The 68,651-nt window shown below is 42.6% G+C and overlaps 2 protein-coding genes and 1 pseudogene across 2 annotated transcripts; 2 read left to right on the forward strand and 1 right to left on the reverse strand.

Moving 5' to 3' along the window:
* The first annotated feature begins 4,293 nt into the window (after positions 1 to 4,293).
* MEFV (MEFV innate immunity regulator, pyrin) lies at positions 4,294 to 17,093 on the forward strand. The gene is made up of 9 exons (XM_065893668.1): positions 4,294 to 4,579; positions 6,875 to 7,693; positions 9,657 to 10,036; positions 10,462 to 10,557; positions 13,615 to 13,845; positions 14,262 to 14,284; positions 16,384 to 16,499; positions 16,676 to 16,708; positions 17,062 to 17,093. Exons 1-9 carry the CDS (start codon positions 4,303 to 4,305, stop codon positions 17,091 to 17,093), a joined length of 2,007 nt encoding a protein of 668 aa, XP_065749740.1. The 5' UTR covers positions 4,294 to 4,302.
* A 10,146-nt stretch (positions 17,094 to 27,239) lies between these two features.
* On the forward strand, positions 27,240 to 40,528 carry ZNF200 (zinc finger protein 200). Its single transcript, XM_065893671.1, has 5 exons — positions 27,240 to 27,431; positions 28,147 to 28,473; positions 29,097 to 29,188; positions 29,485 to 29,608; positions 38,245 to 40,528. Exons 2-5 carry the CDS (start codon positions 28,227 to 28,229, stop codon positions 38,997 to 38,999), a joined length of 1,218 nt encoding a protein of 405 aa, XP_065749743.1. The 5' UTR covers positions 27,240 to 27,431; positions 28,147 to 28,226; the 3' UTR covers positions 39,000 to 40,528.
* A 10,958-nt stretch (positions 40,529 to 51,486) lies between these two features.
* Positions 51,487 to 52,435, reverse strand: LOC136135326 (olfactory receptor 1F1-like; annotated as a pseudogene).
* Positions 52,436 to 68,651: the final 16,216 nt, after the last annotated feature.

The following is a 68,651-nucleotide window of genomic DNA, read 5'->3' on the forward strand; positions in this document are numbered from 1 at the left end:
TACTTTGGGAAGTTGGCTTCCTCTCCCTGCTTTCCCATTCTGCTCAGGAGGTCGGAGGTTTTCCCTGAATTTGGTTCACCCTCAGAGACCACAGTTACAGTATGTTACTCAGAGGGAGTTCATTGCCTGGAAATTCACTTTGTACTTGAATGGTTAGCCTCTCAAAGTCTCAGATTTCTCCCTTAAAATTCAATATACTGGTGGGTGAGGGAGAGTTTGGGTCACAGTGGGATCCATTATTTTCTGTTCCAGGTTAACACAGGAACTCTTCCACAATCTTCTCAACAGGTCTTTCCATTCTCTTAATAAGAGATATGTATTATATTCAAATACAGTAAACCTCCTTTATCATGATGGTTGCAGGGACAGGACTGAAATCAGCTTTGAAGCTAAGCTAATTATAAAATACTTTTTAAAAACTATCTTTTTTATTATAAAATACATATTGATTTTAAAATCCCAAAATGATAAAAAAAAATGAATGTGGTAGAAAATGATACCCCTGATGACCAGGAATGGAGAAAAGATCCGGGTGTCTGAGCTGTGCATCACTTAGGAGGAGAGCAAAAGTTGGACCCTTTGCAGCAGTTGCATTGGTTTTAGATTTGTCATGTCCCCAAATAAAGGCACAGAGGTACAGGACTGAAAGCTGCTTTGAAGGTTACAGAGGTATAGTCACAGAGGTACAAGAAAGAAGAGTTCATCAACAATCCATTTTACTTGTTAAATCAAACATTTAAAATGCATCCCAAGGACTATAATCCTATTTTCACATTTCTTCATTTTAAATCACTGGAACCTCAAAAAATGGAAGCTCTGTGAACCTCTCTTGACCTAGAAAGGCCTCAGTGGCAACAAAACACTGCCTTTCAAGAAGTCCCTGCTTCAGAATTGCCCCTGTTGCAAAAAGTGTCACTGAAATTGCAAAATATCCTGCTGTAGACTGGAAAGCCCCACTTCCTACCCGATTCTGTCGTAGCTGCCTTAGTCTTAGCTTAGAGGAGTTTCCTGGCCAGACAAGATGGTGTCAGAGATCCCAGGAACACGAAGGATGCTTTGTGGCATTGCACGATTTCATCATTTCTGTCTCAGCAGTGGGAGACTGCCTTCCGGAATCTTGTACAGATCCTGGTCCCAGAGAAACCCCAGTTAAAACCCTTCTGGCCCAACCTGAGAATTTCACACATCTGACATTTGCACCATAAAAGTGCATTTGGGTTCATTCATTTTTTAGGGAAGTTGTTGGGTTTGGGTATTATTTTCTCACCACGATCCAGAAAACTGGATGCTGTCAGCTGTTAAACCCCAAACACTTAATACTCTGTAAGATATAAAGCCCATAGACCAATCGGAAGCCTTGATCCCAGGCTGGTCATACAGAGGGGCTGTTTGTTCAGCCAGGCAACAGAATGCTGTCACTGACCTGTGGGAATGGTCAGCATGGCCCATTTTGAGCCTCGTTGGTCGCTGAAAAGGTGACATCTACAGTTAGTGGTGAATAGTAAAATAACAAAGTACCATCATGCAGGGAGACAATACTGCAAAGTGGTTAATAGAGTGAGTTTGAACCCTGGCTCTGGGCAAGTATCTAAGCCACTAATCCCGGCTGTAAATGGAGATGATGAATCCTGCACTGAAGGGATACTGCAGAGATTTTAGAGAATAATGGATATAAAGCACAGAGTTAAAAAAAAAAAAAAAAGCACAGAGTAAGCAACGTTGAAGGGTAATTGTATTACCAACAAAACATCTGTAAGCCAAACATTTCATGAGAAACACACAAAGTTTAATCCAGGATGTGCAAATGATGCCAACTAAGTGATAGAAATACCACCATTTTGCAACCACCACTCTAGCAACTGATTTAGGAAAGGATCATCAATGAAGGCTAACACCATGGGGTGAAAGATTGTGAGGGACCAAGACCCTTCCACACACCGAGGTTCCATATTAATTACAAAGAAAAAAATGGCCTTTTACAATGGAGAGATCTCAGGGAGGCGTGGATGGACCCTCAGTCTAATGAGGAGACAATCACACAAATCTACATTGAGGGACACTGTGCTTGGAACGGACTTTTCAAAAACATTATTATTATTATTTTTAATAAGAGGGCTTGACGAAGCAAGCCTCCAGGTCTGAGACCTCACTCACTGTCCCCAGTTTATTTTTTATATTTATTTATTTATTTTTGGCTGCGTTGGGTCTTTTTTGCTGCACGCGCGCTTTCTCTAGTTGCAGCGAGCAGGGGGCTACTCTTCGTCGAGGTGCGTGGGCTTCCCTTGCTGCGGAGTACGGGGCTCTAGGCGCCCGGGCTTCAGTAGTTGTGGCGCACGGGCTTAGCTGCTCTGCAGCATGTGGGATTTTCCCGGGCCAGGGCTCGAACCTGTGTCCCCTGCATTGGCAGGACTCTTAACCACTACGCCACCAGGGAAGCCCTCAAAAACATTAATGTCTTGAAAGAATTTTAAAAGGTGAGGGGAATGTGAAAGTGTTCTAGATAAAAGGAGACTACAGAGATATGGCAACTAAAGGCAATGCAGGATCTCTGATTGGATCCTGGATTGGGACAAAAAAAAGCTATCAAAGACATTATCAGGACAATTGGGGAATTTGATTATGGAAAGCTTGTAGTATTGTAACAACATTAAATTTCCTGAGTGTGATAATACTACTGTGATTATTTAAAATAATATCCTTGGGAATTCCCTGGCGGTCCAGTGGTTAGGACTCGGCGCTTTCACTGCAGAGGGCCCGGGTTCAATTCCTGGTCAGGAAATTAAGATCTGACAAGCTGAGTGGGGGCGGCCAAAAATAAATAAATAAATAAAATTTAAATAAATAAATAATAAAATAATATCCTTGTATCCTCATTCTTAGTATTTAGGATAGTTAGGGTATTTGAAGTGATATCTGATATGCTTTCAATTTATTACGAAATGCTTCAAAAAAACAAAAAAGTGTGTGCATGTGTGAGAGAGAGAGAATCACCAAACATGAAATGTAGATGGTTGCTGAACCTAGGTAAAGGGTATATAAGTGTTCATTGTACTATGCTCTCAAATTTTCTGTGAATTTGAAATTTTTTTTTTTTTTCCGGTACGCGGGCCTCTCACCGTTGCGGCCCCTCCTGCAGGGCACAGGCTCCAGACTGCAGGGCACAGTCTCCGGACACGCAGGCCCAGCGGCCATGGCTCACGGGCCCAGCTGCTCCGCGGCATGTGGGATCCTCCCGGACCGGGGCACGAACCCACGTCCCCTGCCTCGGCAGGCGGACTCCCAACCACTGCGCCACCAGGGAAGCCCTGAAATTCTTTGAACCAAAAAGTTGAGGATAAAAATCAATGTAGCAGAAAGACACAGCCGTTAACGGAGGAAGCAGTCAGCTCCCCCCATACAAACTCCATTAGCTTTGGAGCCACCGCTGGGGCCCCATACTGGGCTGCAAGCCCTAAGAACAACTATGCCTTTTTCACCCTTGTTTCTCCAGCATCCTGGTCCAGAACATGTGTTCAGTACACGTGCATGCATGACACCCTCCCTCCGGAGTCTGCTCCCAGGAAGCCACGGCAAAGTTAGCGCTGGGACAAATAAATCAGGATGGTGGTCCCAGGCATCGCATTTCGAGGCCTTCGTGTTGCTGGAAGAACCAGACAACTGGAACTACATCAACAGGGGCAACCCCTGGGCTTGTCTCCTGGTGGTGCCCCTCTGGCCTCACCTGCCTTCTTGGGCAGGGAGGGGCAGAGCTTGCAGGGCTGTATTTGCTGCTCCCCATCCCCCTGTCATTAGCTCCAGAGGGTCAATAAAACCCCAAGAGTCTGGAGGAGAGCAGTTGGCCAGAGGGGCTGACCCTCATCATGGTTCTCTCCAGCATGGGACCAGGGGCTCTGTTCCACCCACTCCCACCCCTGTATCCTGGGAGGGGAGAAGGAAGCATCTGACTGCCTGCCCAAAGATCCAGAATCTGGAATCCAATCCCAGACCCTTCCTCAAAGACTCATCCACCACTATGCAGTCCAGCCCAAGTCAGTGAGAGCTGGGTGCTGACGACCAGGTGTCTGACAAGGCATTGAGTCCTCCCAGCTGGAAAAGCCTCTGAATCCGTAAGAAAGAGAACACAAACCAACAATGACATACTCACAGCCTTACTCTCAGTTCCTACCAAAACACAGAGCATTTCCTGTGCCTTTTCCGTTATTTCACAAGCTGCTTCTTAGTCTTCCTCTGGGCTCCAGGACAGACAGCTGCTTCTCCCCTCAGAAGCCAGACAGTTGCCTCCAGCCTCTCCTGGTCAACGCCATGGCCAAGACCCGTAGTGACCATCTGCTGTACTCCCTGGAAGAGCTGGTGCCCTATGACTTTGAGAAGTTCAAGTTCAAGCTGCAGAACACCAGCCTGGAGAAGGAGCACTCCCGGATTCCCCGGGGCCAACTCCAGACAGCCAAGCCAGTGAAGCTGGCCACTCTGCTGGTCACCCACTATGGGGAGGAGGACGCCGTGCGGCTGACTCTGCAGGTCCTGAGGGCCATCAACCAGCACCTTCTGGCAGAGGAGCTCAACAGTGCAATCGGCCCAGGTAAGCGGCCCCATGCGCCCTCCTCCCCCACTGCGACTGCTGGCTGTTTGCAGAGTGGGGTGGAAGATACAAGAGGGACCAGTTCGGCCAGTGCGTCCTGACTTGGGGGTTAGGAGTCCGAGGTCTGCAACAACCCTGGTGACTTTAGCCAAGCAAGTCCTTTCCCGCTCTCTGGTCTTGGAAGCTGGAGTAAAGCTAAGGCTCTCAATGGCTTTTTTAAAAAAACCCAGAAGCATGAGGTTCTGACTATGGGGCAGAATCAGGAAAGGCAGGAGCTGGATGTCTGTTGGTAGAGAATTCCTCACTTCATTTGTCATTAACACTTACCTACAGATGAGTATCTTTGGATGAGCAAGAAACTAACCACTCCTGTCAAGAGGGTTGATGGGTAATCTCACTGTTATCCACTTCATTTCAGTTTTGAGTTCTTCTCTAACACGTTACAAAGATATTTTAAAATTCTAAAAGGACTTTTTCCTTCCTTTTCTTTTCCTTCCTTCCTTTCCTCTTTGTCTTTCTTTCTCTCCTTCCTTCTCTCTCTCCCTTTTCCTTTCTTCCTTCTTTATTTTATTTTTTTTTTTTTTGCGGTACACAGGCCTCTCACTGCTGTGGCCTCTCCCGTTGCAGAGCACAGGCTCTGGACGCACAGGTTCAGCGGCCATGGCTCACGGGCCCAGCCGCTCTGCGGCATGTGGGATCCTCCCAGACCAGGGCACGAACCCATGTCCCCTGCATTGGCAGGCGGACTCTCAACCACTGCGCCACCAGGGAAGCCCCTCTTCCTTTTATTTTATCTTTCTTTCCTTTTTTCCTTCCTTATCCTTCTTCTGCTACTCTTTTGCCGTAACTTTCTGATTTTATTACATTGTGATCAAAGACTGTGGCCTATTTGATTTCTGCTTTTAAAGACTTTTTTTTGGACATTTGGGGTGGAGGGGCTAATCTGTGATCAGTTTAAAAAACTATTTTTCGATGTTTGAAATTTTCTTCTATTTCTAGACTTTAAGAATACATTAGGAATGCTTTCCATGTGCTTCTATGAGGTAGAAGAGTTTACATAACATAAAAATTCTCTGCTCTTTGAAAGAGTGATAAAGCTAAACTGTAATCTGAGTCTGGTGTAATTTGATGAGTAGAATTTTAAAATTAATTTTTTGTATTTTAAAATCTGGTTATTCATCTCTTCAGGGTTTCTTACCAGTTCTTGAACCAGTTTTCATAACATATTTTTCCTAGAAAGCCAATAGCGAAGTGTTTTAAGCAACTTTAATTTTAATAAGGGCTTTTCAAACCAAAAATTAAGGTGCTAATTATAGGTTATTTTCATTTCTTTATTAAAGTAGTGGTTTTCAAATTGTATCCCAGGAAGACATTTCAGGGATTCTTTAGAATGTTAGCAAATACTTGATTCAAATTTTATTAACTAACTTACAAAACTAACAAATTCATATTAAAATGAGTGATTAACCAAATTTTAAAACATTGGAGGCCATCAGTGTGACAGTTCATGCTTGAACTCCTTTTTATGGAGACCCTGGAATTCAGCCCTTCCTGTCATTTCTGTTTAATTAAACATTGTTCTGAAATTTCCAGGCAAGCTGTCTTTTAAAAAAAATTACCATTGGGCTTCCCTGGTGGCGCAGTGGTTGAGAGTCTGCCTGCCGATGCAGGGGACACAGGTTCGTGCCCCGGTCCGGGAAGATCCCACATGCCGCGGAGCAGCTGGGACCGTGAGCCATGGCCGTTGAGCCTGCGTGTCTGGAGTCTGTGCTTCTCAACGGTAGAGGCCACAACAGTGAGAGGCCCGCGTACCGAAAAAAAAAAAAATTACCATTTACACTTATCTGTGTGAGTTAGGATTTTCTTCACTTCATGAAACCAAAGGGGGAAAAAAAACCCAAAATAAATTAGTTTCTGAAGTTTTCACTGTCCTTCATGACCCCGATTTCAATTTTTTGTGCTGATCTTTATTGACTGAAAGTGAGTTTTGTAGATCTGTAAATCGCACACAAATGTATACCCATAAATTAGGGTTTTCACTTATATATTAAGAATTCTATGTAAGACCTTATATTGGAAACAAGTTCTCCTGCCTAAAAAGTTTGAAAAGCACTATTTCAGAAATAAGATAGCAGATAATTAGTATGTTCTTATTTAATGGTAATTGACTGCTGTTGTCTAGAATGTCCTGAGCTTCTCTAATTTCCAAAGGGATTCTGTCTTCTCTCCCTTCCCCCAAACCTTGAACCTGAGCACTGGACATTTTCATGCCTTTCCATCTCATTGTCTTTTCAGGGTGTCAGGTAAAAGAAAGTGACACAGACAGTTCAGCAATGTCTGGTTCCTCTGGGGAGATTAAGCCCAAGAGTCTGAAGATACCAGATAGCCTGGAAGGTGACAAGCAGCGACAAAGTGGTGATGGGGCTGGCTGCCCACCATCCATCCAGCCGGAGGCTGGAAGGGGGCCCCAGAAGAAGCCTCTGGGCAAACAGAGAGATCAGAAAGGCTCTGAGCACCCGGATGTGCAGGGCAAGCCAGGGGCCAGGAACACAACTCTGTCTTCCAAGAGAAGCCCCTTTCCCAGCAAGCCACAGGGGGAGAAGGGGAGCAATGTGGGGGTCAGGCTGCGCAGGAATGCCAGCTCTGCAGGAAGGCTCCAAGGACTCTCCAGTGGGTCGTTTGCTGGGTCCCTGGGAAGGAGAGAATTTAAGATATCTGAAGCATATTTACCTTCAGGAAAGAAGCGACCCAAAAGTCTTGAATTTACCATTTCTTCAGGAGAGACAGAACCTCTCAACCCAGAAACTCTTCTGCTTCAAGAGAAAATGAGAAGTGAGAATCCAGGCTCAGCAGCCACTCTGAACACAGGGGCTACTGTGGCTGCAGAGAAAGGATCCAGGAATCCAGAACATGCCATAACTCTGGAGGGGGTAGCACTCAGGAATACACTTTCCAGTGTATCATTGGCTGGAAAGAAGATCTGGGAGCATCCAGAGTCCACAGTACCTGCAGAGAAGAGTGGAACTGAGGCTCCAAAGACCTCTAAGGCCTTGGAGGAGGTGGTAGGTGGTGTGCTCCATGATCCTTCAAATCCAGAAGTCCCTCCATCTTCAGGTAAGAAAGGACCTCAGAATCCAGAAGACCTGGCATCCTTAGGAATGATGACCTTTGCAGGTTTCCCCCTGCAAACCTGCTTTTATCCCCACTGTATTCATTTCACTGGATCTCTGGGTCCCCCTTGAGGTCCTCCACCCTTTGAGAATCTGATGTAGGCTCTGAATCCTGAAAAATGCATATCTGCACATTTTCATAAAAATGTTGCATACATTTCAGTTAGTTCTTAGACACTCTAAAGAAGTCCTTCTTTAGAATTCCCAAGGGCTTCAAGGACCCCAGGTTGAACATCTGAGAAAGACTGGGTACAAATATCACCTTCTCACAATACCTCATGGCAGTATGTCATGGGGCTGCGATTCTGCTATTCGCCTCTGTCTGGGCAGGGAGGGAGCTGTTGGCTAAAGTCCTAGGTCTCTTTTACTAAAGAGGCAGAAATTAGGATGGTGATGGGTTGTGAATGACAGAAACGCCAAAATAACATAACTGAAACAAGATAGACGTTTGTTCCTCTTTCACATAAATGACACACAGGTGGTCCAGGACAAATGTGGTACACCGTGGTCAGGAACCCAAGCTCCTGCTGCTTTTCTGCTCTATGGAGTTTGCTCTCAAGGTTGTGGTCTCAGATGGTGGCATCCTCATTCCAGGCAGCAGGATGGAGGGACAAAGGAGAATAGTATCACTTAGGGAAGGTTTTCGGAAGTTTCTAGATGCTGCTCGTGATGCCTCCATTTACTTCCTCTTAGCCAGAATGTACAGGCACGTCCTGGGTTTGGTTCCAGACCACTGCAATAAAGAGAATATTGCAGTAAAGCAAGTCACATGAATTTTCTGGTTTCCTGGTGCATATGTTTATACTATACTATCATCTATATTAAGTGTGCAATAGCATTATGTCTAAAAAGAAAAATGTACCTACCTTAATTTAAATACACTTTATTGCAAAAAAAAACACCTTTATTGCTAAAGAATGTTCACCATCATCTGGCAACACAGCGTTGCCACAAACCTTCATTTTCTTAAAAATGAAAGAGTCTGTGAAGGGCAATAAAGTGAAGTGTAATGAAGTGAGGTGTGTCTGGAGTCACATGACCACATCTAACTGCAAGGGAGGCTAAGAAATGTAGTTTTTTTTGGGTGGTGGTGGGGAGCAGCCATATGGACAGCAATCAATACTATCACAAGGGAAGGAGGGGAAAATGGTCACTGGGGAGCTCGCAATCTCACTTGCAGATGTGATATGAATTCCTGGGGCCCTCCAAGAGGAGGAGGCAGGAGGGGACTCATGGATTGAGTGCGTTTCTATTCCTCCTGTATCTCCTGTCATTTCTGCTTTATGAAGCTGTGCTATGGTCTTGGGGCAGAGCTGGTCATAGCTGTAGGTCATCATGGTGGGCTATACCCTTCAGCCTGTAAAGTCCCCTTCTTTACTTTCACTTCATGCTTCCTGAATCTGGATGTGAGCAGTGGCCCATTCATTCCTTCATTCAACACGCACTTCCCAAATGCTCACCACATGCCAGGGATTCTGCTAGGGGCTGGGGGTCTGGCCATGAGCGAGTCACCATCCCTTGGGAGCTCTACTCAAGTTATGAGCAGTCTAGGTGGTGGTTAAGTGGCAAACACCAGTCGGAATGTCTTACTGTCTTTATATCACCTGTTATCAGCGTGCGTGCAGGAAGAAGGCATAGAATTTGTAGCAAAAGGCCTTTCTTTAGGATAAATGCCCAAGAATTCCAATCCTCAGGACTGGTATGAAATCTGTCCCTTAGCCTTCAGTCCCAGTGGCTCCTTTGCTACTTCGCTGGAGGGAAGTCGGGGGAGGACAAGCTAGGGAGGGGCCTCAGTCTAACCGAGAATGTACGTATCCCAGGCACGGACTCTCGCTGTGATTTGCAGCATTCCTTGGTAACATCTTGGGTTTGTCACTCATGAGATTTTTCCACTGCTATGTCCCCAGGGAGACTGCAGGACAAGGCTGTGTGTCGCCTTTGCTATGCCCAGGAAGGAGACCCGGTTGGTGGCAGCTGCGTGCATGTTTCCTGCAGCTGCTCCGTTGCTTCTAGGGATCCTGAGGTCTCACGTGGCTACTCATCCAGCTGCCCTCGGTGCCAGGACTTACTCCCGGGGAAGAGCCATGGAAGCCTCGAGTGGCAGGAGGGCCTGCAGATGGCCAGCCTGAGCCCCAAGTCCCTGCCACAGTGTGAGCGTCACATGAAGCAGGTCCAGCTGCTCTTCTGCGAGGACCACGGGGAACCCATCTGCCTCATCTGCAGGCTGAGTCAGGAGCACCGAGGCCACCATGTTCGCCCCATCGAGGAGGCCGCCCTGGAATACAAGGTAGGGCTTCCTGCATTGGGGTCCTTCTCTGCTGGGCACTTGAACACATCGAGGCTTGCTTCATTTCCTCCAAAACCCTGGGAGTTGGTGCATTGGCCAGCATCTTTGGGCTGTAAATGGCAAACACAATACAAAGTAAGCCAGCAAAGAGGGATTTACTGGTTCATGTAGCTATAGGAATCTAGCTTTAGGTATGGCTGAATCCAGGCGCTCACAAGAGGTCATTAGAAATCTTTCTCACTGCCTCTTGGCTCTGCTTCCTTTGGTGTGATGGATTCATTCTTCCTCTTTCCTGGGTACCTCTCCCTGTGCTCTTGGCTTCCTCACCTTCAGCTTTATTCCCTGAAGCAAGTTTTCCCATCTAGAGTTGGCACCAAGATGGGAGGAGCCAAGTTCAAGCTTTGACAAGTGCTCGTTTTTTCCAGAAACAAATTCAGAAGCAGCTGGAGCATCTGAAGGAGTTGAGAAAATCTGGAGAGGAGCAGAGATCTCAGGGGGATAAGAAGACAGCAAACTTCCTGGTAAGGCTAGGGTGGTCTGTGGCCAGTCTTTGCCTGGATTCACCCCTGCAGAAGGAGGGAGGGAACCGAGAGTGAGCAGGGGTCCCTGATGTCCTGTACTGGTTCACAGGGAAGCAGAGCTGATCACATAGTTAGAATCACCTGCTCTTGGGGGGCAGGGAATAACAGGTGTCAAAGGATGAGCTTGTCCCTGGGGAGGGAAACCACCTCCAGCAAGAAGTGGCATCTCCCAGGACCCTGTCATGCTTTCTTAGACTCACCACAAAATGGTTTAGAGAAACGAATGCCAGTGGCTGTAGCTGAGGAATGGGATTGAGGAAAGGGGAGGAGAGACTATTCAACTTTAAATACTCCTCTGTATTGTTTTTATAATTGTTGTTGTGGTCTATTGTACTTTTTTTTTTGTACAAAAACCATGTTGATTTTTAAAATTCAAATGCTTAGACATTTTCTTTAAAACTGTGGTTTTAAAGAAACGTCACAGATCTCAATAAGTACAACTTAGTGGCCTTCCTGTTAAGCTGTTGTCCAGACTCAGATGCGTTAGGTTGCTCCTGTTTTCCCTGCATGCGAAGGAGCCTACCCCCAGAGCCTTGATTTATCTGGTGCATTTCTGTTGGTTGGATCCTGTCTCCCACTCTGAGTTCCAAACTTCTTCAGGGACCCACCACACTGCAGTGGGAAACAGGCAAAGATAACAAAGGGCAGAATGGAAGGAGGGTGGCATTGGTCCAGGTGTCTGACTTTTGGGAAACTCTTGAGTTGTAGTAAAATGAAAACCCTTTCCTATAATCCCAGGTGGCTTGGAACTTGTGGATGGAGCAGAGGTCAGGGGTGCCCCCCCAAGGAGGGTGAGGCAGGAGCCTGGGCTGATCAGGGAAACCCAGGGAGACAAGAGGGTTCAGCCTTCCCTTAAGATACAGTGACACGGGCTCTGTGGAAAGGAGATGCTGTTTTCAGGTCTTCGCCTTCTCCTCCTCCTTTTTACAATAATTAAAAGAAATTTTTTAAATCATAGGGAAGGGGTTGGGAAAGCTCTTCTTTACAGCAGAAACCCAGATAAAACAAGTATAGAGGAATAATTGAATTAGAAAATTTCCACTATACAATTGACACCGACAGGGATCAGCAACAGATACTAAAATTTTTAGAGAAAATCGTAAGAGAACAGGATATTTACACACTCTCAAAGTACCACTCCCCAAATTACTTAGGAATTATAAAGGAAATAATATATACTTACAGTTGCGATATCTGGTAGACGCTTCCTTAACCAAGCATCAATCCTAGTATGATTATAATGATGATGGCAAACTGGACAGTCTTTGCCTCCCAGTGGGGTATGCTAGAAAGAGCATGGCATTAGGTCTATGGTATTCTTGCCCCAAATGTTTCTCCTGAATTTAATCATGAGAAAAATTATAAAATTTTAGAATATAGGCCATTGAATGAGACAACTGACCTGTCCTCTTAAAAAAAACGTCCACGTTACTGCCGTCAACAACAACAAGTGTTCCAGACTCCATGTTTAGGAACATCACATTGGAAACTTGAAACTGGCCACAGTGGGAATATCAACACCACAGAAATGGCAAATACCACAGCCCAGCCTTGGTTGATTGTTTTGTTGATTGTCTAGACTTAGAAAGTGTTGGAGAAAGTGTGACTTGTGCAGACCAGATGCACACTGCGGTGCTCCATTCTAAAGACTGAGAGAACACTCTTCTGCACCTGAAACCCAGGACGTGATTCAGCAGGGTTGCTGATGTCACAGAGGAAGGAGTGAGATTCCACACACATCGAGTTTATAGTCTTATTCCTTAATTACAAGAAAATACCAAGCAACATCAGAACCACTCTCGTATGTCGACTAAGGGACTACGGTGGGTGGAGGAACAGGAGCCGGGCAAACATCCACAAAGCATCCTGTGAGGCCCTGGGCTCTCTGGAATTTACACGAGAGTTCTGTCCACTAGTATTTTTTGTTAATTGTGTGTATCAGTTTAGCTAATAAATGAATGTGCCCATATTAAAAACAACAACGACAAAAGGTGAAGAAATTGTTTTGGTTCAAAAGAACTAAAGACTTAATCCTGTCCTTTTGAGCCAAAAATGAGATTTCTTCTGTCCAGTCCTAGTAGATCTGAAGGGCCCTCTCCCTCCTTGGAGGAAGGAAAGATGCCCTAGAGCCACTTCACATGTCCACAGAAGCTTTTTAGTGATGATGAGAAAGAGGACGGCAGAAGAGGTCATGGTTGGCCAGTGTGCAAGAATATTGGAAGTCAAGTTCACTTGCGTTCAAATAGATGGACTGACTGACCCCTTTCAGGGCAGTGTGAGACTGTCGGGGAGTGGAGAGAACTCTCCCTCCTGGAGACTTTGTGGTCCTGACCTTGTCTGTTTATGACTCCAGACATATGCAATCCTCATGCTGCCTTTCAAGGAAGGAAGAAGGTGACACCAGTTATCTTAGTGTTCTGGGGCTGCCCTTGCAAAGTACCATAAACTGGGCAGCATAAACCACAGAAATGTACGCCTCCCACAGTTCTGGAGGCAAGGTGTTGGCAGAAATGCTTCCTTCTGAGGGCCGTGAGGGAAGGCTGCTCCAAGGCCTCTCTCCTTAGCTTTTAGGTGTCTCCTTCCCCCTGTGTCTCTTTACATGGCATTCTCCATGTGTGTGTATCTGTGTCCAAATTTCCCCACTCCAGTGGCCCACCCCACTCCAGCACGACCTCATCTTAACTAATTGCATCCTCAATGACCCTATTTCCAAATAAGATCATATTCTCAGGTACTGGGGTTAGGACTTATAACACATACATTTTGGAGGGGACACAATTCAATCCATTTTACCAGGTTTTAGGGCATTTTCCAAAAGCCAACCTTTTCTGGAAGGTTCCAGCCCATTTTGCCTCCTACTCTGGAATTCAGGCCTCCAAGAGGCTGAGGAAGCCTGCTCTTACCCACCTCCAGGAGGTGGGCTTCTGCGGGTTCCCTGGGCACACACGTCTACCTCACCGCATAGGCCCCTACACCTCCCTGACTTCTGTTCCCCAGAAACAAGCTGAAACCCAGAAGCAGAGAATCCAGTACCAGTTGGAGCAGTTATGCCAGTTTTTAGAGCAGCAAGAGCAGCTCTTTGTGGCCTGTCTGGAGGAGCTGGGCCAGACCATTGGCCAAGTCAGGGAGACATATGGCACCCGGGTGACAGGGGACATCGCCCTTCTCGACAAGCTGATTGGGGAGCTGGAGGCCAAGCAGTGCCAGCCAGAATGGGAGCTTATGAAGGTAAGTGTGGCTGGGCCTGGCTTTCCCCCATCCACTGTGTGCAGTAGGGTGACATGGGCTCCCAGCACTGCCATCAGCTCTGCCCAAGCCAGTGGGTGAGGCCCTTAGGGCCAGGGGCGGGACTTGGTCTTGGTGACCCACAATGCTCAGGCCCCTTCAATGAATTCTCAGGAGCCCAGGATGGCCCAGTATCTAGGGGATCCTGTGACATCTCCCAGAAGAGACCAGCAGAGTTTGGGTACAGTTATGTGCAGGCCCCAGCCAGGGTGCCACCTCAGCAGATTAGAATTAGAACTGGGGAGAGGTGCCCCATTTTTGCTGACACTGTGGGGCTGGGAGCCCAGGAGGGGAGGCCAAGGAGTCAGTACAGCCCCTATGAGACTGGTAACAGAGAACTTCCCTCTTTTCTCTCCTAGGATGTCAGAGTCACCCTGCACAGGTACCAAGAGGTCCCCTGATGATCCCTTGGGTGTACTGCAGGAAGCATTTGGGGAGGCAGAACTAGGAGGGAGATGATCCCAACCCGGGGCCTGTGGCTCCTCCCTGGGTCCTCCCATCTCCTGCAGCTTCCGAAGGTGAAGGCCTTTCTGGACTTGTGTAGCAAGAATGGGAGCACAATCAGGAGGGGGAGCATGGGGTCAAAGACTGGACCAAATGAACATGGCCTGTTGTGTGGTGGTGGCTTCATAAGAAACCCCCCCTAACAGACTGTGTCCCATGCAATTCGCCTTATGAAAACTGTTCCTGCAGGAGTGCTTGTGGCCACAGTGAGGGAAGCACTTTCCAGGAGTGGATCTGCTAAGCCCAGCAAGCCGGGGAAGGGAGGGAAGAGGAGGGGAGGGGAGGGGAGGGGAGGGGAGGGGAGGGGAGGGGAGGGGAGGGGAAGAGGCTGGACCTTCCAATCGCCTGGGGGAGCTTTACAAAATCCTGTCATCCAGGTCCCCGCAGACATATTAAACCTGGATCTTCAGGAGCACAACCCAGGCATCAATTTTTTAAAGTATTTTTTTGGTGGTAAAATATATATAACAAAATTTACCATTTAAAAATGTACAGTTCAGGGCTTCCCTGGTGGCACAGTGGTTGAGAGTCCGCCTGCCGATGCAGGGGACACGGGTTCGTGCCCCGGAACAGGAAGATCCCACATGCCGCAGAGCGGCTAGGCCCGTGAGCCATGGCCGCTGAGCCTGTGCGTCCGGAGCCTGTGCTCCACAACGGAAGAGGCCACAACAGTGAGAGGCCCGTGTACCGCAAAAAAAAAAAAAAAAAAGTACAGTTCAGTGGCTTTAAGTACATTCGCATTGTTGTGCAACCATCACCATGATCCATCCCCAGAATTTTCTCATCTTCCCAAATGGAAACTCCATACCATTAAACAACTCCCCAATCTCCCCTCCCCCAACCCTTGGCAATGACCATTCTACTCTCTGTTTATATGAATCTGACTACTCTAACTACATCATATAAGTGGAATCATACAATATTTGTGTTTTTCTGTCTGACCTACCTCACTGAGCATAATGTCTTCAAGGTTCATTCATGTTGTAGAATGTGCCAGAATTCCATTTCTTTTTAAGGCTGAATAATATTCCATCATGTGTATATACATTTTGTTTATCTATTCATCCATCAGTGGATACTAGGTTGCTTCTACCTTTTGGCTACTGTGAATGATGCTGCTATGAATATCGGCATACCTATATTTGTTTGAGTCCTGCTTTCACTTCTTTTGGGTATATCCCCAGAAGTGGAATTGCTGTATCATACAGTAATTCTATGTTTAGGCTTTTGAGGAACTAGAGTACTATCTCCCGTGGTGTCTGCACCATTTTACATTCCCACCAGCAATGCTCAAGGGTTCCAATTTCTCCATATCCTTGCTAACACTTGTTATTTTTTATTTTTTTTAAATAGTAGCCATCCTAATGGCTGTGAAGTGGTATCTCATTGTGTTTATTTTTCTCACTTAATATTTTTATTTCAATAGAAAGAAAAAGACTCAGGGAAGTATAATTAATTTGACATAAGTAATTCTGGGCTGAGCATTTCAACATCAGTACCACTTTATGGCCATTATCAAAACTCACTGTGATTTTGATACCAGTGGTTTTTTTTTTTTTTTTTTTTTATGCGTTACGCGGGCCTCTCACCGTTGTGGCCTCCCCCGCTGCGGAGGACAGGCTCCGGACGCGCAGGCTCAGCGGCCATGGCTCACGGGCCCAGCCGCTCCGCGGCATGTGGGATCCTCCCAGACCGGGGCACGAACCCGTGCCCCCTGCATCGGCAGGCGGACTCCCAACCACTGCGCCACCAGGGAAGCCCGATACCAGTGGTTTTTAAAACTCCCCCAGGTGATGCCAATCCATGGCCAGAGTTGAGGACCAGTGTTTAGAACTTGAAGCCCAGGGAGAACTTTCTTTGAGAAGCCAAGGCTGGACTGGGTGTGCCCTGTGGAGGCTGCACCTCCCTTCCAGCTCATGAGACCCTGGGCTACCCCCACACTCCAGTCCTCTTTGGCCAACAATCTTTTGTCTCTAGGGCCAAGAAGGTGACTGTCCCTGAGCTGTGGGCCACCCCTCCAGAGGTGAAAGAAAAGATCCACCTGCTCTACCAGAAATCAGAGTTTGTGGAGAAGCGCATGAGGCACTTCTTGGGTAGGTGGGCTTGTGGGAAGATGGGAGGCGCCTGCTCACCTCCTCCCTGAGAGCCACGTAGCCTGGAGCCCCCTGGTGTCCCTTCTCCATCCCCCACGGCCTTTCTGACTCTGCCTTCAGCCCCTCCCACACCTGTCCCTATCTGGGAACCTAACTCAAACTCCTTCTCCTTTTAGAAACCCTGCGTTCAGAAATGGAAATGTTCAACGGTGAGTCCGGTGGTGGTAGTATGTGTTGGCCAGGGATTACTGCAATTTTCCCTTGTGCTGTTGATTTCTGGGAATTATTTAGAAAAGAGAAAACACCTGTAACAAAGGTGGAAGCAAACATGACAAGTGCTCACAGGCCCTGTGCCAGGGTCACTGACTGTCAACTCACCAGAGTACAGAGTATCCAAGGCAGGCCTGGGTACCAGAGAGGAATGGGGTTATATCCAAGCAGAGGAAGCCGAGTCCTGAGCAGGGAGAGGGAGTCACTGTCTTTCCTTGTTGTGGGGACCAGGGTAGATTTAGCCCTCTGAATGGAAATGCTCAGGATTTTTCCCATCTCCTTTTCTCTGTAGTTCCAGAAGTGACTGGTGGTCAGGCACCCTGAGGCAAGTAGACTTGGCCTGCTGGGTCCCTGTGCTGTCCCCCGGTGCATTCCAGAAGAATGACCCTGTCCACGTTTCTTGGATGTGGGGAGAACCCTGTGGGGATGTTGCCCATGGACCTCAAGCTAGGAATTCTAATTCTCTCTGCAGTTAATGTGATTCTGGAAGCAGAAGCTGCCCACCCCAACCTCATCTTTCATCTTCTCTGATGACTTGAAGAGTGTGAGACTTGGAAAAAAAGTGGGACCGTCGACCTGCTAGTCCAGAAAGATTCTATAGCTGAATCACTGCCCTGGGCTCTCTGAGTTTGCTCTCTAGCTGCCATTACTGAGAAGTGAAGGTGGGAGACAAGACAGGGTGGGTCCTGGGTGTCTGCAAGGCAGCCACGAGCAGCAAGGGGAATATGGCTCTCTCACCAGAGAATAGTTATTGGGTAGAAATGATGATGAAGTAAAATGAGTGCCAGGCGTCCAACTTTCCCTCCACCCGGATGAGGGAGCATCTTCCTGAACTACAAGACTGGGGACATTTCCTTTTACACTGTGACAGCCAAATCCCACATCTCAACATCCATTGGCTTCTTTTCCTCTGGGCCCCTTCAACCTATCTTCAGCCCCAGGACACATGATGGAGAGAACATGGATCCTCTGAATATCCGTCCAGTGGGTGGCCAGGGGCCTCACTGAATATCCAACACTTTGCATCTTTCTTCAGGCTCCTTCCCTGTATCTTGAATCCATACATTCAACAGTCATTATTGAACACCTACTGGGTTCCAGCTGCTGTGGGGAATATAATCAATAAGAGAATAGGCCCTGTGCTCAAGGAGCTTATGGAACAGAAGTAGAAGTAAGCTGGGTAAACAAATATTGGTAAACCAAGGGTAAAGAGAACACATGTATTGATGACATGCCATGGATTTCAGAGAAGGAAGCACACAGCTGTTGCTTAATAAATCCTTGTATGAATTAGCACCCTAAGATGCTTCTGAGACAGAGAGCCCACCCTCGTTTTCCCTCAGGACTCCATGGCAAGGATGTGTTCCCTCATTCTATCCTCCCTTTTGTTTTTTATAAATAAAATTATTTATGAATAATAACATCATAGAGCTTACATAGATGATCATTAACCATAACTTTTTAATTTTACAAATGAGAGTTCTGAGGCCTGGAATTAATGCATTTTGTTCATTTACTTATTTTTCTACCAGTGTTTGGGGACTGATTTTGGGCTAAAAGTAGCATCAGTTGCTGAGATTACAGAGAGAGCAAGATAAAACTTCTGCCTTTTAGTGAAAACCTTAACTGTAGTAAGGATCTGAACAGTAAATGTATAAGCCCAGAGCAACATAGGTACTAAAATATAAATATATATTGGAACAATATGTGAGCATATTACAAGTAGTAACTGAATAGAGGATTCTGAGAGAATTTCACAGAGTACTTTAAGTGAGTCTTAATGACTAAGAATTATTTTGAAAAGGAGTGGTGAAAAGGCATTTTAAGTGAAGAATGGCATATGAAGTGTCACAATATGAAGCAGCATGAGATTTACAATTTAAAGTGCTTGATGGGTTTTTGATGGTATGTCAGTGTGGTATGAGAATGGAAACTCAAGACTCATATTGTCAAGAGTCTTATGCACTATGCATAGGAATTTGGACCTCATTGTGCTGTCAGGGAGAGCTAGTAAAGTGTTTCAGGGCGGCCAAATAGAGGTTAAGTGGCTTGTTATCATTCACAGGAAGTAGAGTTCAAGTCATGATTGAAATCCAATGTTCTTATTCTTATTAACAAGTAGACTATAATAAGAGTATAATACATGATAATAATATTTATTATACATTTACTATGTGCTTAGTTCCATGTTTTTATTTTAGTTAATCATCACCATAAAGCTATGGAATAGAGAAGAATTCTGCCTAGAATGACTTGCTGATTATAAGTAGGAAAGAATACTTTTGAGCCACTACGCTTTGATCTTTGACCAAACCCTATATATGTCTGCAGTTTCTATTTGCCTGAGAGCTGGAAGAGTGAGTAAAAACAACTATACCTTTATCACTTCAGGAAACTGAGCGATTATTCTGTGAATTTGTAACAAAACCCATTAAACTATCAAGACTTCTCAGCTAGATTAAAGTAGGTGGTAAGGGAAACAAAATCGTTTATGGACAGAAAAAGACCTTGAGAAAAATCACATGAACGCCTTCAGTAAGTCATTACATAGACCAAAACCATGCCAATGTCAGTCCATATCATGCTGGAGCCACCACAGAGCATCAGAGTTTAGGGTACAGGGATGCAGGAAGAGAATGTCGGCCTACAGGGCAACAGTGAAAGATTTTAGCATCCACCGAGGAGACGGGATGAACCATTTTGAGACTCTGCCAGGGGTAGGAGGGCTTTTATAGGGTGAGATTAAGACAACTTTGCTTGTATTGTTTTCTCTAGTGGGTGTCTAAACTACTATTAATAAGATCCATAGTTTTGGTTGTATTCTCCAAGGTTGCAGTGGAAATCAGAAAGCTATAAGACAGTTGAGTCTGGCTAAGTAAGAAAATTACCAATTATACTCAGAAAAGAGGAAGCAGTATGAGACCATTAGTTAAGTGCTACAAATATGACTTCCTTTAGTTGAGCATTTCTATTTCATTTATTGTTAAAAATGTCTTTTGAAGTCTCAAGATGAAAAATCACTTAGAAGCAGAAATTTTTAGGGCTTCCCTGGTGGCGCAGTGGTTGAAAACCCGCCTGCCAATGCAGGGGACACAGGTTAAAGCCCTGGTCCGGGAAGATCCCACATGCCGTGGAGCAACTAAGCCTGTGTGCCACAACTACTGAGACTGCGTTCTAGAGCCCGGAAGCCACAACTACTGAAGCCCATGCGCCTAGAGCCCGTGCTCCGCAACAAGAGAAGCCACCGCAATGAGAAGCCCGTGCACCGCAAAGAAGAGGAGCCCCCACTCACCACAACTAGAGAAAAGCCCGCACGCAGCAACGAAGACCCGACACAGACAAAAATAAATTAATTAATTTTAAAAAAACACTTTAAAAAAGAAATCATTTTTAACAGAGTCAATGATGAAGCCTGCGGGTACTAACAAAGCCTTTTGTTACAAAGAGTCTGGTATATAAGATGGTATTCTCTGTAGTATATTTTTTCTATAGATCTAAAGGACTAATCATTTCAGCAAAGGCTGGAACTCTAAAGCACTAGAATTTGTTTTGATCATATATTGCATTACTGTTAAATGCCCAGGCGATAGAAGTTATCCATTCTGTCTTCCTGGAATATTAAATTGATGGAAGAATTGTGAATTTTCGTAGAATGTTCATCTGTTTGATGTTACACTGTCCGGTGTGTGCATTTAAAAGTGACCTTCTGTGCACTCACATTATGGATACTGCCCAGTAATATTCTGTTTGCTTAGAGGGAAGAAGGATGACACCACTATATGCTCCTAGTTTTTTTTTTTAACTTTTTTTAAAATACATTTATTTATTTATGGCTGCATTGGGTCTTCGTTGCTGCACACAGGCTTTCTCTAGTTGTGGCAAGTGGGGGCTACTGTTTGTTGTGGTGCACAGGCTTCTTATTGCGGTGGCTTCTCTTGTTGTGGAGCATGGGCTCTAGGCACACGGGCTTCAGTAGTTGTGGCATGCAGGCTCGTAGTTGTGGCTCGTGGGCTCTAGAGTGCATGCTCAGTAGTTGTGGCGCACGGGCTTAGTTGCTTCATGGTATGTGGAGTCTTCCCGGACCAGGGCTGGAACCCGTGCCCCTTGCATTGGTAGGCAGATTCTTAACCACTGTGCCACCAGGCAAGTTCCTATATGCTCCCAGTTTTTCTCCAGGTTTCTCCTGTTTTTCTGGAACTGGGGGTTAGTGCACTGGGTTAATCCAATTCCGGTCTTTCAACATTTTCCTGTTGGCAGGCTATAATCAGAGTCAACCTGCCTGCATCTCCAAAAACTGCTCTGATTATCCTCACCTCCCAAAGGAACAGAAATAAGACACTTTAGGGTTTTGAGGATTTTATACAATTCACCTATCAAGTTTCTATCGATAGAGCTACTACCTAGCTAGTGAGCTAGTCTTTGAGGAGCTGCCTTGTTAGAACTTCAGGGATATTATACTAAATGGCTAAGACAAATCACTTGGAAAAATATCCTTAACACATAATTTTATGGCCAGACTAAATATCTGTTCTATGAATAGTCCAAAGGAGATAAGACAGTGGGGAGAGGAAGATTAGAGAAAGAATGAGAGATGAAGCAAAGGGAGACAGAGAGGAAGTTTAAATCAAGTTGATTTATGGGATATCCTCCCTGTCTTGAGGACTTAGGAAGCCTTAGGAAAAAACAAGCAAACTGGATTATTATAATACACTTTTGTACCTGTATTAATGAACTGTGGTTCTCAGAATTATTGGCTGGGCCCCATAAATAAGTCCATTGGAAAATGCAGTTGTAACTGCATTTGTTGTCACTCAGTTGATTACTGTGAGATCCCACTTCCCTACAGGAGACCAAGAAAAAGATGGGGCTGCTGTCATGGAAAAACATTTGACACACATCCCAAGTGTCACATTATTCTGTACTGACCTGTATCTGCAAATCTGTGGGCCTGTGGAATATTAGGTGTTCTAGTTCACAGATGTCCCTCTATCATCCTCCATTTAAAGAGACATAAAGAGAGGGGGGAGGGAGAGGGATGGACTAGAAGTTTGGGGTTAGTAGATGCAAACTATTACATTTAGAATGGATAAACAACAAGGTCCTACTGTATATCACAGGGAACTATATCCAATCTCCTGGGATAAACCATAATGGAAAAGAATATTTAAAAAAAGAATATATATGTGTATAACTGAGTCACATTGCTGTACAGCAGAAATTAGCACAACAGTGTAAATCAACTATACTTCAATTTAAAAAACTTATCACACACACACACAAAATAAAGAGACATAGAGAGGGATGTAAGAGAAAAGGAGAATTGGGAATTCCCTGGCAGTCCAGTGGTTAGGGCTCCATGCTTCCACTGCAGGGGGCATGAGTTTGATCCCTGGTTGGGGAACTAAGATCCAGCATGCCACATGGCATGGCCAAAAAAAAAAGGAAAGAAAAAAGGAGGATCAAATGAAGATTGAACCCCAAACTCCTCCTACCCCAACTTCTCTTCCCATCTTCACACTAAGCCTAGATTGGACTTAGGTTCTCCATGGTTGTGACCAGAGCACAAAACACATTCTTCGCTTTCTTCATGGAGCTTTGTTCTACATGCATAATCCACATGCTGGCACAGCTCATGTTCCCTATTTGTTTAGCCGTCCCCTGTGGTTGGCGATTTGTTGTTGCCAATTCTCCCTTGCTATTGTTCCATAAACAGCTTGGTGTATATATATATATATATATTTTTTTTTGGCGTGCATTTTTTGCCACCTCCTCCCCATACACATATATTTTCTCCTGTTATTCCTAAAATTGTTCCAGAATGTGAGCTATTTGATAACACTTGCAGTAGTTGGCCATACAATATTTTGGAAAGAATGTTTCATGCCCAAAGCAATGTTTGTCGTTTAAAATTTTTGCTGATATAATAGAGATGTAATGAGGTCTTACCTGTTTTAATTTATTTCATTACCTGCTAATGAGGCTATGAATTTTTCCATGTGTATTTCTACTTTTTTGCTTCATTCTGTCAACACACATTTTTTTTTTCTTTGTGGTACATGGGCCTCTCATTGCCGTGGCCTCTCCTGTTGCGGAGCACAGGCTCCGGACGCGCAGGCTTAGCAGCTATGGCTCACGGGCCCAGCCGCTCCGCAGCATGTGGGATCTTCCCAGACCGGGGCACGAACCCGCGTCCCCTGCGTCGGCAGGCGGACTCTCAACCACTGCGCCACCAGGGAAGCCCAAACACACATATTTGATAAACAATTATAACAGTAATAGAAAAGAGTTTTATTCAAGCCAAACTAAGGACTACAACCTAGAAGATACAGATTTAAGAAGCACCTTAATTGTGTTCCATCAGACTACAAAATAGGGGAGGCTCGTATAGGCAAAAACCGCAAAGCTACATATGTTGTTTGTCAAGAACTACAATTGAGGACTTCCCTGGTGGCGCAGTGGTTAAGAATCTGCCTGCCAATGCAGGGTACACAGGTTTGAGCCCTGCTCCGGGAAGATCCCACATGCCGTGGAGCAACTAAGCCCGTGCACCACAACTACTGAGCCTGTGCTCTACAGCCCGTGTACCACAACTACTGAAGCCCGCGTGCCTAGAGCCCATGCTCTACAACAAGAGAAGCCACCGCAATGAGAAGCCCGCGCACTGCAACGAAGAGTAGCCCCGCTCGCCAAAACTAGAGAAAGCCCGCGTGCAGCAAAAGACTCAATGCAGCCAAAAATAAAAAAAATTTAAAAAAAGAACTACAATTGAAGCTGGCAAGAAGAGTGCTTTTTAAGTATGGACTGGTTGGGGTCCAAAATAGTTGCAAAGTTACAAGGGGAAATGTTGGACCATTAGGTTGCAGCTGGCAGCTACTAGCAGATACTGTTTTGAAAATGGCTTGTGGTATCCTTGAGTTTGATACAGTTCAGAAAATTCAGGGTCTCAATGATGCAGGCACATGTCTGAAACTACATCTCAATCGCCACCCGGCTCTATTTTTCTTTTAATATTTATTTTTTAATTTATTTTGGCTGCGCTGGATCTTTACTTGCATCATGCAGGCTTCTCAGTTACAGCATGCATGCAGGATTTAGTTCCCCACACAGGGATCAAACCCAGGCCCCTTGCACTAGGAGGATGGAGTCTTACCCACTGGACCACCAGACAAGTCCTACCTGGCTGTATTTTGGATACATGAACCACAGTTTTATATCTTGTCAGAACAAAGAAGAAACATCAAACATGACAGAAGTACATTCCTTCAAGGTTTCAAAAGGGACAGATTAGCATGCACACAGCTAGTTAGCATGACCTTGGTGTCTGGGAAGAGAACTTCATCTTCAAAGGAGTACCAGCACTGGCATCGTGGGGGCGGGGGAGGGGGGGCACTTATCCCTATCTTCAAAGTGGAATTCTAAACAATCTGGTAACTGTATTCCTTTTTCTTTTTTCAAATGGTTAAAGCAGGGCTTCCCTGGTGGTGCAGCGGTTGAGAGTCCGCCTGCCGATGCAGGGGATACGGGTTCGTGCCCCGGTCCGGGAAGATCCCACATGCTGCAGAGCGGCTGGGCCCGTGAGCCATGGCCACTGAGCCTGCGCGTCTGGAGCCTGTGCTCCGCCACGGGAGAAGCCACAACAGTGAGAGGCCCGCGTACCGCAGAAAAAAAAAAAAAAAAAAAAAAGGTTAAAGCAGATGTATAATGTATGTTTGACAGGCCATAAGACAGGCCTGTTCTAGTTAGTATAAAGGTCAAGCCAAATCACATATAAGCCAGAATAACTTCCCTATACTTCAACATGTGAAAATTGCTTCCATCAAGTCTATAAAAATGGTATAGGTCCTTTAACTACTTGCCATGTGGACTCTAGATTTTGAACTTAGTTGTCTGTAGTACTTCTTCATAAATATTTTACATACTAAACATTTGTACTTGTAGGATGTAATTTTCCCTGCCTGGCGGTCTTTTTTAATTGAGATATAATTCTCATAGCATAAAATTCACCCTTTTAAATACACAACTAAGTGGTTTTTAGTATATCCACAATGTGTACAAACATCACCACTAATTCCAGAACATTTTTATCACCCCCAAAACAAACCCTGCACTGCTTAGCATTCACTTGCTATTCCTCTCTGCCCCCGGCCCCTGGCTACCACTAACCTTTTTATCTCTATGGATTTGCCTATTCTGGACATTTCACATAAGAATCACACAAAGTCTTGTGTCACCAGGTTCTCTGGCTTAGCACAATGTTTCAAAGTTCATCCATGTTGCAGCACGTACCACTGCTTTGTTCCTTTTTTACTGCTAATAACCCATTATATGGATATATTATATCTTGTTAATCTGTTCAATAGAGAGGTTGTTTCTACTTTTCAGCCATTATGAATAATGCTGCTCTTCAGGTACAAGTTTTCACTTCTCTTGGATTTATACCTAGGAATGGAATTGCTGGATCCTATAGTAAGTAATTCAATGTTAATATTTTGAAAGACTGCCAAACTGTTTCCAAAGTGGCTAAGCATCTTTTCATTCTTTCTTTTCTTTCCTTCCTTCCCTTCCTCCCTTTCTCTTTCTTTCTGCCACACTGCATGAAGGGGCATGCAGGATCTTAGTTCCCCAACCAGGGGTGGAACCCATGCCCACTGCAGTGGAAGCACAGACTCTTAACGACTGAAACACCAGGGAATTCCCATTAAGCATCTTTTCAAACGTTAATGATCATTTAGTTTTCCTCCTCTTTGGAATGACTTCATAGCTTTTGCCTTAGTCTTTGGTCGGTTAGCAGGAGCTCTTTGTATGCTGGGAATGCCTTAGTCTTCATCTGGTTTATCTTCTACAATTATGTCCCAGCCTACTGCTAGATTTTATTAATATTGTTTTCTAAAGTTTTTTTTTAAATACAGTCACACAAGCTTATATTTTACTTTAAGGCACCTCAGTTTCCTATTTTGCCTCAATATTAAACTTAACCTTCTCTTAAGTGTTCTTTCATTGGCTATTAAATTCCATCTTTTTGTATGTAGTGTAAAGACAAGAGCCTTTTTTCCCAGAAGAATCATTTCTGCTAGCACCAAGTTAAATGCTATCCTTGCATACACGTCGACATATATTCAGATCAATTTTGGCTATACTGTTCTATTTATTCACGTGTAGTTCAAACTACACTGCTTTGATTAAAGAAGGTTTTTTTTTTTCGTAATTTTGATGTCTGGAAAGACAGGTATTCGTTTTGTTTTTTAAGTTTTGTTGCCACACAGTTTTTTCTTTCTCATTTTATTGATTGATTGCTGTGTTGGGTCTTCGTTGCTGCGCGAGAGCTTTCTCTAGCTGTGCTGAGCAGGGGCTATGCTTCATTGCGGTGTGTGGGCTTCTCATTGCGCTGTCTTCTCTTGTTGAGGAGCACGGGCTCTAGGCACGAGGACTTCAGTAGTTGTGGCTCAGGGGCTCTAGAGCGCAGGCTCAGTAGCTGTGGCACACGGGCTTAGGAGCTCCGCTGCATGTGGGATCTTCCCGGACCAGGGCTCAAATCCGTGTCCCCTGCATTAGTAGGCGGACTCTTAACCACTGCGCCACCAGGGAAGCCCCTGCCACACGGTTTTGACACTACTCTCTTTATAACATGTTTTAGATCATAGCTGAGTGAGTCACCTATAGTTACCGTTAATAAACAGAACTCATATTTTCACTTTAGTCATCCTGCCTGAGGCTGGCGTTTACATAGAATAAGGCAATCCCTGCTCTTGTGTGGCCCCAATTCCTGATCACTGCCTCACTGGAAAATGAACCGAGTATGGGAACAACGCAGAAAGAAAAGACGAATTGAGGACGGTAACGGAGATGGACAGCTAGAATTCCTGAGAAAATAAGATGGCCGGTCCAGACCTCTGTGTAGAAGTTGGCCAATAGGGGAGGGGAGCTTCGCCCGGCTCTGACCGAAGGGCCGCCCCTGCCGAAAGGGACGGCTGTAACAGGACCCTAGAACCAACAAAAACCACAACCTACCACCACCTCGCCGCCACCGCAACTTTTTGATAGACCCAAGGGGCTGGGGCGGAAACTGCGTCGGCCTCTCACAGAGCTTCCGGTCCGTCAGACGGCCCGCTTCCGGTCGAGCCCCGGCCCTGCTCCGCCCCAACCGCGGCGCCTGGCGATCTCCCATTGGCTGTTTAGCACCGAACTACATTTCCTAGCAGCCCTTGCAGCTAAACCGTCCGTACCTGGAGTGGTGCCAACCTGTCTTGGAGTGTTTGAGCCAGCCTTCTGCTTTCCATCTCCCAGGTACAGCCGCAGAGAGAGTGGCTGCTGCCAACCTGACCTCCCTGCGTCCCTGAGAGCTCCGCCGGCCGGCCTCGAGCCTCGCCTTCCCAAGCGCAGACCGCTCGCTCCAAGCGAGGAGACCAGGCTTCCGCACCGGAAACGGGGCACCGGGCGTGACGTCACTGCTGCCTAGGCGCCCGGCCTCCCAGAAGGCACCGAGTCCCTGCCGACCTCCCCAAGTGACGGCGGCGCACGCCAGTAGTCGCCGGCAGCCTGTGAGGACATTCCGAAGGGCGAGGGGTGGGCTTGCCTTCTCGAGCCTAGTTTCCCGGTCTCTCCCCGAGTCTGGGTCTCTGGGCTGTCCCCAGTCAGCGCCCAGGGGCGGCAGAACCCCAAGAGGTGAGGGACTACGGGAGGGCGGGAACCAGGCTGAGGCGGCCTCTGGGGAGCGGAGCAGAGTCTGTTGCTAGGAGAGCCTGGCCGGATAGGTAGCCGGGAGCGCACCCCAGGCAATGCCACCAGCTGGGCTTTGCGGTGAAGGTGCCCCTTGGCCACTGGGAGAGGCTGCAGAGCGGGCCTGGCCTGGTGGGCCCTACTGGGATGTCCCCTGTCGGTCTTACAGGGCTTTGAGGGCGGAAAGGAGTCAGCAGGCCACGTAGACACCTCAGGCAGCCTTGCGTTTGCTCCTTGAACCATCAGCAACCCCCGGAAGGGCATCCGAGGGACCTGCGGTCCAAGGGACGCAGTGAGGCCAGATTCGGTGGCCAAGTTGACTTGTAAACAGATGCCCTCGGTATTGGACCCCGGATTTCCTGTCTTCTGGCCCATTGCTTCTTCTACCAGCATGAGTTAAACCTTTCTTCCCAGTGGAGTTTGCACTTCATTTTCTCATGAGGATGGCCCTTGAGGTTTGAACATCTTATGCTTTCATTCTCAGGATATTCCTTTCAGGCCTTGCTAAGAGTATCGGGTCAGGGATCTTCCTTACGGTTGTGAGTTCCCTACCGTAGTTTATCTTTCCTTTTTGATTTAGATCTCATGTGGCCTCACTTTGCAAGACACATACTGGAGTGCAGGCATCTCCAGCCTGACTCATGGTTTCTCTCATCTGCAGCGTGACTGACAGGTTTCCTCCAGTAAGAGGTGACTCTTGAAGCTCTGCAGAAACAAGTGTGTGTGTGATTTAAAGGCACGATGGCTGCAAAAGTGGTTCCTATACCCCTAAAGCCAAAGAGGTCCTTTATACTGAGAGTTCCTCCTAACTCCAAGCTGGGCCAAGATCTACTCCGAGATGCTACTAGTGGGCCCAAGACCATTCACCAGCTGGTTCTGGAGCATTTCCTCACCTTCTTGCCCAAGCCAAGCCTAGTCCAGCCCACTCAGAAAGTCAAGGAGACCTTGGTTATTGTGAAGGATGTGAGCTCAAATCTTCAGAACAGAGGTAAGCACATACTGTTTTACTAGAAGAGAAGGGGATGGTACTGGGGGCTGAGCTAGACTTCCTTGTTAGTAATGAATTCAAGTTAGGTTGGTGGGTTTCGGAAAAAAAGAGTTTATTCCAATAAGTCAGCGTGCCAGGGAGAGGGAGTATTTTTTTTCTCAAGCTGGAGCTTGAATGGTTTGCTAAGTGTGTGTAAAGCCACAGAATAAACAGTGTGTATCTTTTCTGTAGTGTCAGTTTTACCCAGACATTGGGGGAGGGGGAGTATCTTTTTAGGATAAAGGAATGTGGATGAATTATTGAATTGACTTCAGCTTATGTGGAATTTTGTTAACTTTTGTGCTTGCTGTGGGCATCTTCAGACTTTACCTTTCCCCATCCTTCCCCTTAGTAGTAATGGGAATTTTAAAAGGTGCTTAGGGGAATATCCTTTTCATAGTGAAGAGACCCCATATAGGTTCAAGACCCTGTGGTTTGTGGATTGATCTCTGGGCTCATAGGAACAGAAAAAGCCTTGAGTTACCTACCAAAGGAATGAGGACAGCCTGGCTTCAAGGTGTGGGTAGAGTCTCCATATTAGAGTCACTGACTTTTCTATTAACTACAGCTTCCTCTTTCCCCAGTGCAACCTCATCCCTTAGTGAAGCTTCTACCCAGAGAAGGAATCCAGCAGAAACAGGAGACAGTGTCTCCGTGTTTGAAAGCTGAGTCTAAGGTGGGTTCAGTTTTCCTGTTCACTGTTTGAGTGCATCACCTTCTCTACTCTTGCAGCCCTCCCGTATATATAAAGTCAGCAGGGAGTCAGCAGGGAGATGGGGCTCTTTCTTTACTGCCTCCTTGGACAGTCATCTTTTTTTTTTTCCCTCTGGCTCCTCTCTGAGCCAGGCTTTCCTGTCTGCATGGGACTTTAGATCCCTTTTGCCATCCCTTCCCTGATCTTGGTCTTTCTTAACAGCAGGGCTGTCAAGGAACCTCTGTTACTAAGAGGAAGGGGGCCTGTTGCTCTTTCAGGAGCTGGTGGTCTTTGAGGATTTGAATGTATTTCACTCCCAAGAAGAATGTGTAAGCTTGGATCCTGTTCAGCAGCCCACCTCAGAGATTCAAGACAACAGCATTGGGGAGATGATGTTACTGGGTAAGAAATCAAGTCCCTTGTGTGTTCAGATTGAAGGCTATGGGAAAAGCATGTTCTATTTCATCTCAGACTTTTTTGAGACATTGTGCACACCAGCTAAGTACATGTTTATGCACATTTAATTTTTGATTTATTCCATGTGGCAGAGCCTTCTCCAGCTGTGAGTGGCCATTTTCCCTGTATTTTGGGGGCAGTAAGGAGGGGACTTCTCTTGGTAAGGAAGACTTGAGGTTGATATACTCACATCAAATATCTAAACAGATAGAAAATGCGAGTATACTGTTTCTGAATCTCTGCACCCAGTGGTATTCTCCCCACAGATATATTTTACATCAGTGTATTTATTGGACACATGACTAATTCTTTTAAGTCTTTTTTTTTTCTTGATGTTCAATAGCTGTGAAGCCTACTAGTGAAAGAGAAAGTATATCCCACTTTTGATGGAAATAACATCTGGCACTTATTAAGCACTTGTGTGCCAATATGTGCTAGACACTTCTGACTACTTTGCATGCATTTATTATCTCATGTAATTCTTATGATAGTACTGTGGTGTATAGGAATCATTACTATTTCATAGATGATGGAACTGAAGCAGAGAAAAGTTAAGAAATTTGCTAAAGGTCACACAGCGGTAGGTAGTAGAGCAGGGATTTGGACTCAGGGAATCTAACACCAGAGCACAGTCTTGGCCCAGTACAGTACTGCCTCCTTGCTGCATTTCTCTTAGTTTCATCAGTGAATTTCCTATATGGTTGGTGAATGAAGCCTTCTTCATTTGTACTCATTTCCCAGTAGTGGCTAACAGGTGCTACATAGGAACTCATCTGGCAGCAGCTTCTTTGTAAGCTGCTTAGAGATGCTTCAGTTTTTCCCTAGAAATATACTGCTACCCAGGGTCCCTCAAAAATCATTTTGCTGAGTGCCTAATACTTTTTACCTTGCCTTCAAGACTGGTTCTGAGGCTGAGGTTTTGTGAGTTGCCTAGGGTGACAGAAATACATAATGATTACTCAACTCTGTAGTTGTCTTATCCTGTATGGTTGGGGTGGTGGTACATAATAGGCCTGGTTAATTTCCCATAGATTATTATATGTAATATTTTATTTTAGGAAACTGTATAAACAGATCAGATTTATTACACTGAGTTTTTCCTGAGTCTTAGGCAAAGCTAGCATTTATTTTGGGTGACTGTTGGGCATGTTGCCAACTCCAGGAACACTTTGGCCCCGCACGTTGAGGACCTGAGACCTAATCCTCACCCTCTCCTTTCTTCTCCCTTATCCATACTCTGAAGCTGATGATTTAAGCTTAGAGTCATTCACCACATTTAATAAATGCTGTTTTCCCCTCAGGCAGGGTTGGGTTTTGGAGTTGATATTCAGGAGGTTAAAAATATATATAATGCTCCATTTCTATCCTCTAAGAGCTTCTAAGTTACAGCTGTAAAGAGCTTTGATAAGTCAAGGCAGGATTTGGACCCAGGAGCAGAGTTTGGAAGAACACGGATTTGATTTTAAATGAGATTCAGTCCATGGCAGGAAATAAAATGAGGTTATCCTCCTCTTAGACATTGGGGATTGGAGCTCAGATGTAAGGATGTAGAGATTTGGGAGTCATCAGCATATAGCTGATAGTTGAAATAGTAACATTTGGTCTGTTTGCAAAGGGAAAAGTGTAAGGGAATGAACCTCGTGGGGACAGGAATCAAAAGGAAGGCCCTTGACAGAGGAAGACAGAATTTGTGTTTCAGTCCAAGTAAACCACATGAAAACAACCAAAAAGATAGAGCACTTAAATTCTCAGTGAGATAGTTCTTATGGTTGTATCTGCCCTCTACTGTGGTAAGAGAATATACCTTTCCAAGATTGATACAAATTGACTACATACTATGCAACAAAAACACAATAGAGTCCAAAGAGTAGAAATTATACATTAGGATCTATCACAATGCAATACAACTAGAAATTAATAATGAAATCAGAGAAAACAATTTCTTTCTACCAGTAAAGTTTAAAACTATTACGTAACTTCGGGTCAAAGGAGTAATACAAATTAAAATCGCATAATTTTTCTGCATAACACTGTATCAGAATCTATGGTATAATCTAAAGTGGTACTCATAAGAATATGCAGGGATGAAAAAAATGTATACTGGTTTACAGAAATTAATTAAGCCTCTGATTTACAGTTAGGAAAACAAGGTAAGGGAAAACAGGAACAAAATATTAATAAATACAAACTTAGAAATCAGTAAGTTAAAAATAGAAAAAATAGAGGAACTAATAAGTAGAATGATTTACACACAAATAGATAAACCAATTTCCATAGAGGAAACTGAAATTGTCAGAAAACTAGTCCTACACACAAGAAAAAGGACCAGCCTTAGTTTCACAGAAAATTCTTGTAAATTTTTAAAAATTTGACAGTTCAAATTATGTGAGAACTTTCAGAGTATAGAAGAAGAAGGAAAACTTCCAGGTTCTTTTTATGACATTAGTGTAACAGAGATACCACAATCTGATGAAAATTGCAATGACCAAATAAGATTTATTCCAGGAATACAAAAATGATTTAGTCATAGAAAGTCTATTTGTTATAAGTGTATCCATCTGAAAATAAAAAGAAATAGCCTATGATCATTTTCATAGTTATTAAAAAGATACTTGACAAAATACAAACCTCTTCTTCATAAGAACACTTAACAAACTAGTGACTAATGGATACTTCCTTAATGGGCTACATATCCTTTCAGCCAGCATCATCTTTAATGGGAAACACTGGGGGCATTCCCACTAGAATTAGGAATACAACAGTGAAGCCCACTACCACTACTACTGTCTAATATTTTGTTTCAGGTATTACCCAGTGCAGTTAAATGAGAAGGAAAATAGCCGTATTATAAGAACTTAAGAGAAAGATAAAACTACACCTATTTACATATAATAAATTGTGTAGCTGGAAAATCCTAGAGAATGTCTGAAAGCTTATTCCAAATAATAAGCATTTAGTAAGGCAATGAGATGTAAAATTATTATACCGAAATCATTCATGCAAACACAATCATTTAGAAGGTATACAGTAGGAACAAAAAAGATTAAACACCTAGGAATAAACTTAAGAAGTGTGCAAAAATTGTGAGGAAAACTTTAAAACACTTCTAAAGGACACAGAAGTAGATTTGAATGAATGGAAAGAAGTATCATGTTCTTGGTGGGGAAGATTTTAATATAAAAAAAGGTCAGTTCTCCCCAAATTGATTTATGAATTCAATGTAATCCCTTTAACAAAACCAATAGGATTTTTTCCCCTGGAAATAGGCAGTCTGATCTCAAATTCAAATGGAAAAATAACTACAAGTAACAGAGAAAATTGAAAAGAAGAGCAGTGGCACAGGAGGGTTCTAGCCGTATCAGGTATTAAAGCAGCCTCTAAAGCCTGTCATGAAAACAGTATATAGTATTGGCATGTGACTAGATAGACCAATGGGATGGAATAAGAAGTCCAGGGACCTCCCTGGTGGCGCAGTGGTTAAGAATCCGCCTGCCAGTGCAGGGAACATGCGTTTGATCCCTGGTCGGGGAAGATCCCACGTGCTGCAGAGCAACTAAGCCCATGCACCACAACTACTGAAGCCCGTGCGCCTAGAGCCCGTGCTCTGCAACAAGAGAAGCCACTGCAATGAAGAGGCCGCAGACTGCAACGAAGAGTAGCCCCCGCTCTCTGCAACTAGAGAAAGCCCCACGCGCAGCAACAAAGACCCAACGTAGCCAAAAATAAACTAATTAATAACAAAATTAATTAAGTAAAAAAAAGTGCAGAAATAGGTTCAAATACACATTAGGACTTAGTTTGTGATAAAGTTGGAATCTCCAATCAGCAAGGTAAAGAGGGACTTTTTGATAAAAGGTGTTGTGACAACTTAGTAGCCATTTGGTGAATCATACCTTACTTTGCACACCAAGAAAAACTCCCAGTGGATCAAAGGGTGAATTCCTTTGTAACTGTGGCCTAGGAAGGCTTTTCTAATTAAGACTCAAATATCCAGAAGTCTTGAAAGAAAAGATCAATAAAGTAAATACATAAAAATTTTAAGGGCTTCTCTGGTGGTGCAGTGGTTGAGAGTCCGCCTGCTGATGCAGGGGACACGGGTTCGTGCCCCGGTCTGGGGAGATCCCACATGCTGCGGAGCAGCTAGGCCCGTGAACCATGGCCGCTGACCCTGCGCATCTGGAGCCTGTGCTCCGCAACGGGAGAGGCCACAACAGTGAGAGGCCCACACACCAAAAAAAAAAAAAAAAAAAAAAAAAAAAAATTAAAACTTCTGTATGACAAAATAAAAAATATCTGAGCAAATAAAATGCAGTAAATTGGAGGTAAATATTTGCACCTTATATCAGACAAAAGCCTAATTTATTAAGAATTTATTAAGAATTTCTAGAAATCGGGAATTTATTAAGAATTGTTAAGAATTTCTAGAAATTGGGAACAGAAAGATCAACAGATTTTCTCAGAAATACAAATTACTCTAAAATACATGAAAGAGGGCTTCCCTGGTGGCACAGTGGTTAAGAAACCGCCTGCCAATGCAGGGAACATGGGTTCGAGCCCTGGTCCAGGAAGAGCCCACATGCTGCGGAGCAATGAAGCCCATGCGCCACAACTACTGAGCCTGTGTTCTAGAGCCTGCAAGCCACAACTACTGAAGCCCATGCGCCTAGAGCCTGTGCTCTGCAACAAGAGAAGCCACTGCAACGAGAAACCTGCACGTGGCAACAAAGAGTAGCTCCTGCTCATCGCAACTAGAGAAAGCCCACAAGCAGCAATGAAGACCCAACGCAGCCAAAAATTAATTAATTAATCAATAAAAGAAATTTTAAAAATAAAATACATGAAAGATGTCCAGCCCTTCTCATAATTAGAAATGCAAATAAAACCTTTACTGAGTTACCTTTTTAAAAAAAAATCTATCAGATTTATAGAAATCAGAAACTTAACACATTGGTGGTGAGGTTGTTGGGAGATGGGTATATTGCTGGTGGGCATGCAGAATGGTACAGTTCCTGTTTATGAGAATCTGTAATTACCCATATTACAGATGCATTTACCTTTTGATCTAGCAGACCCACTTCAGGGAATCTGAATTACAGATAATAGCAATAGCACACATTCAAAATAATGTCCAAACAGGGTTTATTCATTGTGGTATTATTTGTAAAAACAAAGTTGAAAACAATCCAAGTGTTTCTGCAGGGGGCTGGTTGAATACGGTATGTTTCCACACATCGTACCATGATAATCTCTGTGCACTGGAATATAGTGACTGAAGTAAGGCAAGTAGCAGAAATATACATAGTGTACTACCTTTTATGTAAGAAATGGGGAGAAAAAGAAAACGTATTCCCTAAAGAAACAATGGGAAAACAAAAAGAAATTAATAAAAACTGCTACCTGTCTGGGGAATGAATAGAATGGATGGAGAGGGATGAGAGTAATGCTCTCTGTGTATACTTTTTCATGTTTTGATTTTTTGAGCCATATAAATATATTAGCTACTAAAATTATTTTATTTTTAAAGTTAGTACAGTAAAGGAAGGTAAAATACAGTTTCCCATGAACAACACAGGGATAAGGGGTGCTAACCCCCCCAGCAGTCAAAAATCAATGCATAATTGATAGTCAGCCCTCCATACCCACTGTTCCTCTATATCAATGGTTCTGCATCTGCAGATTCACCCAACCTTGGATTGCACAGTACTGCAGTACTTATTGTTGAAAACATTCTGCGTATAAGTGGACTTTCGCAGTTCAGACCTGTGTTGTTGAAGTCAACTGTATTTTCATTGACCCTTTCAGAAAAATAAGGAAAATCTTATGAGTTTCAACTAATTGTTCTGAAAACAGATATTTAGCTCTTTAATATAACCTAATGTTTATAATCATTCATAAAATGCTGATGGTAATTCCTGAAAACTGAGAATAAAGAAACCTGCTATCACTATTAATATCATTAACTAATTTTCTAAAGCAAGAAGATAAGAAAAAGGGGTTGAGAAGAATGAATATTGGAAAGAGAGGGAACCAAAATATGATTTGTACTTAGAAAATCTAAAAGGATCAACTAAAACATTATTATATTTAATAGTTTCAAAGTAGGTTGATAGGAATAAGTATTTAACAATCAATAAATAACATTCTTTTTTTTAAAATTTATTTTTGGCTGTGTTGGGTCTTCATTGCTGTGCGTGGGCTTTCTCTAGTCGTGGTGAGAGGGGGCTACTCTTCCTTGCGGTGCACGGGCTTCTCATTGCAGTGGCTTCTCTTGTTGTGGAGCACAGGCTCTAGTCTTGTGGCACGTGGGCTCAGTAGTTGTGGCTTGTGGGCTCTAGAGCGCAGCCTCAGTAGTTGTGGCACACGGGCTTAGTTGCTCCGTGGCATGTGGGATCTTCCCGGACCAGGGCTTGAACCCATGTCCCCTGCACTGGCAGGTGGATTCTTAACCACTGTGCCACCAGGGAAGCCCAATAAATAGCATTCTTAAATAAACACAAAATAATGAGAGCTGTCATTCAGAATGACTGTAAGATAGGAGTAAACTAGAGAAATGTTTTATTGGTAAATAGAAAAGAAGATTCTTAAATATTGGAGAGAAACAGGTCTAAACTGGAAAACTAAAATCATGTAAAATAAAGATAGCAGTACCCTCCAAATTTATTTATACTGTAAATACACTCAGTCAAATTTGTGAAAAGGTAGAAGTGGATGTTCTGACTGGTTTTACCAATATTAGACATGTTACAAACAACAAACAGTGTGATACTAAACTCCAAATGTATTAGAGTTAACTTTAATAATAGGCATAAAAGAATGGCTAGAGGACTTCCCTGGGTGCACAGTGGTTAAGAATCCACCTGGTAATGCAGGGGACACAGGTTCAATCCCTGGTCCAGGAAGATATCTCACATGCTGCAGAGCACCTAAGCCTGTGCGCCTAGAGCCCGTGCTCCACAACAAAGAGAAGCCACCACCATGAGAAGCCTGTGCACCGCAACAAAGAGTAGCCCCCGCTCGCCACAAAAAGAGAAAGCCCGTGCACAGCAACGAAGACCCAATGCACCCAAATAAATAAATTAATTTTAAAAATACCTTTTTAAAATAAAAATGGCCAGGAAACAATAGAAATTTATCAGATTTTAAGACTAATTTTTTTTCTGGTTTTAAGTTGTGGAGTTATTATAGAGGGAGACTTCCATTAATATATCAGTAGTGATTGATAAAGAGATTAAGATTTGTAATATATAAAATTTATTTAAATTTATAAAAGTCTCAGCCCAATAGATAAATTACTAGTTTGCAGTAATCAAAGTGCAAAGTAAAGCTACAATGAGAAACCATTGTATACCTATTAAATATTTGAAAATTATATCTACTGCCAGCAAGATTAGGTAAAATTGATAACCACATGTTGATGATTGTATTGAAATTTGTACAGCTTGTTTGGAAAGTAGTATAACAGTTCATACCAAGAGCTGTGATAAAAATTGGCATGTGCTTTGACCCAGCATTTTCATTATCCTAAGGGAATCATTAAAAGAAATAATTTAAAAGAAAAAATTCTATTGGTGTGAAACTGCTAAATCCAGCAGAGATTCATATTCTAGCTTCAGGTTTAGTCACATTATCTAAGTGGTTGATTTAATCCTTTACTTTAATCTCAGTAAGTTGCCTGGAGTTAGACAAATCCCTTGTCACGTCACCTGTTCAGAGCATACTTTTTTTTTTTTTCCACTTTGTTGCCTAATCTTTGTAATCTGTTATTTTACACAGACTTTTTTTGGGAAATGCAAATGCAGAGAAGTCTACAGATCCTAAGTGTACAGCTCAGATTTTCACAAAATGTACACATTTATCTAACCACACCCAAAATTGACTATTCCTAACAGCCCAGAAATCCCTCTGTGCCCCCTGCTCAGTCACTGCTCTCCTTCCTCCCCCAAAATGACAACTGTTGACTTCTAACATAGTTTCATTTTATCAATTGTCGTAATCCTTTAGTGTCCAAATAATAATCCATTGTGTGAATATGCTGTACCTTCTTTAGTTGTGGTCATTTGAATTTTTCCAGTTTTTCACTATATTGGATATTATAATATTACCTAAACTATAATATTTTAATATTTAATGTAGTGAAAACCTGGAAGTAACTTATCTTACCATTCACTTACTAGCCTCCTAAAGATTACAAGTAGTACCCTTTAGTATTTATGTCCTTCATCCCCTGGTCCTTATTAGCTCAGTGCTCTACACAGAATATAAGGTCAGTATGAACTTGTTGAATGAGTAGTTGGTGCTTATTCAGAAAACAAACAAATGAAATATTTTAATGTAGTCCCACTCATTCCAATTTTTAAAGAAAAGTAAAAAGAGGACTGTGTGCTTGCATTATGGGGAATGGAAAGATTTATCAGTCATGTATCCCACCCTCATTAAGGGTAGAAAAGTGTTGATGGCAATTATCAGCCAGTCCTCAGATTTCTGACTTTCAAGGTTATTGTTTCATGAGAAATCTGACTTGTTTTTTCCTGCCTGGTATCATAGCCCTCAAAAGTTATTAAATTCTCTCTCTGTTTCAACAGTCAGTGACAGTAATCCTGAGGGTGAAGATCTTCAGAAAGAACCTGTAGAGAATGAAGATCACAGAGAAAAGTCTTCAGATTGTGATGAAATTGATTGCTCCGTGGTCTCTGAGCAACCTCCAGATTGCCAGAAAGAGGAAGGACTAAATACATGCATTCCAAAGGAAAGGAAAATGAGAAATCTTTTAGTTACCATCGAAAATGATACTCCACTAGAGGAACTCTCAAAATATGTGGATATCAGTGTTATTGCACTTACCAGAAATCGGAGAACAAGAAGATGGTATACTTGTCCACTGTGTGGGAAACAGTTTAATGAAAGTTCTTACCTTATTTCCCACCAGAGGACTCACACTGGAGAAAAACCCTATGACTGTAGTCACTGTGGGAAAAGCTTCAATCATAAAACAAACCTTAATAAACATGAGCGAATCCATACAGGAGAGAAACCTTATTCATGTTCTCAGTGTGGGAAAAACTTTCGTCAGAATTCTCATCGGAGTCGCCATGAAGGAATCCATATAAGGGAGAAGATATTTAAGTGTCCAGAATGTGGGAAAACCTTCCCAGGAAACAAAGAATTTGTGATTCATCTGCAGAGTCACGAGGCTGAGAGGCCATATGGTTGTACAAAGTGTGGGAGGAGGTTTGGTCGGCTGTCAAACTGTACCCGGCATGAAAAAACCCATTCAGCATGTAAGACCCGAAAACAGAAGTGGGATCGGGAAAGGTCTGATGGTCCTGCCTCAACCTGAAATATTCCTTAAGGAATTCTGAATTCCCAGGCTATCTGAAAAGATATGGATAAGAAAACCTCATTATAGCCAAAATTGGATAAATACCCATGTTTGCTGAAACCTCAAGTTTTTAGAAAATTCACAGGGGGGAAGAAAAAAAAAAACAAAAACATCCTCAAGGGCTATACCTCAGTTAGCAACCAGGCTTTTTGGACTAGAGCTTTTGTAAACTTGTATAACAATGTACAGGTCACAGACCCCTTCCCTGAAAAATGCTTTGAAATATGAGTCTGGGGGCTGCTTACCTTCAAGATGAAGAGTGATGAGTGTCCTGAAAGTATATCCAGCTTTTCCCCCACATAGGAATTCACACTTGAGAAATAATGTAAAGGTCCTTATCTGGAACTGTGTTCCCCTAAAAGAACCAAACTACTGATTTGTTAAGTCAACAGCTTCTACTAGTAACTCATATAACCCTCTAAGGATACCCTTAAAGCCTGAGAGTTGAAAGGGGTTGTTTACTTTGGAATTTAGGAAAATACAGCAAGTGAATGTCAAGGACTTACTCTGTCATTTGTATGTGATCTAATGATGAATTTCAATAACATTTGCAGTTTGTGGTGAAAAGTGACTGTTTTACAGAAATCCTTTTCACAGCATTATTTAAAAGTGTCTGCTTTTCTCACTGTATTTTGTTCCGCAATTAATTGCTCACACGGCTCTCTCATGCCTTTCGCTTGCCAAAAGAAGTTTGGGTCGCTCAGGCCTGGCCACCCAGCCCCGCTCCTGGAAAAGCTCTTTAGAATCTTGCCCCTCTCTTGAGTCTAGAAGAAAACCTGCTAGGAAGGAAACCGCAAGAGGAGGAGGAGGAAGGACGTTGGCTTGGATCCATGGCTGGTCAGTAAACTTGCCATATGCGTATTTCCCATCAGACCTTTGGCAATGGGTGGTCACTACCTCACAAGCAAAGTGTTTTACTTTTAGAAATTATGTCTTCAATAGCTAGCTCACATTACCCCTCAGGAGACAGGGTTCCAGTGTCCTCATTGTAGTGGATATTTGTTCTCTTTGGCCTCCTGATACCCAGACTCCTGACTTGTCTGCCAGAGGCAGGGCCAGCGGTGCCTTCACGGGACCGATCCTGTGGTGCGTCATTTTAAGGATTCTTGATCAGTCTTGCTATTCTTAGATTTCCTAAGGTTTTACATTGGTATTTTGATTGGAATAGGTTAAAATCCTATATATCAGTACTATTGGGGGAAAATTACCTTTACAAATTTTGTTTCCTATCCAGAAACATATCTTTCCATTGATTAGTGTATTCCTAAGTTTTTCTAATTTTCTTCATGTAAGTTCTACACAATGTTGTTACTGTAAATAGTTTTTTTCATTATATTTTTCTAGTTGGTTATTGCTCTTACATAGGAAAGTTATTTTTAATTATATATTTGAAAAACTAGCCACTTCTCTGAATGTAATGTTGAGTAATTTTGTAATTTCTCAGTTCTGTTAAAATTTGTGGTTAAAAATTATACCATCTACAAATAGTAGTTTTGTTTCTTCCTTTATGCCTATTGCTCTTTTTTGTTAAAATATGTGGTTCTTAAGCTTTGTTGTTGTACAGAGCATGCTAAAAGGACATTTTATGATACAATTCAGTCCTGAGTCCTAATTAAAGATAGAAAAAGAAACCCCAACATTTAAAGCCACACTAAAACAGGCTTTATCAATGTTGTCTTTCAAGCCTACTGTATCCTTTAAAATAAGGGACAAAACTGGCTGCCAGCATTATTCTCTTATTCCTTTGCAAGTCTGGCCAGGGTCCATCCAGTTATTGTGCAGAGGGACCCACCTGTGCACCCAGAAAACTTAAAAGGCTAAATGGCTGCCGGGCAGTGACAGGAGAGGGTGAGGTCCCGGGGGCAAGATGGTCCTGTTCCCTGCCCAACAGTCAGGCCACAAGGTCCTCAAGATGTTTGGGTTGGTGATGCTCCCGTGACCCAAACCCCCTCCCTACACCCAGCAAGTGCCTTCCGTGCCCCGCCAGTAAAGTGTGCAAGGTCAAGGTCCCTGGGAGGGCACCCCGAGAAGCTGTTAGACAAGTAAGTGCTTGATAAGGACCCTGACAACAGCTAATGAGAAAAAGTAAACACAACAATGAATGGTTTTCCAGTAGAGCAGCAAAGTCCAGTTAGAAAATATGAAGGACCAAAGATCCTATTCCTACAGCAGCTATAAATCTAAAGCACACATCCTCTAAAGCCTTGGCACCAGGCCCTGGGTTGTAATGGGGAGCAACAAACCCATGGAGTTTCCCAGGGTGTGGGGTGCCGGTGGGGGCAGAAATACAGTAAATCTCAAAAACAGGTATGCAGCTACACACAAGTGCTAGGAAGGAAAGGCTGCTAGGAGTGATACTGGTGGGTTTTCTAGGGAGGACTTCTGGGGAAGTGACATTTAAACTGAGACCAGAAGGATGAGATGGGGGAGGAAGGGAGCAGCGAAGGGATGTTCCAGTAATAAGACATGAACAGATAATCTTCAGATAAACATGAGTGGCTAAAAGAAATATATGAAAGAACGTTTGGCCTTAATAGTAATCTAAGAATTATATATTGAAAGAACAAGATACCATTTTAGGTGCATTAAATGAGCAGGTTTTGTGTGTGTGTGTGTGTAAATGTTTGGCTTGGCAGAAGAGGGATGAGAGCAGCATCCATTTACTGTGACAAGAATGTTAAAACTATTACTCCTTGACCCAGCAATTCATCTTCTATGTACAAGGGGAGGTATCACAACATCATAATGCTGAAAAAATTAGAAATGACCTAAATGGTTGGATAAATAGGGTGGCATATTATAAAGCTAATAAAAATAATGCTTTTCATTAACCTTAGTCATCAGGGTGAGTCTCATCCTCTCCACTCTCTTGAGCCCACTCCAGCTTCACCTCCAATTCCAACACTTCACTAAACATTTATAGAATATTTCACCCAACAACAGCAGAATACACATTCTTTTCAAACTCACATGAAGCATCACCAAGATAGACCACATCTGGGCCATGGAACACACCTCAGCAAATTTAAAAGAATAGAAATCACAAAATATATTCTCAGATCACAATGAGATTAAACTAAACTAGAAGTTAATAACAAAGTTGGCTGAAAAATCCCAAAATATTTGGAGATTTAACAGCACACATCTAAGTAACAAATGGGTCAAAGAAGTCTCAAGAAAAAATTTAAAATATTTTAAACTAAATGGAAATGGAAATAAAACTTATGAAAATTTTGGGATGCAGTGAAAGCAATGCTTAGAGGGAAATTTATAGCATTGGATACATATATTAGAAAAGAATAAATATCTAAAATCAATCATCTAAGTTTCTACCTTATGATCTACAAAAGAGGAAATTAAATCCAAACAGAAGAAAAGATAAAAATTAGAAATCAAAGAAATTAAAAGTAGGAAATCAATAGAGAAAATCAACAAGATCAACAGAGAAAAATCAACAAAATCAAAAGCTGGTTCTTTGAAAAGATCAATACAATTGATAAACCCCTAGCCAGGCTAACTAACAAAAGAAGAGAGAAGGCACAAATTACTATTATCAGAAATGAAAAAAGGGGGCCATCACTATGAATCCTGTGGGCAAGAAAATGATAATAAAGGAATATTATGAATAACTCTATGCCTATAAATTTGATAACCTAGAGGAAGGAAATGGACCAATTCCTTGAAGGACACAATCTACCAAAACTCACTCAAGAAAAAATAATCAGAATAGGCCCATATTAAAGAAACTGAATAATTAATAACCTTCCAAAACAGCACTGGGCACAGATGGTTTCATTATGAATGCTATAAAATGTTTAAGGAAGAAATTATGCCAATTCTCTACCATCTCTTCCAGAAAATACAAGCAAAAGGAACACTTCCTAACTCATTCTGTGAGTCCAGCATTACCCAAATACCAAAACCAGACAAAGCCATTACAAGAAAGGAAAACTACAGCTAATATCTCTCACGGATATTCACACCAAAATTCTCAACAAAATATTATCAACTTGAATCCAATAGTGTATAAAAAGAATTATCTATGATGATCAAATGAAATTTATTCCAGGTATGCAAGTCTGGTTCAACATTTCAAAGCAATGAACGTTAAAAAAAAAAAAAAAGAAAAATCATATAATCAGATCAGCTGTAGAAAAAGCATTTGACAAAATCCAACACCCCTTTGTGATAAAAACCCTCAGCAAACTAAAAATAGAGGGAAACTTCCTCAACTTGATAAAGAACATGTATAAAAACTTACAGCCAACATCATAATTAATGGTCAGAAACTAGACGCCTTCCCACTAAGATCAGGAATAAGAAACAAAGATCAGGAACAAGGATATCCCCTCTCACCACTCCTATTCAACACCTACTGGAAGTTCTAGCAAATGCAATAGGACAAGGAAATAAGGACTTCTCTGGAGGTCCAGTGGTTAGGACTCCGCGATTTCACTGCTGAGGACCCAGGTTCAATGCCTGATTAGGGAAATAAGAGCCCACAAGATGCACGTTGTGGCCAAAAAAACAATTTCTTTGATCCTAAGACCAATGCCACATATTTTAGACTTTTGTTATGATACTCTCCACATCTCTGTACTGAATTAGTTATTGCTGCAGTGGTACTTAGGGAAGATATCCCAAAACTCAGTTGATTATAGTAAGCATTTGTTTTTCTCACTCCTGGGTCTACAGGTTGGTTGAGGTGGCTCTGCTTCACCCTAGACTTCAGGTTGGATTGAGGTCTGATTCTCGTGTCACGTTCTGGAACCTGGACTAAAGGGGCAGCAGCTACCTGGTGAAGTCCTTCTTGTGGTAATCATGGCAGCGCAAGAGCCAAACCAAGCTGCACAAGCAGATTTAAGGTCTCATGTTTTGACCACTCACATTTTGCTAAGGAAAGTCACACAGCCAAGTTCAAAGTCAACAGAATAGGAAAGTATATGTTACCCCAAGGGGAAGTGAGTGGGGACTAAATATTTGCCAAACAATAATAGAAAAGATTAAAATCCTTGTCCTCATGGAGATTACATTCTAGTAAAAAGGATAAATATAAACAACTCAGAAATGAAGATAGTGTGGTCAGATAGGATATTCTCGCAAATGCAAGCAAAGGTACAGACACAAGGATGTCTTACACAGCACATTTGTAATGATAAAACACTGGACAAGGGGCTTCTCTGGTGGCACAGTGGTTAAGAATCCACCTGCCAATGCAGGGGACATGGGTTCAAGCCCTGGTCCTGGAAGATCCCACATGACACAAAGCAACTAAGCCCGTGCGCCCCAACTACTGAGCCCGCATGCCACGACTACTGAAGCCCACGCACCTAGAGCCCATGCGCCACAACAAGAGAAGCCACTGCAATGAGAAGCCTGCGTACTGCAACGAAGAGTAGCCCCCACTCACTGCAACTAGAGAAAGCCCGTGTGCAGCACCGAAGACCCAAAGCAGCCAAAAATAAATTAAAAAAACAAAACTAAACTAAAAAACACTGGACAACCTAAATGTTCATCAATCACAGCTATTTAAATAAAATAATATGTCAACTAAATAGACTGGTGGGGAGGTTCTTTATTACTTATTTTGATAAAATATTTTTAAAAATATTTCAATTATTTTGAAAAATAAATGGTATACATTTCCTTTAAAAACAAGGTTAAGTCCGTATGTATTAACATGAAAAGGTGGAACTGATGAAGAGTTTTGGGGTATCTCTCCTAAAATGTTTATGCCAATATAATCCTTTATTTTCATCTACACAAAAGAGATGAGTTTGTAAAACACTCCTTAAGTTATATCTTGGGAATTCTTTGCACATCAGAACTTACAAATCTACTACAGTCTTTGAGTGGCTGTACTGGATTCCATTATAAGGATGGATCATAATTTACTGAATTGCTCCCCTTTAGATGGACACTTGGGGTATTTCCAAGTGTTACGTCTATTTAGTTTTACAATAATAAACATTTCTATACCTGCATCTTGGCATAATTTTGCAAGAATAATCTACCAGATATTGTGAAGTATTATAAACTTTTTAAAAAGCCTCAAGCTAAAATAGCATGGTATTAGCCCAATAATAAAAGCTCATATCAGTGTATCAGAACAGAGAATCTAAAAATATATCTATCTCTCTCTATACCTATATTTATATATCTACATCTATTCATCTCTATATGAATTTACAGAGGCATTCAGAGGATGGACTTGGTCATGGAGCTGGATATGTCAGAAACCTGATTCCACCATGTTCTAACTGTGGGACCTTGAGACAGTCACTTAATCTCCTTAAACCCAAGGATGTCCTTGAATGGGGATGATAATGATACCCCATGGCTGCAATATTAAAATAGATATGAAGAGAAAAGTCTCGGCCAACTGGCTAGCATATATTAAGTTCCCAATGCATATTAGATACAATGATCAGCATTTTACAAATGATAAAAGTGGTGTCACAAACAGTGAAGTATGGAAAGGTTATTAAAAAGTAACTGGAGCAATTTCATAAATATATGAAGAAATGAAATTAGAACCATAAATACAATTTATCGATTTAAACTGCAAAAACCAAAAACCACTAGAAGAAAATATAGCTAAATATTTAAGTAATGAAAGAATGGGGAAGAAAAGCCTAAGAGAACTGGAAGAAAATGCAGCACTTTCTGGTTATAATTATATGAAATTAAAATATATCCAAAAATAAGCAAAACTGAAAAGTATAAACTAGGGAAAGCTAGTTGTAATATTTGTGAAAGGGTGTCTGACATGCTCAAAACATATGGTTCAACAATTTGCTATGAAGTCAACATTTAAAGAAATCTCACAAATAACAATAAACAATTTAAGGCTTCCCTGGCTCAGTGGTTAAGAATCCCCCAGCCAATGCAGGGAACACGGGTTCAAGCCCTGGTCCGGGAGATCCCACATGCCGTGGAGCAACTAAGCGCGTGCACCACAACTACTGAAGCCCGCGCGCCTAGAGCCCGAGCTCCGCAACGAGAAGCCACCGCAATGAGAAGTCTGTGCCTCACAAGGAAGAGTAGCCCCCACTCACTGCAACTAGAGAAAGCCCGCGCACAGCAACGAAGACCCAACGCAGTCAAAAAAAAAACTTTTTTAAGTGAAAAATGCCCAGGAAGGAAAATGTAAATCAAAGATCCTATATCGAGCAAAGCTTTCAAAAACAAAGCAGAACTGCTCTACAAAAAATACTAAAGGAATTCCTTCAGGCTGAAAGCAAGTGACCCCAGATGGCAATTAAAATCCACACAAACAAAGAGTGCTGATAAAAGTAGGTAATTATAAAAGATAAGTGTGTTTTTTTTCTCCTTTACTCTCTTAAGTGATTTTGAAAGCAACTGGATAAAATAATATGTAGGTAGTGTATTGTTGGGTCTATAGCACAAAGAAATGTAACATATGTGTAATATATTTGCCAATAACAGCACAAAAGAGTTGGGTGTGAGTAGAGCTGTAATGGGCTAAGGAAATGACCACAGATGGTAAGGTAATAATTTAAGAATGTATTGTTGAGTTTATAACATTGATATAATATGTGAACTGATAATACACAAATAATGCTTAAAATGGGGAAACGGAATAGAGCTATATAGAAGCTTTTCTTTATTTATTTTTTAAATATTTACTTATTATTTTTTTATTTGGCTGTGCTGGGTCTTAGCTGCAGCATGTGCGGGATATTTTAGTGGCAGCATGAGGGATCTAGTTCCCTGACCAGAAATCGAACCCAGGCCCCCTGCACTGGGAGCATGGAGTTTTAACCGCTGGACCAGCAGGGAAGTCCCGAGAAGCATTTCTTTATATCACGCGAATTAAGTTAGTATAAATCTGAAGCTGATGTTGATAAGTTAAAATGTATATGGTAAAACCTAGAGCAACCACTAAAAAAATCCAAAAAATATAGTGAAAAAAAATTACTGGGGTTAAAATGCTACATTAGAAAATATACAATAAATGCAAAAGAGAGCATTAAAGACACAAAAAAGACACAAGACACATAGAAAACAAAGTTAAATGGCAGACATTAATATTAAAGGTGAATGGGTTAAACAATCCAACCCAAAGTCAGAGATCATCACACTGGATTAAAAAACATGATCAAAGTATATGTTATCTACAGGGTACACACTTTAGATTCAAAGACACATTAGATTGAAAGTAAAAGGATGGAAAGAGATGTGTCATGCAAACAGAAACCACAGGAGAGCTGGAGTAGCTATACTAATATCAGACAAAATAGACTTTAAAACAAAAAATGTTACTATAGATAAAGATGGATATCTTATAATGATAAAAGGATAAAACAAGATTATATAAAATTTATAAACACACATGTATCTAATAACATGTATCTAATACATAAAACAAAGGCTGGAGGTGTCTTTCAAACTTTCAAGGAACAGGTACTGTCCATCTTATTATAAAGAATTCTTGGAAATATAGACTAAAAATTGAAAATGCTACCATTTATTCCTTTAGACAAAAATATCAATACACAATTATGGCAAACATAAAAAAGAAAATCATATGAAACTCAGAAATGGCCTCTGATTCCGAATTTTGTCCATTTTCATACGAGATATCATCTTACCTATCTCTCTGAAATTAAGGGGAACTGCCCTGTTTTCGTCTTTGTTCCTCAAAATCCAGAGCATTCTGCTCAGTGATGTTTTAACCAGTTTCATCTATTTGTCAATATTTTATTCTCTGCAATCATTTTCAAAATAAATTTAAAGTCATACTTTCAAATAGTAGTAAATTTCCTTTATGTTTTAATTCAAGAACAGGATTACTAGTGAGTACATTTTGCTAGAACAACTTGAAGGAAATACTAGGGGCTGGAAAATAAAATTGTGGAGACTATCCAGCAATTTAGAAAGGTTTTATTACAAACTGTAAGTGGAAAATCAGGATATAAATAAGTATCTGTGTAAAATATCACAGTGCATTGACATAAATGGAACAGAAGGTGGGAAAAATGCAGTTGATTAACACGACTGGGCATTGAGAATTTTGGAGGATATTTTTTCCTTGTTTAACTTACTCATGTGCCTGTCATAATGTTGCGTGATACGTAAAGCTCAGATACAAAGGTAAAAAATAACTAGCTTGATAGGGGTGGTGACGGCGGTGGTGGGATGAATTGGGAGATTGGGACTGACATATATACACTAATATGTAAAAAACAGATAACTAGGGCTTCCCTGGTGGCGCAGTGGTTGAGAGTCCGCCTGCCGATGCAGGGGACACGGGTTTGTGCCCCGGTCCGGGAAGATCCCACATGCCACGGAGTGGCTGGGCCCGTGAGCCATGGCCGCTGAGCCTACGCAAACCAGATAACTAATAAGAACCTGCTGTATAAAAATAAATAAATAAAATAAAATTCCAAAAAAAAAATAACTAGCTTGAATGTGTGGCAGAATTAGGGCTTCCTGGAGCCCTTAAATGAACCCTCTCCTTCCTGCCCCAACACCAGTCTGACCGTCTCATCACAAGTGCCTGTATCTCTGTGTCTCTGTTGTGAGAAAGAGAAATCAGCCCTGATATCCAGGAACCAGCCTAGCACTCACAGCTAGGTCTTGGTACTTTCTTTCTTTCTTTTTTTTTTGCTGTGCCATGCAGCACATGGGATCTTAGTTCCCTGACCAGGGATTGAACCCATGCCCCCTGCACTGGAAGCACAGAGTCTTAACCACTGGACTGCCAGGGAAGTCCCTTGGTGATTTCTTTTTCTTTTTTTTTTAACATCTTTATTGGAGTATAATTACTTAACAATGTTGTTTTAGTGTCTGCTGTATAACAAAGTGAATCAGCTATATGTATACATATATCCCCATATCCCTTCCCTCTTGTGTCTCCCTCCCATCCTCCCTATTCCACCCCTCTAGGTGGTCACAAAGCACTGAGCTGATCTCCCTGTGCTATGCAGCTGCTTCCCACTAGCTATTTTATATTTGGTAGTGTATATATGTCCATGCCACTCTTTCACTTCGTCCCAGTTTACCCTTCCCCCTCCCCGTGTCCTCAAGTCCATTCCCTACGTCTGCGTCTTTATTCCTGTCCTGTCCCTAGGTTCTTCAGAACCTTTTTTTTTTCTTTAGATTCCATATATATGTGTTAGCATACGGTATTTGTTTTTCTCTTTCTGACTTACTTCACTCTGTATGACAGACTCTAGGTCCATCCACCTCACTACAAATAACTCAATTTGTATGGCTGAGTAATATTCCATTGTATATATGTGCCAAATCTTCTTTATCCATTCATCTGTTGATGGACACTTAGGTTGCTTCCATGTCCTGGCTATTGTAAATAGAGCTGCAATGAACATTGTGGTACATGACTCATTTTGAATTATGGTTTTCTCTGAGTATATGCCCAGTAGTGGGATTGCTGGGTCATATGGCAGTTCTATTTTTAGTGTTTTAAGGAACCTCCATACTGTTCTCCACAGTGGCTGTATCAATTTACATTCCCACCAACAGTGAAAGAGGGTTCCCTTTTCTCCACACTCTCTCCAGCATTTACTGTTTGTAGATTTTTTGATGAGGGCCATTCTGACTGGAGTGAGGTGATACCTCATTGTAGTTTTGATTTGCATTTCTCTAATGATTAGTGATGTTGAGCATCCTTTAATGTGTTTGTTGGCAATCTGTATATCTTCTTTGGAGAAATGTCTATTTAGGTCTTCTGCCCATTTTTGGATTGGGTTGTTTGTTCTTTTGATATTTAGCTGCATGAGCTGCTTATAAATTTTGGAGATTAATCCTTTGTCAGTTGCTTCATTTGCAAATATTTTCTCCCATTCTGAGGGGTGTCTTTTCGTCTTGTTTATGTTTTCCTCTTCTGTGCAAAAGCTTTTAAGTTTAATTAGGTCCCATTTTTTTTGTTTTTATTTCCATTTCTCTAGGAGGTGGGTCAAAAAGGATCTTGCTGTGATTTATGTCATAGAATGTTCTGCCTATGTTTTCCTCTAAGAGTTTTATAGTGTCTGGTCTTACAGTTAGGTCTTTAATCCATTTTGAGTTTATTTTTGTGTATGGTGTTAGGGAGTGTTCTAATTTCATTCTTTTACATGTAGCTGTCCAGTGTTCCCAGCACCACTTATTGAAGAGGCTTTCTTTTCTCCATTGTATATTCTTGCCTCCTTTATCAAAAATAAGGTGACCATAGGTGCATGGGTTTATCTCTGGGCTTTCTATCATGTTCCATTGACCTATATTTCTGTTTTTGTGCCAGTACCATACTGTCTTGATTACTGTAGCTTTGTAGTATAGTCTGAAGTCAGGGAGCCTGATTCTTCCAGCTCTGTTTTTCTTTCTCAAGATGGCTTTGGCTATTCGGGGTCTTTTGTGTTTCCATACAAATTGTGAAATTTTTTTGTTCTAGTTCTGTGAAAAATGCCATTGGTAGTTTGATAGGGATTGCACTGAACCTGTAGATTGCTTTGGGTAGTATAGTCATTTTCACAGTGTCGATTCTTCCAATCCAAGAACATGGTATATCTCTCCATCTGTTTGTATCATCTTTAATTTCTTTCATCAGTGTCTTATAGTTTTCTGCATAGAGGTCTTTTGTCTCCTTAGGTAGGTTTATTCCTAGGTATTTTATTCTTTTTGTTGCAATGGTAAATGGGAGTGTTTCTTTAATTTCTCTTTCATATTTTTCATCATTGGTGTATAGAAATGCAAGAGATTTCTGTGCATTAATTTTGTATCCTGCTACTTTGCTTGGTGCTTTTTTGATGAACACAGAGAGTTGCACAGAATATCAGTGTCACACAAGGCCATTCTGTGACTGTTACAAAGTAAGACAAAACAAGACCACTCTGTAAGCATGTGAACACTAAAACATGAACACTGTCCAAGCCACAAAAATGACCAAACTCCCCTTGTGCTGGTGGATATGAGTGACTGCTACTTCTTTGCCAATCACAGCTTTGGCCTCAGTCTAGTTTTCCCTCCTTCTAGATAAAATATATTAAGATAGTGAACCAAAATTATCCTCACTTTGTGACATCTTTGAATCCAGAGCAAAGACCCAATTCTTACCAAAATCACCTCATACAATCCCAAGTCTTCTAATAAGTCCTTTTGAGCACCTTCCTACTAAGATACCTCACTATTCCCCCCATGGTATGTGTAACTCCCTTGTTACATGAGTAATAAATGCAACTTATTCAACAAGAGGTGTGCTCCTAATGGGTTTTGGCTGGAGGGCACTGACGGTTGGAATAGTCAAGTTATTTGGTACAAGGATCTCTCTTTCCACCTTTAACCTGAAGAGGCTGTATCAAGTTTTGTACTCCCAAGACAGATAGTAGATGATTCTCTTACAAAAGACAAACGTTAACTTTTGCATAATCAAAAAAACAAAAACATGATTTTCTTATAAATTAGTTCCTTCCATGATTTTCTTAGTCTATTTCACTACTGAGTAGAAAAAATTAATAGCAACCACTTTTCCAAGAGCCTCTTTTATGTCCTGGTTTCTCAGGCTGTAGATGAAGGGGTTCAGCATGGGAGTCACCATAGAGACATCGCATCGCAGCAGCTGCTAGGTCTATCTCAGCTGAGTGGGAGGATAAAGGGTTGAAATACAGAAATATCATGGTGCCATAGAAGAGGAAAACCATAGCCAGGTGGGCGCCACAGGTGGAGAAGGCTTACCATCTTCCCTTTGTGGACTGGACTCTCAGAACAGCACAGTTGATAAGGATATATGATACGAGGATGCAAACAAATGGGGTGCTCATTACTGGCCGTGCTTCAATTAGAATCATCACCTCACTGAGGTGTGTATCAGAGCAGGAGAGTTTCAGGAGTGTGGTCACATCACAGAAGTGGGGGATGGCATTGTCTGCACAAAATGAGAGTCAAGCCATCAGCAGGGTATGCAACAGCATATCCAGGTTGGCAATGACCCACGATCCAGTAACCAGCAGGGCACAGAGCTGGCGGGTCATCTTTGCTTAGTAGTGTAAGGGGTGGCATACAGCAACAAAGTGGTCATAGGCCATCACAGCCAAGAGGAAATTGTCCATGTCCATGAACGTGAAAACAAAATACATCTGCGTGAGACACCTAGAGAAGGGGATGGTCTGCTTCCTGAGTATGTGGTTGGCCAGCATCTTGGGGACAGAGGTGGAGGAGAAGCAGATATCTACGAAGGACAGGTTGCAGAGGAAGAAGGACATGGGGATGTGCAAGTGGGAGTCTGTGCTGATGGCCAAGAGGATGAGCAGGTTTCCCAAGACTGTGGCCAGGTACATGCTCAGGAAGAGCACGAAGAGGAGCTGCTGCTGCTAGGGCTGCCTGGAGAGCCCCAGGAGGAGGAACTCAGAGTTACTTGACTGGTTTGTCTCTCCCATGGGGCTGGACTCAGATGCAGAGAAGAGTAGCAGAAGTCAGAAACCTAGAAGCAAAGGGTTTGGGTGCAATAACCCAAGCTCCAGCCATGGTCATGTTAATAAAACCTACATTAGAGTTGCTCAGTCAGAATCTGCCCCTACTCCCTAAACCCTCAACTTCCGACCTCCAGTCCTAGATGATGCTGGTTCCACTGGACTAATTTTTTTAATTATATGAAATACAACATAAAAACAACACACAGGCACATACACAGTCCTTCCCTGACATTATGTGCATCTCTATGAACATTCCCAGGCTTTTGCCCACTTAGTAGATCGTAGAGAGAAGAGAAACAGCTCATTGGTACTGGGTTTATCACAAGCAACAGATGAGGGATTCAGGACTTTTACTACTACTCCCTGGATCTGGAAGATTTAACAAAGGAGGTTCTTCAGAGAACTTCACCAGGGACTTCCCTAGTGGCACAGTGGTTAAGAATCCACCTGCCAATGCAGGGGACACGGGTTCGAGCCCTGGTCCGGAAAGATCCCACATGCCTTAGAGCAGCTAAGCCCACGCACCACAACTACTGAGCCTGCGCTCTACAGCCCGTGAGCCACAACTACTGAAGCCCGCGTGCCTAGAGACCGTGCTCCACAACAAGGGAAGCCACTGCAATGATAAGCCCAAGCACCACATGAAGAGTAGCCCCTGTTCGCCGCAACTAGAGAAAGCCCGTGCGAGAAAATAAGACCCAACACAGCCTAAAATAAATAATTTTTTTAAAAAAAAGAACTTCACCCATAAGTAAAGAAATATTGACATCCCCACTGTTACAATCTTACCTGGGAGAAGTTCGTGCTGTTGCTATCAAGTGTTCTTCACCTTTGAGGAACTGGCCAGTGCTCCTCTTTATTATAAGGTTTGGAAAGTCTTGGAAATATAGGTAGGTCCTAAGCAAATGAGGAGCGGAGATTCATGGCCTTAGCTCTCCATGCAGGATGTCTGGGGGTATCAGAGATGGATATTTACAGTAGCCTCCATGGCCACTGGGACCAGATTCCCTGAGAGCCTTATTAGAGACAAGCAGAAAGTAATTGTCCCACCTATTTCCTGGTCCCCATGAGCCCAACCATGATGAATGACAAAGCATATGATCTAACTCCTGGGTCAGAACTTGGAGATAAAGCAATCTGGGTGGAAAGAAGTCCCAGAGAAAACTCCCTGAGATTTCCAAATTCATCACCTTGCTGATCTGGGCTTATGTTTATGTATCTGAAAGTTCAGTTATTAAAAGATTTTTCTTCTCATTTTCTTAGCTCAGAAACTGGGGTTATTGCAGTGTTATCTGAGTCAACCCCTAATATCTATCCAGTCATATACTGATTAGAGCTAGTGATGCATTTGCAGACGGCGATGCTGGAGTTGGGTGGGGGTGGAAGTACAGAGTTGTGCTTAATCCTGTAAAGCATTTGATGTAAAGGATTAGCCTCGTGGGAGAGATGTATCAGAGAGCACAGCATACCAGGATTGAGAAACTCCAGGCTCCCAGAGTAGACTTCTTTGGAGATGTCTTCGCAGCTCACAATGGATCACCCTTTTCTGAGGATGGTCCCCAATCCACAGAGTCACAGGGGTGTGAGCTCCAGCAGCCCAATTTATAGTCCACCACCTCCTGCCCAGTGAGGATTCACAATTGGATTTGGGAAGCTGGCACTGAGGGTGCGGACCTGCGGGTCATTCTCAGTATGACTTGGCCTGGATGTGGAAATCCAGAAGCTTGCAACTCTCTCCTGACTGCCCCATAGATGGAGAAGCAAAAGTCTATGCAGAAAGGCCAAAAATGCACACACAGAGAGAGAAATAATGATAAGATGGAAAGAGTACTAGTGGTGGCCCAGTTCAGGGTTCAAGTCCTTTTCTGATGATTGGTTACATTGTGGTAGTTCTTAGACGAAAATAATAAAACCAAAGTCATGCTGATTAAGCAGAAAAGGATTTCTTGAAAATGACAGCTCATACTTCAAAACCACGGAGCAACTGGAGAAGCAGGCTCAGGAGGTCACTCGGTGCCCAAATCATACCACAGCACAGGTTTGATTAGCATGTTCCTGCTGCCTCCAAGCATAAATCTTACAGTTCATGGCTCTGACACAGCTAGCCACTGGACATAGGGTGCCACCAGTAGCACTGTTACCCAGGGATCCATTTTGCTGCAATGGCTGCCACTGCTAGAAAAATTTCCTCCGTGTCTCCCTTTCTTTGTGTCAAAGGCTGAGTCAGGATATCTAATGGGTAGGCACATGCCCACAGCTTAGCTGCTACAGGGGCTGTGAGATAAGTTATTCAGGGTTTCCTGTGATACAGGAAGAAGTAGGCTTTTCTTCCCAACAAGAATGATGAAGTAGGGTATTACCTGAGCTTTGGAAGGGGTCACAGAAGTTGGGAAGCCAAAAAACAAGATAAATGCCCACTAGAATCCACCCCTCCAGTTGTATAACATTAACACACATCCCTCTTACCAACTTACCCTTCAGTAGAATAGCAATTCTCTGGTCTAACATAATACAACTATCCTCACAACAGGGGAACAACTCAAAATCCCATCAGTTACTGTATCCAGGTCCCAAACCAAGATCTTTCCTGTTCCAATCATGATCCCATCCTGACATTCTATAACTTCGGAATCAAACCTGAAAGCTAACCAATAACTACGTATTCTATGTATATGTAAAACAGAGGGAGGGAGGGAGAGAAAAGAAGAAACTAGGTAGCTAAAATACATAAATATATAGGTAACAAAGGAAGGAGGAAAATATGACTGATAATGTAATCTTCATTTCCACAGGTAGTCATGAACAATTAATTGATATTAATAATGTTCCTTAACTACAATCTAATTCATGTTCCCTTTATCTTTAGCCAGCATCTCAGCTATGCAAGGTTTTAAAAGTCTGAATAGTGACTTTAATTCTCATGTCAGAGAGATCTGACATCCTTATGATCTTGCCCATATAAGATTGTCCTAGTCTTTCATTAACTGCCATCACAGGACATGGCAATTCCAGAATTCTCTCAAGGAGATCTTTCCATCCATTATCCTCTCTGCTACCACTGTGTAGCAGAAAAACTATTTTCTACTGATAGTCAAAGTCATAACAATATTAGAATCTCCTTTTGGTCAATTTATCCAAGTAGCAAAAGGAGCCCAAATTGGCCAGCAAGAAGTCTCTTCAGAGCCCAGTGTTGCTGGGATAAAAAGCAAAATTTTGCAAGTAGATCATTAGGTATTACAAAAAGAGGTGCCCACTTTTACCTCTTGTTTCCTTGCCCCATAAATTCCTGGTTGGGAGAAAGTTCAGCATATATTGTCCACTGGTATGAAACTTATACTGTGTCCTGTAAAACAGCACCCTAACCTTACAGGGTAACCTCAAAAATTGAGGTACCAAAATTGAGTCTTTAAAAGACCATTTCTCTGTTCCATAAGGTCAACTGCTTCTGGTGATGGTGTAAAAGTAAATGCTCGGGCTTTCCTGGTGGTCCAGCAGTTAAGACTCCGTGCTCCCAATGCAGGGGCCCCAGGTTTGATCCCTGGTCAGGGAACTAGATCCCACATGCTGCAACTAAAGATCCAGCACGCCCCAACTAAAGATCCCGCACACCACAACGAAGACCCTGCCTGCCACAATTAAGACCCTGTGCAGCCAAATGAATATATTTTTAAAATTTCCCCCCAAAGTCCTTTAAAAAAAAGAAAGTAAACGCCAAAGAATCCTATGGACACCAGCCTTATCCCTTGTATTAGTTATCTATTGTCAAGTAACAAGTTACACCAAAACTTTGCAACTTAAAACAGTAAACATTTATCTCACACAGTTCCTATGGGTCGGGAATCTGGTAATGGTTTAGCTGAATGGTTCTGGATCAGGGCTTCTCATGAGATTGCAGTTAAGTTATCTGCAGGGGCTCAGTCATCTGAAAGCTTGACCGTGGGTGGAGGACGAGTGTCCAAGATGGCTCCTTCACATTGCTATTGGCAGGAAGCCTCAGTTCCTCTTGTGGACTTCTCCATGAAGCTAACTTGATAGGTCCTTGTAACAGAGTAGCTGGTTTCCCCCTGAGCAAGTGATTCAAGACAGCAAGATACAAGCCACAATATCTTTTATGAGGGAGCTCCAGAAGTTAAACAGCAACATTTCCACAACATCCTATAGTTCACACAGTGCTACGGATTGAATGTGTCCCCACAAAATTCATATGTTGAAATCCCAACCCCCAGGGTGATGGTATTAGGAGTTGAAGCCTTTGGGAAGTGATTAGGTCATGAGGGGAGAGCCCTCACCAACAGGATTAGTACCCTTATGAAAGAGGCCTGAGAAAGCTCCCTTGTCCCTTCCACCATGTGAGATGGAACTGCTATCTATGAACCAGGAAGTGGGCTCTCACAAGACAACAAATGTGACAGCATCTTGATTTTGGACTTTCCAGCCTCCAGAACTGTGAAAAATAAATTTCTGTTATGTATAAGCTACCTAGTCCATGGTTTTGGCTGTGCTGGGTCTTCGTTGCTGTGCAGGGATTTTCTCTAGTTGCGCTGAGTGGGGCCTACTCTTCGTTGCGGTGCGCAGGCTTCTCATTGTCATGGCTTCTCTTGTTGCGGAGCACGGGCTCTAGGTGTGCAGGCTTCAGTAGTTGTGGCATGTGGGCTCAGTAGTTGTGTCTTGCAGGCCCTAGAGCTCAGGCTCAGTAGTTGTGGCACATGGGCTTAGTTGCTCCGTGGCATGTGGGGTCTTCCCAGGCCAGGGCTCAAACCCATGTCCCTTGCATTGGCAGGCAGATTCTTAACCACTGTGCCACCAGGGAAGCCCCCAGTCCATGGTATTTTGCTACAGAAGCCCGAATGGATTAAGACACAAAGTCAGCCCAATTCAGGGTGTGAAGGGATTACACAAGACTAGGATCGTTGGGGACCATCTTGACAACTGTCTACCACATTCTTTTTATTATAAAGTGAGTTCCTTGGTTAGAAACGATGTTGGTGGGATGCCAAGTTGATGAATAGATCCATTCATCCCTAACACACATCCTATTAGTCTTTTTTTAAACATCTTTATTGCAGTATAATTGCTTTACAATGGTGTGTTAGGTTCTGCTTTATAACAAAGTGAATCAGCTATACATATACATATGTTCCCATATCTCTTCCCTCTTGTGTCTGTCCTATTAGTCTTTCAACCTCAGGTTGATTAAGCACTTCCTGTGTACATCGGTTGGTTTTCCTTTCCTGAATACTTCTGCACATTCCAAGATACCCATGCTCACCATAGGTTTTCTACCTATATCATCTTGATTAAGTACTAGGTGATGCCTGGGATGTCATAAATATCCTGAGTCTGACTCACAAGGCTCAAATCTTAACATCTCCTTTATGTCTGCAGAACCAGCCAATTACATACATCAACATTGCCTCCTAGACTAGAAATCTTGGGAAGCTTAAAACGATTCTCAAACATTAACGTGCACAGAAATCACCTGCAATGTTGTTAAAGTGAAGATTCTGACTCAGGAAGTCTGGAATGGAGCCTGAGATTACGCATTTCTAACAATCAGCCAGGCAATGATGCCTGGTCCTCGGATCACACTGAGTAGTAGCAAGGGCTCAGCACTGGAGTAAAAGGAGCCCTTAATCTAAAGATGGGTACACCGGTTTTTGCGATACTGGCTTCCCAGCCAACCTCGCTTTTTGAAAGGATTTCCGGATTGGAAGTCACACCTTGACTTCCGACAGCCCCAGCCTGTGGAAGCAAGAGACAAGAATCTTGAACACCTCGTGACCCATCCTAACCGGGAAGGGCAGACAGAAAGGGCAGAGACCAAAAGGACCGGGATCAGGTGAAGTGTGGAAGGCTCGTGGGACCCGCCAGTTGCCCAGGTTTGGCGGGCACCAACCCCTGAGTTTCTCCTTATACCATTTCGGGGTAAAGAGTCAGAGCCACTTACTGCAACGCAGAACACCCGCTCCTTACTGGAGCTCCCAGTCCGCAGTACTTCTGGTGAAAGACGCAGTTGCACTTTCCCAAAGAGACTGTGCAGAGCTGAGGCCCCGCCCGCTCCTTTCTAATTGGGCAGGAGCACGAGGGGTGCGGGGGGTGGGGGCGCTGGTCCGCTATTATTGGATAATTAAAGAAAGGTCTGCAAGGGGCGGGGCAAGGAGAGCCATACAACGCAGCCTCTGATTGGTCCCGGTCGGTCGAGGGCGTGTGCAGCGCTTCGGGGAAAGAGGTCCGCCGAGTCTGCGCCTCCCGCGCTGCGCCTGCGCGTGAGGGGCCAGAATACGGAAGTCCTGTTACGTGCGGAAGACTCCTGACACTTAGGGGCTGGAAATGGAGGTGCAAAGCTCCAGGGGTCCCCAAAAGCTTAATATTCAAGATAAATCATATTTCAATGCAGTGATTTTAAAAGCAAAATTAGTGCAAGAAATCTTTGAACAAAATATCAAAAATTTAAAGACAAGATCAGTAAGATGGAAGTTAATTTAATAGTATTTAAAGAGCTTCGGTTGATTGAGAGAAATTGTCAAAAATGGTAGTTCTCTCTGTTGAGACCAAGTTGGGCAAAGAAGTAGATTTTAAAAATATTACTGATGTTTGGGCTTCCCTGGTGGCACAGTGGTTGAGAATCTGCCTGCCAATGCAGGGGACACGGGTTCTGAGCCCTGGTCTGGGAAGGTCCCCCATGCCGCGGAGCAACTAGGCCCGTGAGCCACACTACTGAGCCTGCGCGTCTGGAGCTTGTGCTCCGCAACAAGAGAGGCCGCGACAGTGAGAGGCCCGCACATCACGATGAAGCGTGGCCCCCGCTCGCCGCAACTAGAGAAAGCCCTCGCACAGGAACGAAGACCCAACACAGCCAAAAATTAATTAATTAATTAATTAAATTTTTAAAAAAGGAAATAAACTTGTTTAAAAATATGTATATATTACTGATGTTTGATTCCACTAAAACTAGTGTCAAATATACACACCAGCCAGACATTAGTTAAAACAGTGAAGCCGATTTTATTACAGTAGTTCCCCCATTTATCCATGGTGGGGGTAGGGTCCAAGACCCCCAGTGGCTGCCTGAAACTATGGATCTACTGAGCCCTATGTATACTATTTTTTCATACACATACATACCTATGATAAAGTTTAATTTATTAATTAGGCATAATAAGAGATTAACAATAATAATAATAAAATAGAACAATTATAACAATATACTGTAATAAATGTTATCTGTTATGGTTCTCTCTCAAAATAACTTGTTATACAAGTGTAATGCCCGTCCATCTTAACTAAGCACTCATTACACACTGTGGCATATTTTTTATAAATGGCATATTCATTTCTAATATGTATGTATATAAACTTATTTATTCATCTATTTTTGGCTGCGTTGGGTCTTTGTTGATGGGTGCAGGCTTCCTCTAGTTGCAACGAGTGGGGGCTGCTCTTCATTGTGGTTGTGCGGACAGGCGGATTCTTAACCACGGAGCCACCAGGGAAGTTCCATGGCTGTAACTTTTGCAATTTGGGGTGCAACAGCAAAACTAGTGGGAGGCCCGTGCACCGCGGCAAGGAGTGGCCCCTGCTCGCGGCAGCTGGAGATGGCCTGCGCGCAGCGGCGAAGACCCAACGCAGCCAGAAATGGAAGTGAATGAATGAGTGAATTTATTAAAAATAAAATAAAATACATTAAAACATGCACATAGGCTTCAATATGGCTTGAAAGGTGGCAGAGACCTGAGACAAGCCCATCAACCCCTTCAGGAAACTTTCTCCTCTTCTCCCCATACTGATTCAGTCATATAATCATTTACTCAGGCAAATAATAATTGTTGAGCAACCACTACATCCCAGGTACTGTTGAAAAAACTGGGTTCCTGCAGTCATGGAGATACAGCCTAGTCCGGGTAGGGGGCATGAGGAGAGAAACAAAAAACAAAAAATTTCTTCAGGGTATTGATTTCTGCTATTTACTCATTCTTCATGAAACATTACGCACTTCACGTGAACCAGACCCAGCGCCCAACACTGAGTGTACAAACGTGAATAATGACCCATTTCTTATCGCAAGGATGGAAGACCCAAGAATGAATGCAAACAACTGCAGGAGAAGATTGTACAGGAAAATACAAGCAATTCTACTGGGATGACATTTAATTTCCAAGGGCTGCCATAACAAAGTAGCACAAACTAGGGACTTCCCTGGTGGTGCTGTGGTTAAGAATCTGCCTGCCAGTGTAGGGGACATGGGTTCGAGGCCGGGTGCAGGAAGATGCCACATGCCGGGGAGCAACTAAGCCCATGCGCCACAACTACTGAGCCTGCACTCTGGAGCCTGCAAGCCACAACTACTGAAGCCTGCATGCCTAGAGCCCGTGCTCCGCAACAAAGAGAAGCCACCGCAAGGAGAAGCCTGTTCACCGCAACGAAGAGTAGTCCCCACTCGCTGCAACTAGAGAAAGCCCGTGTACGGCAACAAAGACCCAATGCAGCCAAAAATAAATAAATAAAAATTTTTAAATGCTACAAAGTACCACAAACTAGATGGCTATAAACAACAGAAATTTATCTCACAGTTTGGGAGGCTAGAAGTCCAAAATCAAGGTGTTGGCAGAGTTGATTCCTTCTGGAGTTTCTGAGGGAGAACCTTTCCTACCTTCTGTAGCTGCAGCAACACCTGGGATCATTTACGGTTGCTTAGTGCCAGCAATCCAGGTGATGCTTGTAAATGCATGCCTCACTCCAATCTCTTGTGTTTACAAGAACTTCACAACCACTGGGACCAGATTCCCTGAGAGGCTCATTAGAGAAAAGGATAATTGTCTTGCCTACTTCTTGGTCCCTTTGTACCAAACAATGATGATAAAGAATATTGTTTAAGGTTTAGATGCAACTCTTGGGTCAAAACTTGAAGATATTACAAATGAAGCCAGCGCTATGGAGATAAATCCCAGACAAAATTCCTTGGGACCTCAAACCTGGGACCTGGCTGATCTGGACCTGTGCCCATAGATGGAGAAATTCAGTTATTATATCCTAGTTCTCCTCACTTCCTGCGTTCAGACCTGGGGCTATTCTTGAGTTTCCTGTGTAATTCTTGCTTTCTTATGTCTGGTTATATCCAGAGAAGATAAGTGATGCCTAATCGTCTCCATTGTGCAGATGGGAATATAGAGAACCCATTACAGAGCTGAGATTAATTCATGATCACACCTGGGTTAAAGGACAACCTGATTCTAAGGGAAGTTGTCTCCAGGAGAACGCAGCATACTGTGATTTACAAACTCCAAGCCCCAAGGCAGATACCTCTTGGACTGTCTGTCCAGCTTACATTGTTACCTTTTTTCTGAATGGAACCCCTAATTCACATAGTAGTGACCATGGGGCCCCAGCAATCATATTTATACCACATCCCTCTCTTCATCATAGCTGGTTAGACCAGGGCATTTGGAACTAGGCTGAGGGAGAGCCAGTCCATATCACTATGTGGCTTGGCTGGAATGTGAAAATCCAACCCTCTTCTGCCTGCCCATTGCTATCCTATGGACTGAGGAGCAGAGAAGTGCTGAAGGAACAAACACAGAGAGAGGAAAAGATATTAGTTGGAGAAAACCCTCATGGTTTTCTAATTCTGGGTTCGAGTCTTTACCTGATGACTGGTTACATTCCAGAATATTTCACTCAGGGTTCTTAGTCACAAATAATAAAAACCAATATGGCTAATTTGAGCAGAAAATTTTAAAAATTAAAAAAAAACTTAAAAAAAAATATTGAGTCCATCAAAGGATGAATGGATAAGTAAATTGTAGCTGGGTGGAGGAATAGATTGGGAGTTTGGGATTGACATGTACACATTACTATATTTTAAATAGATAACCAACAAGGACCTACAGTATAGCACAGGGAACTTGGCTAAATATCCTGTAATAACTTAAATGGGAAAAGAATTTGAAAAGAATGGATACTTGTATGGGTATAACGGAATCACTTTTCTGTACACCTGCAACTAACACATAATTGTTGATCAACTATACTCCAATATAAAATTTAAAAAATTTTAATTGTATAAATAAATAAATTTTATTTATACAATGGGATATTATTCAGCCATAAAAAGGAATGAAATCATGATACATATTACAACCCGTATGAACCTCAAAATCATTATGCTAAGTAAAAGAAGACAGACACAAAAGGTCACATACTGTATGATAGGACATCTGGGTGGAGGGGCCCAAGAGTCAGATGTTTTGGACCTGTGACTCAGGCAAGGGTCCAGCTTCACATGGTTCAGTAGTCATCAGCACATAAGTTTATCTGAGGCCATGAGAGTGAATGTGATTGTCCACGGAAAGGGAGTAACACGAGAAGGAAAAAAAAAATCCAAGAATAAAACCCATGAGGGTAATAACATATAGTGAGGTGACAGAAATAGAGGCCAGCAAATGTGATATGTAAAGGTAGAAATCAGGAAACAATCAGTGTACAAGAAGGAAGTGGTGTCTCAGAAGCCAAGAGCTAAGTTTCAAAAAAAAAAAAAAACCATATCAGTAATGTATTATCATAGTAATAGTATGTGACAAAACTCCCCAACCTCAATGGAATAGAAAACCAATAACCTCCTATTCACTGGTCTCAAGGTCAAATTCAGCTTCAGACTGTGGGCCATCTGGGCTTGACAACAGGCTGTGGGCCAGGCTCACGTCCTCTCTTCTTGTGTCTTCCTGGGTCTCAGGCTGGAGGGACAACAGCAACCCAGAGCATGGTCTCTTGATGGAGCAATGGACTGCGGGTGGGCAAACCCAACCCCAAGTCCATTTGAAGCCTCTCCTTAGGTCACCTGCACTGACATCCCATTGGCCAAAACCCAAGTCAAGGGTCAGGGAAGGGCACTCCATCTGCCATAAGGTCATGTAAAGGGCATGGATATATAATGGTATTATAGGCAAGTGAAAGACTGAGTTTCATCATTCATTCTACCATACAAACCTAGTGGTAAACAATGCCAAAGAGACAGATAAATTGAGCAAAGAAGTAGATGACATCAATTATATTTTGTAAAATTATTTTTTAAAGAAAACACTACATGATGTTTTCAAAGTATAATTTTATAATACAGTAAATGCAATCCAGCCTGGTAGTTAAGCATATGTGTTTTGGTCAGCCAACATGGCTTAGTTGTACTTATTGTTAGAATATCATTATAATTAAAATGTTAAATGAAAAAGTGAGATAGAAAAATATTCAGAAGGCAAGGTTTTTAGATAGTTTTCTTTCTTCGTAATAACTCTCTGCTTTTTCCAAAAGTTTCTTTGATAGGCATTGTTGAGAACTGTGAGGGGTCTGAGATTCTACCCTATTAACTAGTCTAGTCTTCCAGGTTCATGGATGGTAGCAGAAGACATAAGACTGTTAGGTCAAAGACAAAGAACTTTAAGGCATAACTCAGAGATATTGCGGTTCAGTTCCAGACCACCAAAATAAGGCAAATATCAAAATAAAGCATGTCACACGAATATTTTGGTTTCCAGTGCATATAAAAGTTATGTTTACACTGTACTGTAGTCTACTGTGTGCACTAGCATTATGCCTTTAAAAAAAATGTACGTACTGAGCAGAAGCAAGAAGAACTACAATCCTGAAGCCTGTGGAACAAAAACCACATTCACAGAAAGATAGACAAGATAAAAAGGCAGACGGGGGCTTCCCTGGGGGTGCAGTGGTTGGGAGTCCGCCTGCCGATGCAGGGGACGCGGGTTCGTGCCCCGGTCCGGGAGGATCCCACGTGCCGCGGAGCGGCTGGGCCCGTGAGCCATGGCCGCCGAGCCTGCGCGTCTGGAGCCTGTGCTCCGGAACGGGAGAGGCCACAGCGGTGAGAGGCCCGTGTACTGCAAAAAAAAAAAAAAAAAAAAGGCAGACGGCTATGTGCAAGATGAAGGAACAAGATAAAACCCCAGAAAAACAACTAAATGGGGCTTCCCTGGTGGCGCATTGGTTGAGAGTCCGCCTGCCGATGCAGGGGTCACGGGTTCGTGCCCAGGTCCGGGAAGATCCCACATGCCGTGGAGTGGCTGGGCCCATGAGCCATGGCCACTGAGCCTGCGCATCCGGAGCCGGTGCTCTGCAACGGGAGAGGCCACAACAGTGAGAGGCCCGCGTACCGCAAACAAACAAACAAAAAAACAAACAACTAAATGAAGTGGAGATAGGCAACCTTCCAGAAAAAGAACTCAGAATAATGATAGTGAAGATGATCCAGGACCTTGGAAAAAGAATGAAGGCAAAGATCGAGAAGATGCAAGAAATGTTTAACAAAGATCTAGAATAAATAAAGAACAAACAAACAGAGATGAACAATACAATAACTGAAATGAAAACTACCCTAGAAGGAATCAGTAGCAGAATAACTGAGGCAGAAGAACGGATAAGTGACCTGGAAGACAGAATGGTGGAATTCACTGCTGCGGAACAGAATATAGAAAAAAGAATGAAAAGAAATGAAGACAGCCTAAGAGACCTCTGGGACAACATTAAACGCAGCAACATTCACATTATAGGGGTCCCAGAAGGAGAAGATAGAGAGAAAGGACCTGAGAAAATATTTGAAGAGATTATAGTCAAAAACTTCCCTAACATGGGAAAGGAAATAGCCACCCAAGTCCAGGAAGCACAGAGAGTCCCAGGCAGGATAAACCCAAGGAGAAACATGCCGAGATACATAGTAATCAAACTGGCAAAAATTAAAGACACAGAAAAATTATTGAAAGCAGCAAGGGAAAAATGACAAGTAACATACAATGGAACTCTCATAAGGTTAACAGCTGATTTCTCAGCAGAAACTCTACAAGCCAAAAGGGAATGGCATGATATACTTCAAGTGATGAAAGGGAAAAACCTACAACCAAGATTACGCTACCCAGCAAGTATCTCATTCAAATTCGATGGAGAAATCAAAAGCTTTACAGACAAGCAAAAGCTAAGGGAATTCAGCACCACCAAACCAGCTCTACAACAAATGCTAAAGAAACTTCTCTAAGTGGGAAACACAAGAGAAGAAAAGGACCTACAAAAACAAACCAAAACAATTAAGAAAATGGTCATAGGAACATACATATCGATAATTACCTTAAACGTAAATGGATTAAATTCTCCAACCAAAAGACACAGGCTTGATGAATGGATACAAAACCAAGAACCATATATATGCTGTCTACAAGAGACCCACTCCAGACCTAGGGACACATACAGACTGAAAGTGAGGGGATGGAAAAAGATATTCTATGCAAATGGAAATTAAAAGAAAGCTGGAGTAGCAATACTCATATCTGATAAAATAGACTTTAAAATAAAGAATGTTACAAGAGACAAGGAAGGACACTACATAATGATCAAGGGATCAATCCAAGAAGATATAACAATTATAAATATATATGCACCAAACATAGGAGCACCTCAATACATAAGGGAACTACTAACAGCTATAAAAGAGGAAATCGACAGTAACACAATAATAGTGGGGGACTTTAACACCTCACTTACACCAATGGACAGATCATCCAAAATGAAAATAAATATGGAAAAGAAGCTTTAAATGACACAATAGACCAGATAGATTTAATTGATATTTATAGGACATTCCATCCAAAAACAGCAGATTACACTTTCTTCTCAAGTGCGCACAGAACATGCTCCAGGATAGATCACATCTTGAGTCACAAATCAAGCCTCAGTAAACTTAAGAAAATTGAAATCATATCAAGCATCTTTTCTGACAACAACGCTATGAGATTAGAAATCAATTACAGGGAAAAAGCCGTAAAAAACACAAACACATGGAGGCTGAACAATACATTATTAAATAACCAACAGATCACTGAAGAAATCAAAGAGGAAATCAAAAAATACCAGAGACAAATGACAATGAAAACACGACGATCAAAACCTATGGGATGAAAAAAAAAAAACCTATGGGATGCAGCAAAAGCAGTTCTAAGAGGGAAGTTTATAGCTATACAAGCCTACCTCGAGAAACAAGAAAACTCTCAAATAAACAATCTAACCTTACACCTAAAGGAACTAGAGAAAGGAGAACAAACAAAACCCAACAACAAAACCCAAAGTTAGCAGAAGGAAAGAAATCATAAAGATCAGAGCAGAAATAAATGAAATAGAAACAAAGAAAGCAACAGCAAAGATCAATAAAACTAAAAGCTGATTCTTTGAGAGGATAAACAAAATTGATAACCCATTAGCCAGACTCATCAAGAAAAAGAGGGAGGGACTTCCCTGGTGGTGCAGTGGTTGGGAGTCCACCTGCTGATGCAGGGGACACGGGTTCGAGTCCTGGGCGGGGAAGATCCCACATGCCGCAGAGCGGCTTAGCCCGTGCACCACAACTACTGAGCCTGTGCTCTGGAGCCTACAAGCCACAACTACTGAGCCCACGTGCCACGGCTACTGATGCCCGTGTGCCTGGAGCCTGTGCTCCACCACAAGAGAAGCCACCGCGATGAGAAGCCCGCGCACCCCAACGAAGCGTAGCCCCTGCTCGCCGCAGCTAGAGAAAGCCCGCGCGCAGCAATGAAGACCCAACGCGGCCAAAAATAAATAAATAAAATAAAATAAATTTATTAAAAAAAAGAAAGAAAAAGAGGGAGAGAACTCAAATCAATAAAATTAGATATGAAAAAGGAGAAGTTACAACAGACACCACAGAAATACAAAGCATCCTAACAGACAAGCAACTCTATGCCAATAAAATAGACAACCTGGAAGAAATGAACAAATTCTTAGAAAGGTGTAATCTTCCAAGACTGAACCAGGAAGAAATAGAAAATATGAACAGACCAATCACAAGTAATGAAATTGAAACTGTGATTAAAAATCTTCCAACACACAAAAGTCCAGGACCAGATGGCTTCACAGGTGAATTCTATCAAACATTTACAGAAGAGCTAACACCCACCCTTCTCAACTCCTCCAAAAAATTGCAGAGTAAGGAACACTCCCAAACTCATTCTATGAGGCCACCATCACCCTGATACCAAAAACAGACAAAGATACTACAAAAAAAAGAAAATTACAGACCAATATCACTGATGAATATAGATGCAAAAATCCTCAACAAAATACTAGCAAACAGAATGTAACAACACATTTAAAAGATCATACACCATGATCAAGTAGGATTTATTCCAGGGATGCAAGGATTCTTCAGTATATGCAAATCAATCAATGTGATACACCATATTAACAAACTGAAGAATAAAAACCATATGATCACCTCAATAGATGCAGAAAAAGCTTTTGACAAAATTCAACACCCATTTATGATAAAAACTCTCCAGAAAGTGGGCATAGAGGGAACCTACCTCAACATAATAAAGGCCATATATGACAAACCCACAGCAAACATCATTCTCAATGGTGAAAAACTGAAAGCATTTCCTCTAAGATCAGGAACAAGACAAGGATGTCCACTCTCACCACTATTATTCAACATAGTTTTGGAAGTCCTAGCCACGGCAATCAGGGAAGAAAAAGAAATAAAAGGAATACAAATTGGAAAAGAAGAAGTAAAACTGTCACTGTTTCCAGATGACATGATACTATACATAGAGTATCCTAAATATGCCACCAGAAAACTAGTAGAGCTAATCAATGAATTTGGTAAAGTTGCAGGATACAAAATTAATGCACAGAAATCTCTTGCATTCCTATACACTAATGATGAAAAATCTGAAAGAGAAATTAAGGAAACACTGCCATTTACCACTGCAACAAAAAGAATAAAATGCCTAGGAAAAAACCCACCTAGGGAGACAACAGTCCTGTATGCAGAAAACTATAAGACACTGATGAAAGAAATTAAAGATGATACCAAGAGATGGAGAGATATACCATGTTCTTGGATTGGAAGAATCAAATAAAAAAATTGCGTACCTTACTTTAAAAATACGTTTTTGCTAATAAATGCTAACCTTATCTGAGCCTTCAGAGAGTCATAATATTTTTGCAATAGTAACATTAAAGATTACTGATCACAGGTCACTTAAAAAATATAATAATAATTAAAAAGTTTGAAATATTGCAAGAATTACCAAAATAAGACACAAAGTGAGTAAATGCTGTTGGGAAGATGGCACCAAGGGATTTGTTTGACACAGGGTTGCCACTAACTTTCAAT

This window comes from Phocoena phocoena, chromosome 15 (genome assembly GCF_963924675.1).
Source record: "Phocoena phocoena chromosome 15, mPhoPho1.1, whole genome shotgun sequence".
In the NCBI taxonomy this organism is placed as follows: Eukaryota; Metazoa; Chordata; class Mammalia; order Artiodactyla; family Phocoenidae; genus Phocoena; species Phocoena phocoena.

Bases quoted from the DNA above. Each gene is read 5' to 3' on its own strand.
- MEFV (XM_065893668.1), top strand. From the start codon at position 4,303: ATGGCCAAGACCCGTAGTGACCATCTGCTGTACTCCCTGGAAGAGCTG. The intron at 10,558-13,614 runs GTAAGGCTAGGG...TCTGTTCCCCAG, and splicing joins AGAAGACAGCAAACTTCCTG to AAACAAGCTGAAACCCAGAA. The intron at 16,709-17,061 runs GTGAGTCCGGTG...TTTTCTCTGTAG, and splicing joins AGAAATGGAAATGTTCAACG to TTCCAGAAGTGACTGGTGGT.
- ZNF200 (XM_065893671.1), top strand. From the start codon at position 28,227: ATGGCTGCAAAAGTGGTTCCTATACCCCTAAAGCCAAAGAGGTCCTTT. The intron at 28,474-29,096 runs GTAAGCACATAC...CTCTTTCCCCAG, and splicing joins CTCAAATCTTCAGAACAGAG to TGCAACCTCATCCCTTAGTG. The intron at 29,189-29,484 runs GTGGGTTCAGTT...TTGCTCTTTCAG, and splicing joins GTTTGAAAGCTGAGTCTAAG to GAGCTGGTGGTCTTTGAGGA.